Source organism: Dermacentor variabilis, chromosome 8, assembly GCF_050947875.1.
Source record: "Dermacentor variabilis isolate Ectoservices chromosome 8, ASM5094787v1, whole genome shotgun sequence".
NCBI classification, from domain to species: Eukaryota; Metazoa; Arthropoda; class Arachnida; order Ixodida; family Ixodidae; genus Dermacentor; species Dermacentor variabilis.
In genome coordinates, this window is record NC_134575.1 from 59,738,381 (window position 1) to 59,810,247 (window position 71,867).

At 47.2% G+C, this 71,867-nt stretch overlaps 4 protein-coding genes across 8 annotated transcripts in view; all 4 read right to left on the reverse strand.

Annotated features, from left to right (window-relative positions):
* The window catches only part of LOC142590243 (amine sulfotransferase-like), a 6,084-nt gene extending 4,246 nt beyond the window's left edge, over positions 1–1,838 (reverse strand). Inside the window, exon 1 of the mRNA XM_075702174.1 lies at positions 1,795–1,838. The gene's annotated coding sequence lies outside the window, so the exon portion shown is untranslated. The remainder of the gene's footprint in view (positions 1–1,794) is intronic.
* Positions 1,839–26,698: 24,860 nt separating this feature from the next.
* Positions 26,699–47,105, reverse strand: LOC142590241 (amine sulfotransferase-like). 5 transcript variants are annotated; one of them, XM_075702170.1, is made up of 3 exons: positions 43,623–43,642; positions 43,181–43,282; positions 26,699–27,968 (listed from the first exon to the last, which is right to left on the reverse strand). In XM_075702170.1, the coding sequence occupies exon 3, from the start codon at positions 27,945–27,947 to the stop codon at positions 27,000–27,002; it is 948 nt and encodes a 315-aa protein (XP_075558285.1). In that variant the 5' UTR covers positions 27,948–27,968; positions 43,181–43,282; positions 43,623–43,642; the 3' UTR covers positions 26,699–26,999. The 5 variants fall into 5 exon arrangements, with proteins under 5 accessions (XP_075558285.1, XP_075558283.1, XP_075558282.1 ...); XM_075702168.1 differs by having other exon boundaries at positions 43,173–43,282; XM_075702167.1 differs by lacking the exons at positions 43,181–43,282; positions 43,623–43,642 and adding an exon at positions 46,983–47,105.
* A 13,194-nt stretch (positions 47,106–60,299) lies between these two features.
* Positions 60,300–63,486, reverse strand: LOC142590242 (amine sulfotransferase-like). The gene is made up of 2 exons (XM_075702173.1): positions 63,436–63,486; positions 60,300–61,577 (listed from the first exon to the last, which is right to left on the reverse strand). Exon 2 carries the CDS (start codon positions 61,562–61,564, stop codon positions 60,617–60,619), a length of 948 nt encoding a protein of 315 aa, XP_075558288.1. The 5' UTR covers positions 61,565–61,577; positions 63,436–63,486; the 3' UTR covers positions 60,300–60,616.
* Positions 63,487–69,448: 5,962 nt separating this feature from the next.
* The window catches only part of LOC142591411 (uncharacterized), a 34,733-nt gene continuing 32,314 nt past the window's right edge, over positions 69,449–71,867 (reverse strand). Inside the window, exon 5 of the mRNA XM_075703739.1 lies at positions 69,449–69,997. Within this exon, the coding sequence (XP_075559854.1) occupies positions 69,940–69,997 (58 nt within the window). The 3' untranslated portion in view covers positions 69,449–69,939. The remainder of the gene's footprint in view (positions 69,998–71,867) is intronic.

Below are 71,867 nucleotides of genomic sequence, written 5' to 3' on the forward strand. Positions count from 1 at the left end.
TTTCTAGTCTCGCCATTTGGGCTCCTCCACATTTGCTTTCGTTTATCCGGCTTCCGGAAGAAGGTATTGATTATCCGCAGATTATTCCGTTCTGTAAACTCTACGAATAACTCTCCCCTGCTATTCCTATAACCTAAGCCATATTCCCTAACTGACTTGTCTCCAGCCAGCTTCTTGCCTACCCGGGAGAAACGAGAACTAGGAGTCGGATTCCTGATTAATAATGATATAGCTGGTAACACACAGGCATTCTATAGCATTAACAAGAGGGTGGCAGGTCTTGTGTTGAAACTTAATAAGAGGTAGAAATTCAAAGTCGTACAGACCTACGCGCCTACATCCAGTCATGGTGAACAGCAAGTCGAAAGCTTCTATGAAGACGTGGAATCAGCGATGGGTAAAGTAAAACAAAATACACTATACTGATTGGCGTCCGCTTGTATGGGCCGCCCAAATTTTTGCATGTTGCATGCTTCACATTTCAACATAGCATCCAGACTCTCGCTCTTCATTCCCTGATATGACTGCTGCTCTTGCAGCTCAGAAAACTACACGAGCATTTTTGGATTGATACTGAACTTTTTCAACAGAACGCAGTCTGAAACAACCGACGACTGCTTGTGCAAGCGCTGTCGGTCGCGGTTGGTTCTACGGAAATGGGCTAGTTCGTCATTTGGGTTGGCGTTTGGCTTAACTACCGGCTTAAAGATGGGCTTAGCATGGCGGTATACCCACCGTGGTGGCACGGGGGCCATGACGTCGTGCTCCTGAGCATGAAGTTCCAGGTTCGACTCCACGGCAAGGCAGCAGAATTCATGAAAGCGAACTGCACTGCCATTGTGTATGATAACGTAGATTTCGTTGCGCAAAAAAAGAACCCCTGACAATCAAAGTTAACCCGGAACTCTCGACTACACAGTCCTGCATTACACACTGTAGAGTTTAGTGGCGTCCACTAAAACAGAACACCCGAGGATAATTTATCGAGCTAACTTCTTCCTCTGAGAAAACAGGGCTTCAAATTGATTTTAACACGATAACGAGCCTAGAAGAAACGAGATTTTTGCGTGTTCTCGCATCCGCTGTCCAGGGCGACTATGATCATGGTAGTTGCTCACCTAATTTGTTTCGGGTGATGCGATTGAATATGCAGCACCGTCGCCTGTTTGTACCACCTGATCCCGTGAGCACAGATTCGCGAGGCGGCCGCGCTGCCGAAGGGAACGTGTGTAGATGGGACAAGGAATTGCATACGTGAAGTCGGCAGAGTATCATTGAAACTACAAACTCCCTGTTATTCCGTGATTCTACATCCATCAAATGAAAGAGAGACGCTGATGCTAACACTTTACAGACGATCATGTGTAAAGTCATGACCCGCAAGCTTGTTTATTTTTTTCGTCTCGTAAGGAAATAAACTTTTCCTCGTAGCATTTCGGGACAGCTGTTTGCATGCCTTTTTTCGCTTCAAAATGCGTTTTTTCCCCCGTGATTCTCGAGTGTTTCGGCTGATGGCTATATACACCTTTTCCATCGTAGATTAGACTAAATTAATATTCCCGTCGCAGTTATTGTGCAAGTTGTGAGAATGTATCTCAAACGTGAGTACCACTCCATATGGTTCAACGCTAACACTTACAAAAAAATAGTGCCTAATATTCAACTACATTTGAACAGACATTACGCTGAATTCAACAGTAAGTGAATAGAAAAACTACAACATCTTTATAACAATTTCTGCAAGGTAAATCTCAACTCTTGGGGCACATTTCCGCGAAGACTTTCATAATTTACCTGACCAGCTTGGCTTTCGCAGTGCTCGGTTGGGACTAAACCAAACCGCGTTCGCCGCGAAATAAAAGGGAATATTTTTTTCTTTAGTCGACGTGTGCAAGGCTGGTCCAAATGAAAAAAAAAGGAACCGAACGAAACGCTATTCGCCCATGTGTGGTGAGTGCGTTTAAATCGTTGGCGAGGTCATGAAGGCCCCGACAGTTTCAAGCGGCAAAAAATATTTGCTAAAAAATAAATGAACTAATTCACGAGCAGAACAAAACGCTGAACAGATGCTACTGTATATTCAAATGGACGGGGAAACTGTAAACGCGTACTGGTTAAGCGTACCTTCCTTGTGGGGTGCCAGATATGAGAACGCGCATGTGTAAGCCAAACTAAAAGTGTAAACACAAGTGCTCACCGGATAACCTCAGTGCGCGCTCCAACTTCATAAATAACACCGCATCAGTCCCAGTTGAATCTCGGTGAGAGGTTCCTGATTTAACGCAATTTGTCTATCGGACGAAGAGGGCGTAATGCCACTGGTTCGTTTATTACCCGCGTATATTATCTCCTCCAATTCAATGCAACCATGGGCTTTCTAATATGGACAATATAACGAATTAGTATAGAGAGCGTGGTGCTTTTCAGCGCTGAAGAATAAGAGAAAGCATCAGAGAAAGCGTCATACATAGTCCTAACGCTTTCTTTTTCTTAGCATACACTGGATTAGATAACGTTGGTGATAAGCAGTCCTACACAGTGCAGTCTGAAGCGACGCACTTAAGTAGCAGAACAGGATTGAGTGCCGCAAAAAAAGAAAAATTATGGGGTTTTACGTGCCAATGATCATCAAGAACGCAGCACCAGGTAAGTATGGTGGTATAGTAGGTAAGTAAGTGGTGTGGTCTCGTGCGGACGCTGTCCTCTCGGTGAGCGAATATTCCCCTCATCTTTTAAAAAGTTCAATAATTCCAAGCATTTGTCTCGCAGACCATACTTAGTTGAAAGGAATTTTCCACGTCTGAATAATTTCTCTCGTATTCGAGATCTGATTGCCCTTTTATCGGTTGTTCACGAAACTTTCTCTCAAGTCTCTAAATATTTCAAGGCAGTTTGTCGTGTGCGTATCATGACCACGCACGCTTATATCGCCTTCCGTTTCTCTACCGCGCGTGAGCTTTAAAACCACGGCGCTGCAATTATGCTTCAGAGACTTTCCTTCCCCCTCCCCCCCCTAAATTCGTTCTCTTAACTACTACACGCAGAGACAAAGCAACAGCGCTCGCATTCGATCCCATATATGAGATGAATATATATATATATATATATATATATATATATATATATAGAGAGAGAGAGAGAGAGAGAGAGAGAGAAAGTTATCAGTGATAGTACTCGTAGTACAGCCCTCTCGGCCGTCCCCTTTTTCGGAAGTTGTCTTACTAGGGTTATTATAGTTACACGAAGGTATTTCGCCCTCGTGAGCAGCAGTCCTTGAGATAGTTACTCGGGCTAGCTTCCCACGCCAAGAGTGCCGCGCTCGCACCTGTTTAAGCTTTTCCTAGACTCTAGAGTTATACTATGCCCGCGAAGCCTTGAGCGATCGGAACGCACGTTTTCTGCGCTTTGCCGGCAGAGAAGGGGGCTTTGTTCCGGCCACAAAGCGCTCCATGTCTCAGTAAGCTGCCTGGTGTGGTCTCGTGCGGGCGTTGTCGTGCATATTCCTCTCATCTTTTAAACAGTTCTACAATTCCAACCATTTGTCTCGCAAAGCATACTTAGTACATAATCGACCATCGCGGACAACATCAGTACATTTCCACGTAGGTATGAGGCTCTGGACAGGAGCTATGGCGCTTCAATGTAACCTGGAGCTTGACGGACCAACCGACTGAGCTATCTTTCCGGGCAACATCCAAGGGTCACGAGTTGAAATCACCTGTTCTCTTCCTTTCTTTCTTTTCCTTCTTTCTTTTCTTCCTTTTCCCTTTTTTTCTCCCCCCTTTTGATATGTCTTTTCTTTTAGTTTATCACGATACAGGGACCCTCCTAAAAGAAAGGAAAATAATCTTCTCTATTATGCATGGCCACACTAGTGCAGGTCATAAATGCCAGGTTCTATAGTTCAGTGCCATCCGTGCGGTATAATCGAGCTCAGATTGGTCCACCTTCAATGATCAAAAAAGGCCCCACTGTAGGTTAAATGTGGCGTACAACTCCTGCGCGGGCGGTAGAGTATCCACCTCGCGTGCAAGAGGACCGTGGTTCGAATCCCGGTGCCGCGTGAATCTCTACCGAAAAAAACCATGTGTTGAGAAAATTTCACAAACAGGCCTGGAGTGCCACCTGATCGCGGTGACCAGAACCAGTAACGCACTCTCTCACCAGAGCAGGATTGGCCACCCTGGTGCAGTACTTGGCCACAACCTCCCATATGAATACAACAATCACACCCCGGCCCTCAGGCCCCAGCAGCCGCGAAGCAACTGACCATGGCGGCGGTCAGATCTGGGACGCAGCAAAGGGTGCTAAGAATACCTGGCTCCGGGCAGGCCTCCTTTGGAATCTGAACCTGGCAACGTTTAACGTTACAACGTTATCTAGTGAGGCGAGTCTAGCAGTGCTATTGGAGGAATTAGAGGGAGTGAAGGTGATATAATAGGGCTCAGTGAGGTTAGGAACACGAAAGAAGCACATACAGTGCTAAAAAGCGGGCACGTACTGTGCTACCGGGGCTTAGTGGAGAGACGAGGACTAGGAGTCGGATTCCTGATTAATAATGATATAGCTGGTAACATACAGGAATTCTATAGCATTAACGAGAGGGTGGCAGGTCTTGTGAAACTTAATAAGATGTACAAATTGAAGGTAGTACAGGTCTACGCCCCTACATCCATTCATGATGACCAGGAAGTCGAAAGCTTTTATGAAGACGTGGAATCGGCGATGGGTAAAGTTAAAACAATATACACCATACTGATGGGCGACTTCAATGCCAGGGTAGGCAAGAAGCAGGCTGCAGACAAGTCAGTGGGGGAATATGGCATAGGCTCTAGGAATAGCAGGGGAGAGTTTGTGATGCCCAAATATGGACAACGGTTCGTGTACTCAAAGGTTTTAACGGTTCTCTTAGGCGGAGCCTCCGAGAACCCGATTGAGGACAAAGCCGTTGGTTTCGTACACACGCACACAAAGACTTTTATTGGAACTAAAAAAGGCTTAAAATAAATAATAGAAAGAAATAGAAAGAATCAAATAAACACTCAAATAGACATCACGGCCGTAAGACGCGTTTGGGGCTAGTGTGAAGCTCACTAGTGCGCGAGTCCGGGCTTGCCACGACGGCAGGGACGCATAACAGTCTCGATGTGGAGACGCGGCGACAAGTTGGCGCAAGGAGTTGCGCCGGTCTCACCAAAGGTCGTGGTGTAAGTTGACTGACCGGGCGACCGGAGCGCGCCAGCTCTGGCTTGGAGAGGAAAAGCAGGCGGTTTGGTGTCACGAGCAGACGGCGGCGGCGTTCTGGCCGGGCAGCTGGGTGTAGAGCTCGGGCCCGTAGCCCGACTGCTCTTGTCCTGCCCACGGGCACAGAAGCTCGAACGCCGGCCTCGGGCAGCAGGCGGCACGACAGACGGGGCGGCGTTCTGGCCGGGAAGCTGGCGTAGAACACGAGCCCGTAGCCCGACTGTTCTCGTCGTACCCACGAGCACAGAAGCTCACCGGCCTTGAGGAGCTGGCGGCGCGCTCGGGTAGACGGTCGACGCACAGGAACAGGTTGGCAGGAGGCCCCGGTCGGGTGAAGTCCTGGTGGCGCGGGTCCGGAACCGGACGGCCCGTCTTCAACGCCCGCTCCGGTGGTTGACCTCCTCCTGGCGTCGCTTCCTGGAACTCTCCTGGCGTCTCCCGCTACTGCCAGCGCACCACGCTTTTTCTTCTCTCTGGCCGATTAGGCATTCTCCGATTGGCTGCCTGACGCCCCGTGGTCTTTCCTAATTGGTAAGCTATCCAGTAAGCTATCGCAGGAGACGAAAGATCTGATCAAGAAACGCCAATGTATGAAAGACTCTAACCCTACAGCTAGAATAGAACTGGCAGAACTTTCCAAGTTAATCAACAAGCGTAAGACAGCTGACATAAGGAAGTATAATATGGATAGAATTGAACATGCTCTCAGGAACGGAGGAAGCCTAAAAGCAGTGAAGAAGAAACTAGGAATAAGCAAGAATCAGATGTATGCTTTGAGAGACAAAGCCGGCAATATCGTTACTAATATGGATGAGATAGTTCAAGCGGCTGAGGTGTTCTATAGAGATTTATACAGTACCAGTAACACCCACGACGATAATGTGAGAGAGAATAGTCTAGAGAAACTTGAAATTCCACAAGTAACGACGGAAGAAGTAAAGAACGCCTTGGGAGCAATGCAAAGGGGGAAGGCAGCTGGGGAGGATCAGGTAACAGCAGGTTTGTTGAAGGATGGGGGGAACATTGTCCTAGAAAGACTGGCCACCCCATATACACAATGCCTCATGACATCGAACGTACCGGAATCCTGGAGGAACGCTAACATAATCCTAATCCATAAGAAAGGGGACGCCAATGACTTAAAAAATTATAGGCCGATCAGCTTACTGTCCGTTGCCTACAAAGTATTTACTAAGGTAATCTCAAATAGAATCAGGAACACCTTAGACTTCTGTCAACCAAAGGACAAGGCAGGATTTCTTGAAGGCTACTCAACAATAGACCATATTCACACTATCAATCAGGTGATAGAGAAATGTGCGGAATATAACCAACCCTTATATATAACTTTCATTGTTTACGAGAAAGAGTTTGATTCAGTCGAAACCTCAGCAGTCATGGGGGCATTACCAAATCAGGACGTAGACGAGCCGTTTGGAAAAACACTGAAAGATATCTATAGCGGCTCAACAGCCACCGTAATCCTCCACAAAGAAAGCAACAAAATCCCATTAAAGAAAAGCGTCAGGCAGGGTGATACGATCTCTCCAATGCTATTCACCGCGTGTTTAGAGGAGGTGTTCAGAAACCTGCATTGGGAAGTATGGGGGATAAGAGTTAATGAAGAATACCTTAGTAACTTGCGATTCGCTGTTGATATTGCCGTGCTTAGTAACTCAGGGGACCAATTGCAATGCATGCACACTGACCTGGACAGGCAAAGCAGAAGGGCGAATCTAAAAGTTAATCTGCGGAAAACTAACTTAATGTTTTCTTCCCCCCGAGACTTAACAGTCTCGGGGGGAAGAAAACAGCAGTTTACGATAGGTAGCGAGGCACTGGAAGTGGTAAGGGAATACATATTCTTAGGGCAGGTAGTGACCGCGGATCCAGATCATGAAACTGAAATACACAGAAGAATAAGAATGGGCTGGGGTGCGTTTGGCAGGCATTCTCAGATCATGAACAGCAGGATGCCATTATCCCACAATGGAAAAGTGTATAACAGCTGTGTCTCACCAGTGCTCACGTAAGGTGCAGCAATATGGAGGCTTACGAAAAGAGTTCTACTTAAATTTAGGATGACGCAACGAGTTATGGAAAGGAGAATGATAGGTGTAAAGTTAAGGGATAAGAAAAGAGCAGATTGGGCAAGGTAACGAACGCGAGTTGATTACATCTTAGCTGAAATCAAGAAAAAGAAATGGGCATGAGCAAGGCATGTAATGAGGAGGGAAAATAACCGATGGTCATTAAGGGTTACAGACTGGATGCCAAGGGAAGGGAAGCGTAGCAGGGGGCGGTAGAAAGTTAGTTGGGCGGATGAGATTAAGAAGTTTGCAAGTACGTGGCCACAATTAGTACATGATTGGGGTAGTTGGAGAAGTATGAGAGAGCCATTTGCTCTGCAGTGTTCGTAACAAGGCTATGATGATCATGATAATTACATTTGTTGCTTCAATTTAATTTCTAATTTCTGCCACCTTGTAACAGGACAGGCTAAGGTGCTCCCGCACCCATAATCTTAACTTAGCTAATGAGCTTGAAACATACGGAAGCAAATGAATAGAATACACAAATATAATAACGTGGAACGCAAAGGAAGCTGAATATTGCACCATAACAAAATTTCTAATACATGTAATGTTAAATATCACGGCTTTTTAAACCGTGTGTTTGTTCCCTTACCCTTCATGGTCTCATTTCTTACTGCCCTTCGGTCGGTTCCTTGAAATAGGCCGACTCAGGAGGCATTGTTTTATTAAACTGGCACAATCCAGGAGATGACGTAATGCAAACTATGCTAATCGCCGCAACAATCGGATCTGAAAACGAGTGGAAACCTGCGCTCATTCCAAAACAACGTAACATTAGCAGGGTTTACCCAGAATACTCTGCAATAAGGTTGGTGACTTGGTGAGACGATTTCTACAATAATGCGCAAATGTTTTCTCGCAAGTGTCCAATATACATTGTGCGCTATTGTATAAGAGTCGCTCAGGCGCAACATGTGAAACTAGCTTCCTTGCTTTTCCTCCCGCTTTACGTCGGTGCCTCACAGAGCTGACACAATAGCAGGTTTCCTACACAGTTGCACCGCGGACAAGGGTAACACGAAGAATATTTGAAGAACAAAAGGACATTGAAAAAGTATATAACCCATTACACCGGTGAGATGGAGTTAGAATACGCTGTCGCTTTGATCGCACCGTAGAAGACAACGAGCAATCACGTGTTCGTCACAGCTGTTGAATTGGTAAACGTCCATCGCTCTGTTTCATACATCTCTGCAGACGCACATCTGCTCACCATGCTACGTCGTTGCCATATGTCGTATTAGCCCTCAAGTCATCGCTGGTCCAGGTTACTTGCCATGAGGCTGCACAAACTCTTGTTTGAAAATGAGCAGAATGTGTACAGAACTGCATATGTAGAAGTGCAATGTAGGGACCAATGCGAAGATGTATTTTTATTGTAGCTCTGCCAAGGTCCGGACGCGGTACCAGGCAACTCGAAGCGTTCGCCATTGACACCCTCCCTTCTATAAAAATTCGGCGCAAGAATGCTGGGCCGGCTAGTTGGATCGAGCGTGGCAGTGCCGGACTGCGTCACCAGGGCAAAACAAAGCTGAACTCTAATGTGTACTGGAGGCGCATTTCAACTGTAACACCGAGCACATCAGCCATTGCCTAACCGAGGTGAGACCCCGTCGAGCACACCGATAACTACGGCTGACGCTCTTGTGATTAAGAAGGAGAGAACGTAATCACCAGTAGCCTGCGGTAAGCAAAACTGCCTCATGGTTTGCCAGTACCTGTCTCCGCAAATTCGGAGCTTGTTTCGCCACCTCCGTACTGTAGGGAGCGACGAAGCGGCTTTCAGGTACACTTATTGCCGATGTTTTGCTCCCTTGCTGATGTACAACGCTTCTCCATTTAGGCGTGTAGGTATATCTCCGCTGTAGCGAGGAAATATTTGCCTAAATATTTAGAGGAATGGAATTCGGCGTCCTCAAACACATTTCACTAAACGCCACATCCTCAACTCCCTATGTTGTGTGTTACGGCGTAAACCTTCCTTAGTAAAAATTACCGCTTGTTCAGAACTAGTTTTGTATGAGAGAGAAACGAAAGAAGGGACAGAGGGGGAATAGTAACGGGGATGGAAAATCTGGTTTTTCACGCAACACAGGAAGACACGAAAGGCTGGTTTACACCATTAAAAAAGGTTACAGTGACATTTCAATTCGCGGACGCGGGTGTCGCGCGAGCGCATGGGTGATGAGGAGAGCTTTAGGGGCTTGTTGGCACGGAATATCTTATTTCGTTGTAGCGCAGGCTGAACAAGGACAACAGAAAGGCACATCTGACACATAGAGCGCTAACTTTCAACACAATATTTATTTCCAGTTTATTCCTGAAATTTCACACGTGATGTGTGACGTTTCGAGGGTGTATATCAAAACGAAGAAAACTGGAAATAAATCTAGTGCTGAATTTTAGCGCTGTGTGCGTCATATGTGCCTTACTGTTGTCCTTGTTCAACCTGCACTATAACAAAATAAGGTATGGGTACTAAAGCGCACACGACGCCAAAGGTCCTTGGTGTGCTTAGTCGCCTTCGCTGTCCGCATCGCATGCTGTAGAAAGCCCTGTTGAAATTAGGCATAATATATATATATATATATATATATATATATATATATATATATATAAATATATATATATATATATATATATATAAATATATATATATATATATATATATATATATATATATATATATATATATATATATATATATATATATATATATATATATATATATAGTGCTTGTGTGCGTGCGTGCGTGTGTGTGTGCGTGTGCGTGTGCGTGTGCGTGTGTGTGTGTGTGTGTGTGTGTGTGTGTGTGTGTGTGTGTGTGTGTGTGTGTGTGTGTGTGTGTGTGTGTGTGTGTGTGTGTGTGTGTGTGTGTGTGTGTGTGTGTGTTTCACAGAGGCAAACATGGTCACCCGAACACTGCCTTAGCCCTTCGTCTACCTCTTTCTTCACTGTTGCACCGTACCGTCTTATTGTGCGGTTCGTCACGTGTCTGTATATTGTTACGGAAGGATAAATAAAGAGAAAGGAAGAAGAAGATTGCGAGACGGTGGCAGCGGCATGTTGTCGCTGCTCAGCCATCTTTAAATACACTGACTCTGGTTGTGTATATACTCTAAATACAATCTTTCCGTACTCCCAACATCCCTATAACATATTGATGAGGGGTGCTGCGTGCCACGGCTGGAAACGGAGCTCCGCAGTGGACGTCGCATCACCGCTGGAAACACGTGGTACAGTCGCTCACCATCGCCGCGCGGACACCAGCCTCGTTCGCCGCAAGCGCGTCGCCCATCTTCCCTTGCACCGTGGCCACGTCGCCTTTCGTCCCCTGTGGCATTTGGCCGCACCCGTTCGTAAAACTAAGAAATGCCGCCCACGTAGGTGGTGCTGCATTGCCTACTACTGCAGCAAATTCTCTGTCTGTGCCCACAAAGAGAAACGGAATTGACGTTAACATAGACGGCGTACCTGTCCAAGCCCTCGTCGGCACTGGAGCCCACGTTTCTGTGCCCCCAATCAGTATCAAGTGGTGGGGTGCTCTATTGGTGACCATGTGGTCGGGTCAGCTTCTACAAAAAGCTACTCTCTCGCTACACAGGGCCTTGTGAAGTCCTATGTGAAGTCAACGTCGTCAATTACGAGATTTCGCCTTTACAGTTTCATCCATCCTCAAAACCGACGCCTGCTGACATCTTGCCCGTTTCGCCGCTCAAACCTTACTTCGCTTGCAGTTCTTTGCCTACCATTTGCAGAGACAGCGCTTCAGCACCTGAGGATCCTTTTGCGGAAGGATAAAAGAAGAGAAAGGACGAATATCGCGAGACGCCATGTTCAGCCACACGGACTCTGCTTATGTACATATTGTAAATACAATTTTTCTCTACTCCAAACATCCCCGTAGCAATATGGCTCCACCTGCTGCCACTTTTGAGGCACCTTTATTCCATCCATCCGATTCCCGCGCTCTCCACCAAGCACTAAAAGCAAACCTCCAACAGGAAACACGTGCCTTAATCCTCAGGTATGTTTGCCTCCTTACCAGTAACCTTACCCGGGCGCAGGATACATCTCTGCCAAAAGTTCGGGCTTGAGTGGTCCATACACCATACAGTACCTGTACTTGGGGACAAACGAAATTCGACCAATGTACGTGCCCCAATTGCTCGGCTGTTGTGGAAACGGCGGTGTCTCGACGCCTGCTTTGAGTGTGCCCTGAAGTGTGGGCAATCAGACTTAAAATTACCGCGTATTGGACCTACCATATCGTCTGATCGCACTACTCGGCTGAAAATTAGCCAGAAGATATTTCCGACCAAACCAGATGGCACTGCTTTGTGTTAGTAAAACCTTGATGAGGGCTAGTTGGTTTATATTTAGAACTGAGGTTAAACAGTGCGAACAAGGAGACAAGGAAAGCGCTTGTCTTTGGTATTTGTTTCCTCATGTGCTTGTTTTATTCCAGCTGTTTACCCTCAGTTCCAAATAGGAACCGAGAACCCTCATCAAGATCTTACTAATGCAAATTTCTTCTACAATGGGCTCCTTCCTCTCATCGCAAGCCTTGCAAGACCCAGCACACGTATGTGTCAACCTCATCGCCATAACTACTTGCTAGCCACGTTCCTCGGTTACTACCTGAGAAGACGCATCACGCCAACTGCAATCATAGGCCTTTTTGGTTTCGTAGAACCTTCTTGGGGACACCCAAAAAAGGTGTGCAGATTACTGAAGTCTGAAAAATCTCACCAAATACGGCTATATAATGACTGGCTGAAAGTACTTGTTGAAGAAAGAAAACACCCCTGCAAGAAGGATCGAACGCTGCGTTAGTACAAGAGACTTGCCGGGCAATAATCAGAGTTCCTGTGGCACCACACCTAGATCTTTTTACCGAAGCCGTGCGTTAGGATCACCATTGCGAACGTAGTCACCACGCTCGGGGAGGCTACATTTCCAGACCAACTTAGGAAGACCTTGGAAAAAGGTCGAAATACAGTTTTGAGCCAAAGCTTACTGGTCCACATCTGCTAGCCATGGGTAGAAGCGCAGGAGACAGAGCTGAGAATCAAGACCGTGAATGAGTTCTCTGTGAAGCTGTGGACGGCGTTCTAAAGCACGCACCATGTGGAAAATCAGGTATGCCACCCATAAAGAAAATTGAAACGAACCTAAAGAATGATGCGCTTGAAGTAATACAGGCAGATAAAAGGCGGGTTTGTTGTTCTGCCTAAAAACCTTACGAAGCAAAAATCCAAGCAATCTATTATGAACAATTTCAAAGCTGTTTCTTTCGAACCGAAAAAGCAAAAGAGGGTCCCCCTGAAGCTACTCAAAGACTTGCACCTGGAATCGTTACGGCAGCTTGGGGACAAAGCGGAGACGGTGTTTCTTGAAGTTTTCTATACTTGCAAAACCGACAAGCCTGAATACCCTTTTAGGGTTATTGTGTCCGAGATAGCTCTTGTCCGTGGTATTTGTTTCCTCGTGCCCTTGTTTTATTCGCGCTGTTTAACCTCACCGCTTTGTGTGAACGTGCTGCGCGTTAGTCAGCGACTAATATAATGAAACTGTCATCGTTCTGGCTACCCTGGCTTTAAATCGACATCGAAGTCGTAGCGAAACAAAAGGAGATGGAAGGGAGCAAGGAAAGTCAGGGAACATTATAGTCGTAAGCGGCCTTGCGCAGTCGCTAGCTGATGACGTCATTCCGACGAAACGTTAGCGAAAAGTAAAGAACGAGAAAGCTCTCAAATCAGTTTGAGCACCGAAAGCTAGAACCTAAGTTTTCAAATAGAAAAGAAAATCGCAAAAGTGCTGCGCCAACCATAATAGGCGTATGGCTTACATTTGCTTTGCGTACGCGCCAGGGATACAATGCAATAACATCCGCTCCAAGGATAACTTTGGTGCATGCTGCGGTATTAAAAATGAAATTCCAGCTTCACCAGCTGCAATGCGCACAGCTGCTACAAGTAGGGGCGGACTCAGACCTAGATTCACGCACGCAGTTATTTTATATTATTTTGAAGTAGTAATGACCTTGCCGCGTGTAGCGCCAAAATGATACTTTCCTCTAATCCGACGGCGGCAGAGGAAGCGGCCATAGCACTGGCCCTCACACAGACCAAAGATACATACGCGATCGGCGATTCGCAAACGGCGATTCGGAATTTTTCAAATGATCGCATCTCGCAAGAGGCGTATCACATACTTCAGCGACATCCCATATACCAGGGAGAGACCGACTTCGATCTGACGAAAAGGCAAAGAAAGCCTCTTCGTTAGAAAAAATCCGACAAACAGGCAAAGAAATCTTCGCTTTAAAAATGGGGGCCCAACCATTTTCACGGATCTCTAGAGTAACGAAAGGTTGAAATAAACGTCGGCGCTAAGGAAGACAAGGTCCAAGTACATCTTTGTTCAGAAGATTCAATGATTATTTGTTGATTGTATGTCTCTATTCTGCGTCGTTTTTGTGTATTTTCTCCCCTTTTTTTTCTCATCACATCGTATTTCACGCGTAATTATGTCGACCCTTGAGGTCGGCTTGACCACCCTTCAACGTAAGAGGAGCACATTGTATTTTTTTTTCAGAAGCCCGGGCAGCCAAGGGCTGCCGTTGGATTACTCTCTACCGCCATAGAGGTCCCCCAAATGTTGCTCGACGTCTGGCCATTTCTGGCGGGCACGTTCCGAATCACGCATTTGGTCGAGAGGGGCCTGGCCAACTTCGGCCGTCTTGTTGGCGTAGTTGAACAAAGTGGAAGGAGCGGACCAAATTACGACAACACGGCTTCGCAACCTTACAGAACCACGACGATGCATACTTAATTATGAAAATCTCAGTGCACTTCCACTTTGTGAAGAAGGATGACCAGCGAAGTTGGGTATGCGGGGCCCTTAACGGAAAACGGCACCTCCGCCGCGGGTCGGCCCGGTATTGCATTATCTTCGGGATCGGCCCACGTATGGGGAGTGTTTACGCCTGCTTCACATACGCCACGGGTCGGTCCTGCATTGCACTAACTTCTAGATCGGCCCACGTATGGGGAGTGCTTAACGCCTGCTTCCACCGCGAGTCAGGCCGGGATGGCACTATCTCTGGTATCGGCCAAGTATGGGGAGTTTTTTGCTTACGACACAAAAATTTGCTTGGACGGTAGAGGTATACAGCTTCGCTGTAAAATTTTCAATGTATAAGACACATGCAGCTTGCCAGAAGAATGGAAGACGGTCAACCTCATTTTCATGCTGAAGCCGGGCAAGCCCCAGGCCATAACCAATCTGCGTCCACTATCGTGACGCCGTACTTCGGTAAGCTGATGGAGCGTGTCGAGCAATCAAAATCTCTTAATTAGCCCTATGCGTTGTAAATGAACCCGACATGAGGAATATGAATTTCGCTACGTTCCTCAAAGGCTATCCACATTAACGTCAGTCTTCATCGTGACATGAAGTCTGCCGTACATCTTTATTTTCTTCTGCCTCACTTTGTCAACTGATTTGCCTAATGTGAGGCCCACGTACACCTTGATCGAAACGCAATTTCATATAAAGTTTCATATATACTCTGAATTTTCACCCTAGGCAGGAACACGTGACAGGCTGGTGTACACCATTAAAAAAGGTTACAGCGACATTTCAGTTCGTCGACGCGGGTGACGCACAAGCGTATGGGTGCTATAGTGCCCGCGACCCTTTTGGTCTTTGGTGCGCCTAGATGCCTACACTGCCCTCATCGCGGATCGTTATAGCCCTCATCGCCATAGGTAGAAGAGGCGGTTGTAGAAGGCCCTGTTGTAATTCCGTATATATATATATATATATATATATATATATATATATATATATATATATATATATATATATATATATATATATATATATATATATATATATATATACGGAATTGATAAGAGTTTGAATACATGGGTGAGCTTTTTGTTTCGCCATGAGTGCTGACTGAGTAATGAGTACCCCTACTTTGGAACGTCTGCATGCCCTGGGAATCATAGTTTCCCACTGTTACTAGAGGGAACCATGGCACTAATGTCTATTGTATTTGCAAGCGAGATAGTTCAGCCAGAATGGAAATGAGGGTTCGTACATGTATTTGCTTAAACTGCGTCCTTCGGGCTTTAAACGGCTTCGTGACATTGCAGAGTGATAATTTCAAAGAAAGCACTGCATCATAAATCATTCAAAACATTATTCAAATCGTGGATTACCCAGATTCAAACACACGAGCTCTGCCACAGAAACCCCACAACGAAGCCGTTATGCCACAGACGTATAGACAAGAGCAACCACCGCAATCAACAGCGATTATGCGTGCTCACATATATATGCTGTCTTCTGCACTTACATAGAGTATACATTCCTTTAAATTGGGGTCAATAAAGGTGGATAAAGCACAATAAATTTAACCACAATAACGTCTGAAGCCACAAGCGCAAACTTCACACAAATCTATGCCCTCAGCGTCATTCTCATGTTGGCGGAACGATCGCAGAACAAGATTTCTCTCTATTAATTATTGTAAGAAGCTCTGAGTAAGGTCAGCTGTGAGTATCTGGTCTTATCATTATTTCACATCTTTATGGAGCGCAGCTCTTTGGCGCTGGTGCCCGTTCCTGGGTGTAGCGTCGCCGTCCCAAATTCCGTTTGTAGTTAGACAACGGAGAAGAGAACGGCGCAACCGCGACCAATCCAAACAACAAACTGGGTCGCCAATGCCTCTCAAGCCGGCCCTCAGCAGCTCGCACAGATCCAGGAGCCGATCCCGAGACCCTGGGGGCGAGGATAGCAGCCACCAGGACCGTGCCCCTTCTAGGGGTCGCTCGACGGAACGCTCGTCTTCCAGAGGCCGCAAGGCCCCCGGGACCCGCTCCCGCTCCAGAGGCCACTCTCGTTCCAGGGGGCCTGCAGTTCAGATCCAGGAGCCTGCTCATCGTGGTACCACATGGGCTGACCGGGTCAAGGAATCACTGAAAAAGGTAACGGGGGGTCAATCGCCAGAGCACGACAGGATTTCACAATTAGAAAGAGAAAACACTTCGTTAAAATACGCCATGGAGCAGCTCAAAGCAGAAATTGCAGAACTAAAACAAGCCAGCAAGCGAGAGGCAGTTCAACCCAGTCAGGCCCCTGCAGTAGAAACGCCCATGGAGATCCCCGTAGCGGAACCGACTGCCAATGGTCTACCAAAAAGAGGGCGCTGGCAGTTCATGCCTCAGACAAGAGCGCCAGTGTTCGAAAATTGGAAAAAACGATAGATAAAATTGATGAATCCCTCGAAAAAGTTCAAATTGTTATTGACAAACTTGCGGAGGCGGTCAGAGCACTAGGAATCAGATGTGATAATCTGGAACGCCACGTTTCTATAATGGCTTCAGTTACACCGATGGAAAAAGTGAATAACACCGACACTGAAAGGTCGCCATCGGCTGCGCTCCGCAGCATTTTATAATACAAGCTATCTACTACGTCCCACCATGGCGGCACATCACAGGGTAATTAACATCTGGCAGTGGAACTGTAGGGGATCCCATCGTAAAAGGAACGTCCTCCAACAGTTCATTCGGACCCACTCGGAAAAGCCACATGTAATCTTATTACAAGAAACACTCACGGATAAGGTCACCCTACCAGGCTATAAATCGCATACCCAATATGTTGATGGGAAGAGGGGAATCAGCACATAAGTCACGAACAAATGTGCGTTCATAGGCCACGATCTGACTCTTGAATCCAATAAGGTTGAACACTCGCTTGTTGAAATCATCCCCAGCGGACCATTCAAGACAAGTATATTTATACCTAACATATACAGTACACCCAAAGACCTCAGGCAAAGATTCGCGGCAATTATCAACAGGGCTACAAGCAAGGCCAAGACATTTCCACTCCTGGTGGCCGGAGACTTCAACGCTCCGCATCAAGCATGGGGGTACCAACAAGCTAACCGCAAGGGCGTTGACCTATGGCAAACTACAGTCAATAATAACCTCACGCTTATAACAGATCCGGCTTTTCCGACGAGGATCGTCAACTCCTGCTCTAGGCATACCACACCCGATCTCTTTTTCATCTTGGTCCAACCTCCAAGTTGACCTTGGCAGTGATCACAACATCCTGGCCACCTCCGTCAACGTGAGAAGCAGGGACCTCAAAGAGTTAATTATTACAGATTGGGATTACTTTCGCAAGATTCGGGAACAGCGAGCACAAACGCATGACTCAGCACTTAGCCTGGAGCAGTGGGCTGAACAGTTAAAGGAGGATATCAGTGCGGCGACAAAGAAGATCCAGACTGAACTGGAGGTGGACAGGATGGATAGCCGCCTCGCTCATCTTCTAGAAGCTAAATCGTCACTATTGAAACGATGGAAAGGGCAGAAACTCAACCGAAGGCTCCGAAAAAAGATCGCGGAGCTCAACAAAACTATAGAAGATCACTGCCAAACCTTGAGCAGACAACAGTGGGATGAGGTCTGCAATTCCGTAGATGGCCAGATGAGAGTTGGAGCTAAATGGAACCTACTCAAGCATCTGCTCGATGATACCAATACCAAGTCAAACCAAAGACAAGTGATAGTGAAGGTTCTGCACCAGGCATCGCAATCAGAGACATTGCAGACCGTACTCGACAGACTAGCTCACAAGTATCTGCCACTGGGCAACTCGAGTGACGAAGACTATCCGCCCTACAAAGGCTCATCTTGCCCCGAGCTAGATAACCCCTTCAAGGCATGCGAAGTTAGGGAAGCTCTCCAGAATCTAAATGGCAGGTCTGCCCCTGGTCCTGATGGCATCCCCAACCGTGCCCTCAGAAACCTGGACGACTGCTCTATAGAATGGTTGACAGAGGAGATTAATGGCATATGGGACCGAGGGGTTGTCCCGGAGTCCTGGAAAATGGCCTCGGTCATCCTCATTCCAAAGCCTGGAAGGCCCCCGAGTCTCTCAAACCTCAGACCCATTTCCCTCACGTCCTGCGTGGGGAAAGTAGCGGAACATGTCATACACAATCGAATTTTTAAGCACATCGAGAAACAAGGACTGTTTCCGTACAACATGATCGGCTTCCGTCCGGCCCTGTCAACGCAAGACGTCATGAAACTCATCAAATGTCAAATCATTGACAACACCACAAGAGATATAAGAGGCATCCTAGGCTTAGACTTGGAGAAAGCCTTTGACAATGTATCCCATGCTCACATTCTGAACTCCATCTCAGAGCTCAATTTGGGAGACGCCTTCCACAGATACATAAGCTCGTTCCTCCGGGATCGCAAGGCCACGCTCAAAATCGGTGACCTCAAGTCCGAAAATTTCAGTTTGGGCCCCAGAGGCACACCACAAGGAGCGGTAGTCTCACCACTGCTTTTTAACATCACCATGAAGAAATTATCGGAAAGGCTCTCCAATATAGAAGGGATCAATCATACGCTCTACGCTGATGACATCACAATCTGGTGCACCGGAGGAAGCGAAGGAACTGTTGAATTAGGCTTACAGGAAGCTGTAGATCAAACAGAGATGTACCTGGAAAATACGGGGCTTAGATGCTCCCCGAGCAAGTCTGAGCTCCTCCTCTACAGGCCAGTCAGGAGAGGTCCCAAACCTAGAGGCTGGAAACCGTTGTCTGAAATAAACATCAAACTCCACACTAAAAGCGGCTGTACCATCCCCAGAGTAGACACCATTCGGGTCCTTGGCATGTTCATCGAATCCAATGGCAGTAATAATACTACGCTCAACAAGCTCACAGCCAAGACTGAGAACATGATGAGACTCATCAACAGAGTCTCGAATAGGCGTGGAGGCTTAAAGGAAGACAATCTCCTCCGGTTGTTCCACGCCTTCCTCATGAGTCATATAGTTTATGCGGCAGCCATGCACAACTGGTATAACTCCGAGAAGAAACGATTAAACACGCTCATCAGAAAAAGTATAAAAAAAGTACTAGGCATTCCGTTACGGGCGAGCACGGACCTCCTTATGCAACTAGGAGTGCACAACACATTGGACGAGATAATCGAGGCCCAGGAGTCAGCCCAATTGGCCCGTCTATCCTCCACCCCGGCTGGAAAGAAGATCCTGGCAGTTCTTGGGATCAACCCTATCCTCATGAAAGAGCGGAAATATGAAATTTCAGAAAATCAAAGGAACAACATACGAGTTGCACCGTTTCCCCGTAATGTTCATCCTCAACACAACGTAGGCAGACGCAGGGCAAGAGCCCTCGCCCTCCTCAAGCGTACCAAAGACGATCCCTACTCGGCATGTTTTGTCGACGCAGCCCAATATGGACAGTCGTCTAACTTCGCCATTGCCCTCGTTGATCACAACGGACAGATAGTGAATGCGGCTTCCCTGAAGTGCTCAACACCAACCAGAGCAGAGCAGGTCGCAGTTGCTATAGCACTCCTAGACAACAGCAGACCACAAATCTTCACTGATTCGAGGTCGGCGGTCAGGGATTTCGCTTCAGGATTCATCGCCGAGGAGGCTCACAAGATTCTCAAGAACAAGATAATCTCTCCGCACACCATCACGTGGTTTCCGGCTCACCTCGACCCCCAGCTTGACTAGTTTTCCAATCTTAATGACATTGCCCACTCCCAAGCGCGCGCACTAACCCACCGCGCGGGAGCAAGATTGAGCTCAGACTCCGGTGTTCTCGAGTTTCGGGACACTCTCACTACTTTCAGCGAAATTACTACGCACTATCACCTGGGTAGGAGGACTTATCCTCCCCCTCACTGCAAACTGGCTAGACCTCTGGCGTCCACTTTACGCATGCTTCAGACGCAGTGCTATCCAAACCTGGCCCTTTTCCACACAATCACTCCAGAGGCTTTCAGCTCTACTTGCCCCGACTGTGGGGCTGTTAGCAATTTGGCACACATGCTCTGGCGATGCCCCTCGTTACAGGGACCCAATCGCATCACAGAACAAGAATGGAGCTCTGCCATCCGGAGCTCAGAGTATGCACGTCAAACTTGGGCGGTCCAGAGAGCCCACGATGCGGCGGTTAGGCTCGGCCTACCCGTCCCCACGTGGGAGCGGCCCGCAGCTCTGCCCTAGGGCAAAGCTTCTCAGGACCTTGTTATTAAAGTTCTTTGTCTGTCTGTCTGTCTGTCTGTCTGTCTGTCTGTCTGTCTGTCTGTCTGTCTGTCTGTCTGTCTGTCTGTCTGTCTGTCTGTCTGTCTGTCTGTCTGTCTGTCTGTCTGTCTGTCTGTCTGTCTGTCTGTCTGTCTGTCTGTCTGTCTGTCTGTCTGTCTGTCTGTCTGTCTGTCTGTCTGTCTGTCTGTCTGTCTGTCTGTCTGTCTGTCTGTCTGTCTGTCTGTCTGTCTGTCTGTCTGTCTGTCTGTCTGTCTGTCTGTCTGTCTGTCTGTCTGTCTGTCTGTCTGTCTGTCTGTCTGTCTGTCTGTCTGTCTGTCTGTCTGTCTGTCTGTCTGTCTGTCTGTCTGTCTGTCTGTCTGTCTGTCTGTCTGTCTGTCTGTCTGTCTGTCTGTCTGTCTGTCTGTCTGTCTGTCCCTTGGCGCAACCACACAAACGCACTCGTGCGTACGCTAGTTCCTGGTCTTCTTCCACACCTCGCTCGCTGACGCCCCTCTGCGCAACCGCGCAAATGCGCTCGTGCCATTGCTCGCGCATTCACACCGTCTTCCGATTCTGGCTCCGATCCGTTCATCATGCCAGCGTTTCCATACTGGCCCTCGAGCAGGTGCCACTTCTCGCGCCTTCGCCAGATGGTTTCGATGCGGCTCGTCATGCCAGCGTTCCCATACTGTCGCTCTCTCTGCGAAGGCGTTGACGACACTGGCCGACTGCCAGTCGGTGCGGTCACTTCGGTCGCGAATTCTTTGCTTCCATAAATCGTGAAAAGAAAACACGTATACAGATGCGCTTATATTTCGCATTGTGGAGTATCGTAATCGCGGGAATTTTTTTTTCGTCGCCTGATGTATGAACCAACTAGACCAGATACAAGTAAGCGAATTTTAAGACGCTATAAACACGTATCTTTGGCATAATTGGTCGGTCGGGTAAGCGTAAAGGCAACAATGAGAATCTAACTTCTCGAAGTGAACTCTCAGTTTACGGTTTATGGCCAGCGACGAGTGCGATGTTGTGACGGTGTAGTTATTTTCACCGCAGTAGGTTTTTGAAATTGTTCAAAAGAAACCGATTAGAAAACAATATACGGAGTGTGTGCTCTCTGTCCCAGGCACACAAACATGCTTTCTTACACATCAATGCCATATAATTTTAACCTGGTAGGAATTTGGAACAACTATAAGCACAGAGTCAATAACTAGTCCACAAACTAGTCAAGCAAACAAAATAAATTATGGGGTTTTACGTGCCAAAACCACTTTCTGATTATGAGGCACGCTGTAGTGGAGGGCTCCGGAAATTTCGACCACCTGAGGTTCTCTAACGTGCACCTAAATCTCAGAACACGGGTGTTTTGGCTCTTCACCCTCATCGAAGCGGCCGCCTTGGCCGGGATTCGATCCCGCGACCTCGTGCTCAGCAGCCCAACACCATAGCCCCTGAGCAACCACGGCGGGTAGTCAAGCAAACAAAGAGGTAAACCTTCGAACTTCACACATCGTCATATGGTTCGGTGTGGAGTGTCGGAGGAGGTAATGACCGAAATGGTGCAAGCGTCGTGTTGTCTGGAGCTCAGGAACCGCAGCTGAAGTCCGTCGGCGAGACGGATTGGTAACGCGGGTCAGGAACTTGCGCCTGGAGGGAGAGCCAGGATAATAGAGGCTGTGGTGTGTCCTCCGCTGGACGCCTGGCAGACGGACATCAATGTTAGACGTTGAGATGTAGGCTCACGAGCACGAGGCATAAACAGGAGCCAGCCCCCATCGTCCTGCAGGCTGCTTATTCCAACGCGGATAACTTCTTTTCGCTTTTGCTCTGCCAGAATGGCGCCGCTCCCACGTTCCTCGCTTGCGCCACTAAGCACTACGGAGGTTCTTTCTCTCTTAAGACGAATGCCCAAGACTTCAGTATTTCAAGGTCGCGTTGTGAGGCACAAAATATTTTAGCGCTCATGTCACTCCTCGCACATTCCTCGTCTTCTTCCGCATCGCTTCTTTCACATCACTGCCACATCGACGCCACTAATCATGCGAAAATAAAGGCGAAGTTAATTACTATCGAGCTGCTTAAGGCGCTCAAACCCACGACATTTGGTGTTACTTCGGGCGAACCTGATTAAGGCACAGTTATTCAATGTAAACTTGATTAAGGCACTCGAACCCACGACCTCTGGAGGGAGTCTAGTCCTCGACCTTCGTGTTATGGCGAAGTTGATTAAGGCACAGTTAGTTAAGGCATAGGTTCAACCTCTTCTAGCCTGTACTCGCAAATTTGAGACATACCGAATCTGACTTCATAAATCCACATTGAACGCTTCAGCAGAATAAATTTTGATTCTGAAGCCACGCTTGGTCATGCAGCAAAAATGTATCGGCGTGTCACCATCTCTGGTTCAGGTAACAACGCCCTGAGCATGATGTGCTTCGAACGTGGATGAGAACGCCGAGAAACTCATGCGGCTGTATCTATTCCGGTGGATGGATTGAAGTCACCGTCTCTGCAATGCCGGTTGTTTGACAGAATGCAACAAGACGCGAGACAGTTAACCTGACAAGTCTAAGCTTGTTCAGTGCGAGAACATGCGAACAAAAAGGCACTGTTTTGTAGTAGTGCGCGGGCACGTTTCTTTTAAACGACTTTAACAATCTCACCCGTCGAAGCAGATGGTGTGACAGCAACTTTCAGCGTTCTTGGCTCGCATACATTTCTAACTGCACATTGGAATGTTTTACTTCAGGTAATGAAATACATGCTATAAGGCGTTAACTAAGGCACTCGAACCCATGGCCTTTAGTGGGACGAGACAAGTAATAAGAAGTAACAACGCATTCGAATGCGAATGTCAAGTAACTTCCTGGGTTTCTCTTGAGCGCGCAGGCTTTCCGCTTCACACTCTTTGGCGTATGCTAATGTCACTGTCACTTTTTATACCTTTTTGTGGTACCATTGCAGGATTGCATATTGTGCTTTCGTCGTCGTTGTCTTCGCCTTTCCTTTGTAATGCAACACGTCCACCTCGTGAAATGTAGAGTCTAATTAGTATAGCCGACTGAAGGGGGAAATCATGGCCGAACAGTGGCAACTGCATGCAAAGTTGTCACTATGATGAAATGCTCAATTTGGCCAGTGCAATTATTTCCTGAATGGCTACAATTGGTGTTTTATAACGATGAAATACTCAAAATATAAGCCAAAATAAGCATTTTCAAGTAGCATGCACATATGAACCATATGTAAAGTTCATTCCACCTAATTTTGATAAAGGTTTATGCCTATTTATAAATGTTGGGGCGCTGAGATAAAATGCATTTCCAGGCGCATTCACCATACGGCACCCCCATAAAGAGCAAGGCACGGGATTGCACTTGATCCCGCGTCTCGTCTAAACCGCATTTCGTCGTCGGCAATCGCTGTTGACTCGTAGTGCGAGCTCAACCTTCCCCGTACTAGGTCTGACAACCACAGGTATGTTAAATACCACCAGCCCTCATTGTTCCACCTCAATATACAAACACGCTGTGTACCGTTATTTCTCTTGCACCAGTGTCACAGATATATATTCGATCGCGATTAAGCCTGATCAGGATAAAATTTTTTAGTGCAATGCGTTCCACACGTTGCGCACGTTGATCGTTGTGCACGTTGTCGAAGGGAGCTAATCGCGATCGCGAAGTTTCGTTTCAGTCAGTCACGATCTCAAACGCAAGTGTACCGTGTGATTCGTCTGAGCTTCAGCTTACGGGAGTGGTCATGTCAAACAGTAGCTTTCGGCTTGATGATGCGTACAATGTAATATCTTCAAGCACGATACCAAATCCCACACATGCATTGTAAATTGTGCCAGTTATCGCGAGCAGTTTTGGCTTCAGCACAACTTCGGCGAACAATACAACGGGCACAGCTATTTGAGCCAGGTTTTATTCGCAGCTATTTCAGCTGTAGGCGATGCAGCTTCTCGGCGGTGCTCTGCTTCCAAAAGCTGATATGGTGCTGTTTGCTTTGATACCGGAAGAAAAAAAAAAGGACAGGAAAACACTAAACACTCGTCCATCTCAATGCATTACTAACTCCCGCTTGCTGGCGCTTCCCAGTAATTTTCTGATGCACTTGTCGTGTGCACTTCGTTGTGTCGATTATACTTCTTTTGTGGCCGTAATACACGCCGGTGCGGCATCGAACTATCTCGATTATCCTGGCACTAACATCGGGCTGGACACGATGCGCGTCGGAACACGGGACACGATCGCTTGACATTTCCAACCGATGTCAAGTCGCGGATATTGACTTACCTTACGAGCAGAACTAAGAGAAAGCCTCACAAAAATGCCACGCTGGAGCGCGCTGTTTAAGCACTGTAGCAGCTGTGGTAGCCCAAGAATATTCCGAAGACGGCGATCAGGTTGCCCCACAGACGTAAGCTGCCGCCCGTGCTGCCGGCTTCGGCCTCGGATAAAACGGATAAACGCTGCTACAATGGCACATTCTTACCGCGAGTTCCTCGGCGTATATCTGGAAACCCATGACGTCCTCATATTTCATTCCAAGTCGATCGTCGCCGGCAGAATTCGACCCCCCTCCTTTTTTTTTTGTCCAAATAAGGACCAAAACCTGCCCGCGCGATCTCCGAAACCACCCCCTCCCCCTGTCTCGCGCTAGCTGAGTCCAAATTGCGCCTACAAATTTCATCATTTCATCAACCCGTCGTCCTCGACTGCGCTCCCCTTCTCTACAGGCGCGCATTCTGTTACTCTAATGATCCAGCGGTTTACCTGTTGTACAGATTTCATCGCCTAGGCCCAGCTGCATTTTTCTCTCTTAATATCAACTACAATATCGTTTCTACCCTACACTCTCTGGTACACACTGCAAGCCTCCTGTTTCCAAATGTGACGCCCGACATTTTTCGCTCCTCACTCTCTTTTCGCGGCCTCTGACTTGTTTTTGAGCTTCTTCGTCAACCTCCAAGTCTCTGCCCCATATGTTAGCACCAGTAGAATGCAATTATTCTACACTTTTCTTTTGAACGATAGTGGTAAGCTCCTACTCAATAATTGGCAATGGATACCCAAGAGAATATGCCGTGCAATCTCACTGGCTACATACAGTTCGTGATTTGCCATGTGTACTCTTAAGTAAATAATAGAAAGTTATTTAATGAATTTACGTCGAGTGCGGACATTAGTCGCGTGCGGACGCAAAACTACAACGTGGGGTGGGGAGGAATCACATTTTCTTTTTCTTCTTTTATGTACTGTAAATTTGACGTAATTTCAACTCCTGTTGCACTATCAAAGCGCCAAAACCGTCTTTATTTGCTCTATTTATGAAAAAGGAGTTAAAAGCTTCTTTTCTTTTCAGTACAGCAGACGTGATCACCATCCCTAACACGGAAGCGTCTTGAACGCCAAAACTACTCCACAAGTTGCCTCACTAATGGTAAAATTTCATAGAGGGGTCTTCAATCAAGCCAGGCTATCAATAAAAAATCTCAGCAGTGTAATTTTCTGTAGACCTGTTCTTGTGGCTGCCCTTGAAGCGAACAATATGACTCAAAGAAGAATAATTTCCACGCTTGGCTGGAATTATGCCCAGATGAGCGTTTTAAGGAGCACCTATAGTAAGCCGAGCCACTTTTATTGTGTTCTAACTGCGCAGTGAGTACTGGTCAACGAAAATGGTAGACGCTTATGAACACTTCGAAATAAAATAGGCCCATTAAATTCTGCCACGAAATTACTGTGTGCGTTCTTACCGCGGAGAAGCGGCGTCACGTGATCCAACTTGTCATGCGCGAACAATTGCAGCATCCCGACTTCCAGTGCTTGCCTTCGCGCCCAGTGCCAGCTCTCAAGTGGAAACGGCCCGGCACAGTCACTGTCGCTGTCTTTGTGAACTAGTCAGGTGATCGCTCGCTTTTCCTATATTTTTTTCCGGACTCTACTGATGTTAAATGTCTTGGGACCTGATTAGGTGGTTTTATTAGCTGAGCTATTTCAATAAACACCCTGCAGCTGTAAGCCACCACCACAGACCCAATCCCGTGACAAACATCAAATTTCCCTCTCTGCTGTTCACCGATCGACGCTCACGCTGCCGTACCGTTTTTGCGGGTGTTGTAACGCGACCTCGTGTTTGCCGCCTCTTGGGCGAATACTCGAGAGAGTTGTGTGATTTCCAAGTTGCATGGACGAAGCATTATATGCACACAAAATTTTAAGGCAGCATTCACCTCTAACAAAATTTTATTGCATTTGTTTACGCTTGCTGTCGCCGCTCTATATGGTTCTTTCCATTCCACACGCCCTATAAAGTATTAGATGAACTTGTGGTCGTGCGATCAAACTCTTCCGCTAAGTACCTTGGGTACGCTGTTTCTGTGCTTCTTGCATTCTGTATAGTTCAGGTATATATTTCAAGGAAGATGGGACAATTAAGTAGCCGCAGTTTAGTTGAAAACCCTCGCATATTTCAATGTCTGGAGTTATGCGCTCCGTTATAAGTCAATGCTTTAATTAAAATGGTTTGTTACATAGCTGAGTTCACAACTTCGGCATACATATCTTTCCACAGTTCCTTCACGAATGCCGCCTGCGGAGTTGTGTTTATCTTCTCTATTGTCATTCTCAGCGCGGCCTTACTAAATGCGTCTCTCCAGTTCCCGACCTTCGCCTTTCTAACACCGGACACAACCTCTTCCACGTCTTTCGTCTTTCTCAAAGCAGTCTCGTGTGAGAGATTCGGGTTCTTGAACACAAGCTTAATAAACTGCTCCTTGGGCATACTTAAGAGAGTGCTCATATAGGAGGCGCTACACTTCCTGACGACATCGCTCAGGAGTTCCGGATTTGTGCGAAGCGATTCGCCGTAGTCGCAATCCAAAAAGTCCGCCAGCCGCAGGACAACGCCACCGCAGTCCGTCACCATCTCTTCGTATGTCACGAAGAAAAAGTTCGGATCCCTTCTTCTCACGTAGCCAGCATGCACGTGCTCAAAGTACGGACCAACGGTGACGCGCCCGTCGAGAAACATGGACACGTAGTCCTCAAAGGACATTCGCTCAGTGAGTTCCCGTAGTTTCATGGAGGCACCATACGATGAGCAGCAAACGTCCCATGGGTTTCGAGCGACGTAGACGTACTTGGCCTCCGCCATGGTTGCAAGCTTTCCAGGACGGATGTGCGTGTGTATTAGCCGCGGCATTGACGTCACTGCGTCCACTCGTTTGCCAAGATGCTCGAGCAGTAGACACCTTTTGACGAACTCGTCATACGACGTGGCGCTGTTGCCCTTGTAAACGACCAGTTGTATCATCTGCTGCATCCATCGGGTTCCCGAAGACGCGTAGCTCACCTCAATGACGTCACCTGGGCGGGGCTTGAAAGCGATGGCTTCGCGAATGATGTCCGGGTTGAAGTGAACGTTGTAGAGGTCGCCATCAACGTCCTGCACAAACGGTTGTTTGCTGCAAAGCATTTCGGTCTTCAAACTTGATGACTGAAAAAATGCATAAACAAGACGGGAAATTGTTAATGATTGTGATAATATTTGTTCTTTGCATTCAAGTAAAATTAAAATACTCAAAGAGCACTTGGAGGCAGCACTTCGGTATGAAATAAATTTTTGTCCCTTTCTCTTGCCCGTGTTTTCGGGCCTACGTATACTGATTTATACCAGTCAAATAGGCTTCCATTTCACAACAACCACCTACATTATATCACATCATCAGTAGCAATTCTGATCGTCGGTTGAGTCAAGTTCCTTCTGTATCAGCTGTCATCAGTTTAAAGAGAACAAAAAGCGTCTTGTTCATTTGTGTGGGCACGTTCGCTAGTTCGTGAGTGCTCGTTTGTTTTTGTATGCGTGTATATGAGTGCGCATGTAATTTGTACGCGCGTTGTGCGCGCATATGAGTGCACGACTCTTTGCACATTTCTTTATGCAGGCTGTATATGTTCGCATTGGTGATAGCACACGTGTGAGCATCTGTGGGCTTTGGCGTGCATGCGCGTCCGTTTATGTCTGTGGCTCCAGGACAAGTAACAAGCTACAGTAACAGCTACGACTCCGAAGCGTGTGTGACTGCATGACAAGCAAGAAGCTACAGTAACACCTAGGACCCCAATAAGTGTGTGATTGCAGGACAAGGAACAAGCAACAGTAACCGCTACGATTCCATTACGTGTGCGTCTCCAGGACAAGTAAAAAGCTTCATTAACAGCTACGATTTCAATGCGTGTGTGACTCCAGGACAAGTAACAAGCTACAGTAACAGCTACGACACCTATACGTGCGCGACTCTAGGACAACTAGCAAGTTACAGTAACAGGTGCTACTCCAATACTACGGCCAATCATCATGAAGCTTTATAGCTTCAACGAAAAGGTGGCTCTTTTGAAGGATTGCCATAAACTGAAAGGCTCAAAAATAAGCATTTCTGATGATTACTCGCCGGAAACACTCAAAAATTGAACACACCTTTGGGAAACGCCAAAGGCCGATAAAAGTTGCGGAGCCCCCTTAGTTAAGCTTGTGCACGATAATCTTTTTGTGGATGATGAAGCCTACTTGTGGGCTGAACAATCTGGCACGCGGGTAAAGGTGCGCGGTAGCAAAATAAATCCTCCACTGAACCGCGAATGACAAGAGAAGCAGCATGAAATACGCCTCGTGAATTTGAAAGTGCAAAGCCTTGCGAATTAGACTGAGTTGCTTGAGGGACTGGCTTTAACGCAAGACCCTGACATAATAGCTATTTCAGAAACATGGTTGAGAGTTGATATCGCGAGTGATGAAGTTTTTCGTTCTTCCTGTCTTGCAAATTGAAAGATTAACTAGAGGCGGGGGGCGTTGTGCTATTGTTAAAGACACCACTAAAATATGATCCCTTACCATCGTTTGAAGGGCATGAAAACGCTTGCTGTCGATTAGTTCTTGGAAATGCCTATTATTAGTGGGCGTCATCTATAGGCCTCCTGGCACTTCCGTGGAATCCTTTGAAAGCCTTTATAATTACCTAACAACATTAGGTAAGAAAAAAGAGAATAATAATCTCTGGTGACTTCAATTTGCCTGGTGTAGATTGGGAGGCAAGAATCCCAAGTTCCACTGATAGGATTCATGCAGACAGTATATTAGAAACAATCGCTAAGCTCGGTCTTATTCATGTGGTCTCGTCTCCAGCGCGAATACGTGCGGCAAGTTCGACGACGTTTCAGATATTGTTTCTATCCGAGGGAACGTTTGATTATGAAATTGATGTGGAAGGAGGAATTACCTACCACAAAGCAGTAATTGCGTCTCTTAAAGTCAGCAATAAACTCTTACTTAAGAAATCGGCTGGTAAAGGATTTGATTTTGTTTCGATCCGACGACACATCAATTCTCGACCGCATGGAAATCGGTGTCGATGAAATGCCACATCACGAAGACGTAAATGGGCCATGGATTCATTTCCTGGGAGTCGAAAATGATTGCTTTCTCAAATATGTTCCCCAAAAGGCAAAAAGACCTGATAGGCCAAACCCATGGATTAGACGAGATATTATAGACGAGATATTATTCTTCTAAAACGGCGACTGCGCCGCGCACGTCAGAGAATTCACAGAGACGCCGCAGTTATCAGTAACCCGAATGCGCAAGTGCGTAGCGAGTTAAAAAAAGCTAAAGGCTTTTTCCTTTCCAATACGTTGACTAAATATATGCATCAATCGCCACAGAAATTTTGGAGGTACATCTCAAGGAGTAGAGATAGAATCGAAGCCGTTCTTGTTGATGGTATATTGTGTTCTGAACCCTCCCTCCTTGGTAAAGCGTTTAACAAGTACTACTGCTCTGTATTCACTTCAAAGGATCATAGTACTGTCATAAAACACTTGGACGTGAATATTTCCAGCAATGATATTGTTACCACGAAAGAAGGTATAATTGTTGCCTTGATAAAATTAGACGACAAAAACTCACAAGGCCCGGATTAGATTCCAAACGCTTTTCTCAAACGTTATTCTGTGTGGGTGGCATGCTTTCTTGAAAAGCTTTTTTCGTTATCGCTTCATAGCGGTATTATACCTGCTGACTGGCTGTTGGAAAGGGTAAAACCAATTTTCAAATCTGGAAGCAAGCTTGTCATTGGGAATTATCGCCTGATTTCTATTGCGTGCACAATATCCAAGGTCCTGGAACACATAATTGCTAAGGAGTTAGTTCAGTACATAGAATATAGTAATCTTTTCTACAGTAAGCAGCATGGCTTTCGAAGAAGTCTATCAACTGTGACCCAACTGTTTGAAACTATCCACAGCTTTGCTGGGGCAGTCAACTCGAAAGCGGGAGTTGACATAATTTCAATTGATATGTCAAAGGTGTTTGATAAGGTCTGTCACAGCAACTACCTCTGGTTAACCTCCTGCCTTTCTCTGCATTATTTTCTCTCTCTGTGGGGGCGAAATGCGAAAACACCCGTGTACTTAGATTTAGGTGCACGTTAAAGAACCCCAGGTGGTCGAAATTTCCGGAGTCCTCCACTACGGCGTGCCTCATAATCAGAAAGTGGTTTTGGCACGTAAAACCCCATAATTATTATTATTTTCTCTCTCTCTCTCTCTCTCTCTCTCTCTCTGTCACAGCAATCTGATAAGCAAGCTTTTACTTTGGGGTCAACGAACAAATTATTAATTGGATTCAAGTGTACTTGTCAAACAGGCTGCGATTTGTTGAAATTATTGGCGAACACTCCAAAAGTTTACCCGTTTCTTCTGGTATACCGCAAGGGTCTGTGTTGGAGCCGATATTATTCTTGATTCATAATAATGATATAGCCGAGCATATAGGTACTAGTGTTGAGGTTCGTTTACTTGCCGGCGATTGTGTAATGTAGCCCAGTGAAATCAATAGATGATCCAAAATTACTTAATGAATCCTTGGAAGACATCCCCAATTGGTGCTTCAAATGGAAGATGGAAATTAATTTTCAAAAGACCGCGTGTATGACCGTCTCGAACAAGAAAATGTCACTGTGTTTTAATTGCTTTGTAGGCAACAAACAAATAGCCCACACGGCAAAACTAAAGCATCTTGGTCTCACCCTCTCAAATAACCTCAACTGGAAGGATCGCGTAAATAACATATGTGGATCTGCTCACCGAAAACTTGGATTTTTGAAAAGAGAATTCGCGCATGCAACGCCCGCAGGTAAACTGAAGGCGTATACAGCCGTTGTATGCCCTTCTTTGGAACATGCTAGTGTTATATGGCATCCTCACCAGCAATATCAGATTAACCAACTTGAACGCATTCAGAGACCTATAGTACAGCTTACATTTTCAGCGTATCGCAAAGCACAGTCCGTAACCACTTTGCTCACTCGGGCAAATTTATCGACACTGGCAACACGCAGAAAAATCGCATGACTGAAGTTTTTGTACCAGCTCCTTACTAATAAATTTGCCTTAGATCAGTCGCGCTATTTGTTACGTCCTGGCAGAGTCTCTCCCCGTATGAATCACCCTTACGTTTTTATGCCTTACAATGCCAGAATCGATGTTTTTAAATATTCTTCCCTTGTTAAGACAATTGAAGACTGGAATGCCCTTGATGTACAGATCTTGTATGGCACAATGACTGTACAATCATTGGAACGGAAGCTGGAAATGTACCTCTCGTGATGTATTTATTTAGTTTTATTGTTGATGTGTTGACAAAATGTGTCAATCCTCCCACCCTGCACCAGCCCCAAAAGGGCTAACAGTATTCGAAATAAAAATAATAATAAATATGAGTGTGTGACTCCACAAGTAACAAGCTACATTAACGCCTAGGACTCCAGTACGTGCGTGACTCCAGGACAAGTATATGACACTACAGTAACAGCTACGAATCCAATGCGTGTGTGACTCCAGGAAAAAGAACAAGCTACAGTGGCAGCAATGACTCCAATGCGTGTGTGACTCCAGGACAAGTAACAACCTACAATAACAGTTACGACTTCAATACGTGTGTGACTCCAGTACAAGTAACAATTACAGTAACAGCTATGACTCCAATACGTGTGTGACTCCAGGGCAAGTAACAACCTACAATAACAGTTACGACTCCAATACGTGTGTGACTCCAGTACAAGTAACAATTACAGTAACATCTATGACTCCAATACGTGTGTGACTCCAGGACAAGTAACAAGCTACAGTAACAGCATGATTACAATACGCGTGTGACGCCAGGACAAGGAACAAGCTATGATAACAGCTACGACTCCAATACGTGTGCGACTCCAGGACAAAAAACGAGCTACAGTAACAACAACGACTCCAATACGTGTGTGACTCCAGGACAAGCAACAAGCTACAGTAACAGCTACAACTCCAATAGGTGTGTTACTCCAGGACAAGTAACAAACTACAGTAACAGTTAAGACTCCAATACGTGTGTGACTCCAGGACAAGCAACAAGCTACAGTAACAGCTACAACTCCAATAGGTATGTGACTCCAGGACAAGTAATAAACTGCAGTAACAGCTGCGACTGCAATACGTGTGACTCCAGGTCAAGGAACAAGCTGCAGCTTATTAAAGCAGTGTTCGGCAAATGGAAGACGTGGCATCTCCAATGATGGCTTACTAAAACAGTAGTATGTTATCGTTGGATTAAGCATACACATTCGACGAAAAATGTTCTGATGTGCAATAAGTGCACTGAACCAGTGGCAACTATATTAGTTAAATGTCCACCTATCGAACCGCATCTACGGAAGCGTATTCGACGGCTACGTAAGCTCCAAATGTCACCTCACTTAAATGTTAGGAGACATTCACTTTGTTCCCTGGGCAATCGTTTTGAAGTGTTTAGACGAGAATGGCTTCTTCAATAACCTTCAGAGTAATGCGCATTTCTTGCTTCAGTTTCCTTTCTAATTTGTGCCACGTTGTAGCAGCACAGACCAAGGACAAGCTTGGTCTGTGCTTGTGCACCCATCATCTTAATTTAGCCAACTGGCTTGAAACATGAGGAAGCAAATAAATATAATACGGGGAAAAATAATGCGGTACGCAAAGCAAGCTGATTATTAATACACCATTACAAAATTTTTATTAGAGGTAATGCTCAATGTCTCGACTTTTTAAACCATATGTTTCTTCGCATACGCTCCATGGTTTTATTTCTGACCGCGCTTCGGTCAGTTTCTTTAAGTAGGCTGACCCCGCAGAAATTGTTTCAGTAAACTGTTCCGATGCAGGAGACAGCGTAAACGAAACTATGCTAATTGCCGGAACAGTGGGATCTGAAAACGAGTGCAAAGCTGCACTCATCCCAGAAACAACGTAAGGTTACAAGGACTGATCCAGGATACTATGCAATAAAGTTGGTGACTTGCTGAGACAATTTCCAGACTAATGCGCAATTGTTTCCTCGCAAGTGTCTAGTATAAACTGTGTGCTATTGTATCAAAGTCGCTCAGGCGTAACATCTGAAACTAGCTTCCTTGCTCTTCCTCCAGCTTTACGTAGCGGCTTCCCTGTGCAGTTGCAGCACTGACAAGGGTAACGCGAAGTCTATTTAGAGAACAAAGGGCATTCAAAAAGTATATAAGCCATTACACTGGTGAGACGGCGTGGAGGTTATGCTATCGCTTTGATCGCATAGTAGAAGAGAATGTGCAATCACGTGTTCGTCACAGCCATATAATTGCTGAACATCCATCGCTCTGTTTAACACTTCTCTGTACACGAACATCTGCTCACAATGCTTCCTAAGTCGTTCGCAAACGTCACATTAGCCCTCAAGTCATCGCTCATCCACGTTACATGCGATGAGGCTGCGCAAACTCTTCTATAAAAATAAGCAGAATGTGTAGAGACCTGCATAAGATGGAAGTACAGTGTACGGACAAAGACGAAGATGCATTTTTATTCTAGCTCTGTCATGTTCCGGCCGCAAAACAAGGCTACTCGAAGCGTTCGTCATTGACGCCCTCCCTTCTATAAAAATTCGGCGCCCGAAGGCTGGGTCGGTTGGTTGGATCTAGTGTGGCCGCACCGGACTGTGTCACTAGGGCAAAACGAAGCGAAGCTCTTATGTGTAGTGGCGGTGCACCTTCATCTGTAACACCAAGCACATCAGAATGCCGGCATTGCATTGCATAGCCGAGGTGAGACCACGTCGAACACTCCGACGACTACGGCTGCCATTCTTGTGACTCAGAAGGAGACAACGGAATCACCAGTAGCCGTCGGTAAACAAAACCAGCTCATGCTTTGCCAGTCATCCCTTCAAGAGCGCATGATCCGAGCCGCTTCTCGCCTGATCTCAACGTCGGACGTCACAACGGTTGCTACGGGAACCCAATAGTTCAGGGTTGCCCCAGCTACTACCAATACATCCTGTCCGATCTCATCTCCAGCCAGACCCCCTCGAATACACATGAGAGCGTAGAGACAGTTGGATCACACTATTGTCTCCTTAAGTACCATTCAACACCTAATCGATAGCCTGGGGAGCCGACGACATCTAGGATTTGTTGTTCAGGAAGCTTCAAGCAGCGGGACGGTACATCTTACCACACAGGAAAGCGCAAGTAAGGTCTGCATAATCACTAATATTCCAATCTTCGGTGAAGAAAAGCTGCGTGTCCAAGCGAACTTAAACGTTTAGGCAAAACGTATGGCGATGTGTTCATAACAAGAGGGACTGAAGCAATTGCCCTGGAAATATTACGCACTGTCTCAGATATCGCAGCCCACAAGCAGTGGGCTCGTAGTAGGATGTGTGGGACAAGAAAGGACACCCTAATTACGATGCAACAAACGTCGACATTGCCGGATAGTTTTTAATACCATGAGGGGATTCTGCACCCACAGAGCACCCGCCCGTATTGCATACGACTGTCAATGTTTCCGACAAAGCCCGCTACAAGAATTCTGCCCAACTGGCGTTGGCTCGCATTAGTCATCATTATCATCATCAGCAGCAACAGCAGCAGCCTGGTTACGCCCACTGCAGGGCAAAGGCCTCTCCCATACTTCTACAACTACCCCGGTCATGTACTAATTGTGGCCATGTCATCCCGGCAAACTTCTTAATTTCATCCGCCCACCTAACCTTCTGCCGCCTCCTGCTACGCTTCCCGTCCCTTGGAATCCATTCCGTAACCCTTAATGACCATCGGTTGTCTTCCCTGCTCATTACATGTCCTGCTCATGCCCCTCCCCCCCTTTTCTTTTTCTTGATTTCAACTAAGATGTCACTAATTCGCGTTTGTTCCCTCACCCAATCTGTTCTCTTCTTATAGCCCCCTTAATGTTAAACCCATAATTCTTGTCTCCATAACTCGTTGCATCGTACTCAATTTAAGTAGGACCCTTTTCATAAGCCTACAAGTTTCTGCCCCGTTCGCGAGTACTGTTAAGACACAGTTATTATACACTTTTCTCTTGAGGGATAATGGCAACCTGCTGTTCATGATCTCAGAATGCCTTCCAAATGCACCCCAGCCCATTCTTCTGATTATTGCAGTCTCATTATCCGGATCCGCGATCACTACCTGCCCTAAGTAGATGTGTTCCCTTACCAATTCCAGTGCCTCGCTACCTATCGTAATCTTGTGTTCTCTTCCGAGACTGTTAAACATTACTTTAGTTTTCTGCAGATTAATTTTTCGACCAACCCTTCTGTTCTGCCTTTCTGGGTCAGTCCTGGTCCTTTGCTTGGCAGAAGTCCAAGGTGTTCCTGATTCTATTTGCAATTACCTTAATAAATACTTTGTAGGCAACGGACAGTAAGCTGATCGTTCTATAATTTTTCAAGTCTTTGGCGTCTCCTTTCTTCTAGATTAGGATTATGTTAGCGTTCTTCCAAGATTCCGGTACGCTCGAGGTCATGAGGCATTGCGTATACAGAGTGGCCTGGTTTTCTAGAACAATCTGCCCACCATCCCTCAACAAATCTGATGTTACCTGGACCTCCCCAGCTGCCTTCCCCCTTTCCATAGCTCCCAAGGCTTTCTTTACTTGTTCCGGCGTTATTTCTGGCATTTCAAATTCCTCTAGACTATTTTCTTTTCTTCCATTATCGTCCTGCGTGCCACTGGTACTGTACAAATCTCTATAGAACTCCTCAGCCACTTGAACTATTTCATCCATGCTAGCGATGATATTGCCGGATTTGTCTCTTAGCGCATACATCTGATTCTTGCCAATTCCCAGTTTCTTCTTCATTGCTTTTAGGCTTCCTCCGTTCCTGAGAGCATGTTCAATTCTATAAATATTATACTTCCTTATGTCAGCTGTCTTGCGCTTGTTGATTAGCTTGGAAAGTTCTGCCAGTTATATTCTAGCTGTAGAGTTAGAGGCTTTCATGCAATGGCGTTTCTTGATCAGATCTTTCGTTTCCTGCGATAGCTTACTGGTATCCTGTCTAACGGAGTTCCCACCGACTTCTATTGCACGCTCCTTAATGACGCCCGTAAGGTTGTCGTTCATTGCTTCAACACTAAGTTCCTCTTCCGGAGTTAAATCAGAATACCTGTTCTGTAGCTTGATCCGGAATTCCTCTATTTTCCCTCTTACTGCTAACTCATTGTTCGGCTTCTTATGCACCAGTTTCTTCCGTTCCCTCCTCAGGTCTAGGCAAATTCGAGTTCTTACCATCCTATGGTCACTGCAGCGCACCTTTCCGAGCACGTCCATATCTTGTATGATGCCAGGGTTAGCGCAGAGTATAAAGTATATTTCATTTCTACACTCGCCATTTGGGCTCTTCCACGTCCACTTTCGGCTATCCCGCTTGCGGAAGAAAGTATTCATTATCCGCGTATTATTCTGTTCTGCAAAGTCTACTAATAGCTCTCCCCTGCTATTCCTAGTGCCTATCCCATATTCCCCCACTGACTTGTCTCCAGCCTGCTTCTTGCCAGCCTTGGCATTGAAGTCGCCCATCAGTATAGTGCATTTTGTTTTGACTTTACCGATCGCCAATTCCACGTCTTCATAGAAGCTTTCGATTTCCTGGTCATCATGACTAGATGTAGGGGCGTAGACCTGTACGACTTTCAATTTGTACCTCTTATTAAGTTTCACAACAACACCTGCCACCCTCTCGTTGGTGCTGTAGAATTCCTGTATGTTACCAGCTATATTCTTATTAATCAGGAATCCGATTCCTAGTTCTCGTATCTCCGCTAAGCCCCGGTAGTACAGCACGTCCCTGCTTTTTTAGTACTGTATATGCTTCTTTTGTGCTCCTAACTTCACTGAGCTCTATTATATCCCATTTACTGCCCCCTAATTCCTCCCATAGCACTGCTAGACTCGCCTAGATAACGTTCTAGCGTTAAACGTTGCCAGGTTCAGATTCCAATGGCGGCCTGTCCGGATTAGTGCTTGCATTAGTGCTTGAAGCCAAACCACGCCAAAGCCGCCACTTGTCCATGACAGGTTGTAGGCATCGCAACTATCCGAGCGAGAGAGCCATTGCATTCCTTTGTTGCCACCGGCAACTGTGACAACACAAAAGTCTTCAAAGCCACCAAAAAATTCTAAATTTGACGAGTTCCACACGCAGATGAGATAGTTAACATTTTCACTTGAAGCACAATACAAAAGAAAGGAGCGTGCATGCTTCCTGTAATGTGACAAAATTGGTTCACCTTAGAAGACAGGCGACAAGGCACGCAAACACTAGAAGGAAACGTACAATGGAAATTCTGACTGTACGTCTGCCTCTTCTTGCGCACGCGTCCGCACGCCTTAATTTTTTCTAACATAAATACCTAGATCTGGTGTTTCACCCTACACAGAAAGACGTGACAGGCTGGTGTACACCATTAAAAAAGGTTAGAGTGGCGTTTCACTTCGGTATGGCGGGTGACGCGCAAGTGTGTGGGCGCTGTAGAGTACACGATGCTATCGGCCCTTGGTGCGCCTAGAGACCAAAACTGTCCTCATCGCTGATCGTATTCCAGACAGTGCTCGCGCACTCACCCCGTACGCATGAGCCGCGGATGTAGAAGGTGCCGCTGGAATTACGTATATATATTGCTACGCGAAGGACGACTCAGTAAGAAGAGCCACTATGGACAGGTTATATTTAGAATAGCGGATGCAGCGCTGACCGGTTAGATTCACAGCGCGAGTGCAGTTCGTTCTTCCTCCTCTTTTCTGAAGCGATGGCAGCCACGCACCTTGTTCAATATATGCGATACCACACGCGTGTAGCATAATGACAAGAACCTTGTCAAGCTGCAAAAAAGCACTTTTAGTTCTTGTCCTAGTGTTCATTTTTTGTAAATGAATGAATGCTAAATAAAGATTGATTGATTGATTGATTGATTGAATTCCCCGACGGCAGAAGCGACGTCCCGGAGCGTCTAAATGTCATCACATGGAGGGCGGCACTGCTTCAGTCGTGTAATGGGCACGATATCACTGGTCTGGGAAAGAGATGGGGCGTCAGGGGCGATCTCGTAGATGATGGGAGTCATGGCATGAAGCACTCGGTATGGGCCTGTGTAACGAGACAGCAGTTTTTCTGATAGGCCGACCTGACGCGACGGAGAACACAGAAGCACCTAAGAACCAGGCGAGAAGTGGATGTCTCGGTGTCGCCGGTCGTACAAACGCCTTTGACTCTCTTGGCGTTTCAGAAGGCGCTCACGGGCAATTTCCCTTGCGTGGGCACAGCGGGCGATGGCGTCAAGTGCATATTCACTGGTCGGTGCCGCGTGAACGGGGAGGGTTGTGTCAAGGGTTGTGTATGTTTGAGCTTCACGACGATATTCTTTACCGTCGTAGTACCACTATCGATGGCCCGGAGTGTCTTCGTGCGACTGTTCTGAATGAACTCCACGATGCCCCAACCGTTGTCCATTATGAGGTGTCCCGCGCATACGACCGCGTGCGGCGCCGGTTTTTCTGGAACTGGTCTGCACCGATCTGTTCGACGCTACGTTTCTGCGTGGGACCTTTGTCAGCTACGTAAATGGCCCTCAGCGTTACCAGCAGGCCTTCTACAGCTCACTGACATACACAAAGAGCCTTTGTACCACATTGGTCTCGAACTCCTCGTCTCCTACGTCCACTTCAGGGAACAAGTGGGTCGCAGCTGCGACCGACTATGCTACACGGTATGCCATCACGCGAGCTTTGCCAACCTAGCTGCGCCACTGACGTCACCAGTTTTCTATTTCATGACGTTATCCTTCATCATGGTGCCCCTAGGCAACTGCTCACAGACCGAGGCCGCTACTACTTGCCCAAAGTTGTCCATTAACTCCTTCGTTTCTTTTCTGTGGAGCACAAGCCCACTACTGCATACCACACGCAGACCAACGGGCTCACCGAGGAACTGACCCGCACCTTAACCGATATGCTGGCGATGTACATGTCTCACGATTGTCAGGACTACCACAGCACTTTGATATACATCACGTTCGTGTACAACTCGTCCCTTCATGACAACGCCAGTTCTTTTTTCAATTTTACCTGCTGTTTGGCCGCCACCCCGCATTGCCTTTCGGCACGTTACTACCTTCTGTCGTAGAACATAACACAGAGCAGGCCCGCAATGCTGCCGCGCGAGCACAACTGGCACGTCAGATCGCTCATGAACGGCTATCCGAGTCGCAATCATTCCAGAAGGACCGCTATGACCACAACCACCGACACCTCTGCTTTTCTCCGGGACCTCTTGTATTTCTTTGGACTCCATCTCGTCGTGTAGGTCTTTCTGAAAAGCTTTGGTCGCATTACACTGGACCTCACAAGGTTTTACGCCAACTTGGTGACGTGAACTAGATCTTGCCACTGAACAGTTATTCGCCATCTACTTTGTCATCTCTTGACGTCGTCCACGTGTCCCGGTTGAAGCCATTCCGCCGCCTCCTCCTAATTTAATGAGTCTGCGCTGAGACGGCGCTCCGCCGACCCGGGAGGTCAGATGTTACGACCCACTTCCTTGGACTAACGAACAAGACCCCCATGGCCGAGACGTTGCGCGTGTTCAGCCATCTTGGCCATCTCTGTAAATAGTCCCCGCTTATAATCGTGCTTCGCGTTCATCTATGTGACGCCTCGTGACAATATTTGAACAAAATTTTAAGGAAGCTCAAAAAACGTTTGCTAGTGTAACCCGACCTGTCGAGATTGCCTTGGTGCCTCCTTCAACTACGTTTCTTGAGACACGCTGGATTTCGGTGTGTCCGACATTCCAAGTGGCCAATGATGTTTGAGAGCTATAGAAAAAGAGGGAGAAGTAACATTTAATTACAGATTGACCGAAAGGTCGCTTTGGGGTTACTCGCTCTCACCTGCTACACTGGGTCAAAAGACAGGCGAGCGATGGAGGCTTATGGGGCATTACAATGCGGAGAGAAGACGGAAAACATTGGTTATCTGAAATTTATTCCGCATGTATTTCACTGCTATACCACGATATTAGTATGAGGCACATCACAGTCGGTGACTTCGGATTAATTTCGACAACGTGGGGTTCTTTAGCGTGCTGCCTAATGGACGGTGCATGGGCGGTCTTGCGTTTCGCCCCCATCAAAGTGCCGCTGCCATGACTGGGATTCGATCACTGCCGTGGCGCCACCACGATGGTTAATGGTGATTTGCCAGTTCAAGAAATTTTGTAGAAGAATCTTAAACCAATACAGGCTGTCGATAAAAAATGTGACCAGTGTAATTTTGCATATACGTGATCTTGTCGCGAAATTTGAAGCGAGCAATCGGACTCAAAAAAGAACAATTTTCATGCTTGACTGGATGTACATACATGTATTCCCCAATGAGCGTCCTAAGGAGCACCTGTAGAAGCCGAGCCACTTTCATTCTGTTGTATATGTACAGTAAGCACTGTTGCACGAAAACGGAACACGTTCATGAGCACTTCAAAATAAAATGCATGTATTAAATTGTGCCGCGAAATTACCAAGTGCGTTGTTATCGCAGCGAAGCGACGTCACCTAATCCAACTTTCCATGCACGAACGATTGCAGCATCCCGAATTCCAGTGCTCGCCTTCGCGCCCAATGCCAACTCTCCAGTAGAAATGGCCCGGCATTGTCGCTGTCGCTGTGTTTGTGAACTGGTCAGCTGATCGCTCGCTTTCCCTATATATTTTTCCAAACTCTCATTATGTTTCTCTGGAGGCAAATGTCTTGGAAACTGATTAGGTGGTTTTAATATCGCTACTATGTTAATAAAGAGCATGCATCTGTAAGCCCCCGTTATTCACCTAATTCTGTGACAAACGTCAAATTTCTCTCTCTCTCTCTCTCTCTCTTCAGGTTACCGATCGAGGCTCGCGCCACCGTACAGTTTTTGTAGATGTTGCAGCGCGACCTGGCCTTTGCCGCCTTTCGGGCGAATACTCGAGAGCGTTGCGTAAGTTCCATGTTACATGTGGCGAAATACCTTATGCACATAAATTTTAAGGCAGCATTCACCTCTAAAATGATTATTTATTGCATTTGCTGGCGCTTGCTGTCACGGCTCTATATAATTTATTCTATTCCACATGCGCTATAAAATGCTAGATGAATTGCTATAAATGCTATAAATAAACTATAAACGCTAGGCGAACTGCGCTGCCATGGTGTATGATGGCGTAGATGTTGTTGCGCGAAAAAAATAACCCCAGATAATCTAAGTTAATCGGAAGCTCTCGAATACACAGTCCTGCATTACACACTGTAGTGTTTGGTGACGTCCACTAGACTAGAACACGCGAGGATAATTTATCGAGCTAATTGCCTCCTCTGAGAAAACACGGCTTCAAATCGGTTTTAACACGATAACGAGCCTAGAAGAAACCAGATTTTTGCGGGTTCCTGCATCCGCTGTCCACTGCGGCTATGATTATGGTAGTTGCTCTTTATTTTGTTTCAGGTGATGCGATTGAGTAAGCATGAGCGTGTGCGGGTTGTACCGCCTTATCACGTAAGCACAATATCGCGAGGCGGCCGCGCAGTTGAATTGAACGTGTGTAGATGGGACAAGGAATTGCATGCGTGAAGTCGGCGGCGTATGACCGAAACTGAAAACTCCCTGTTAGTCCCTGATTCTACATCCATCAAATGTAATAGAGGTGCCGATGCTAACATTTTACAGAGGCTCATGCGTGGAGTCATGACCAGCAATGCTGTTTATTTTTTTCGTCTCGTAAGATTGGAGAAGAATCTGCCATAGCACTTGCAATTGCAAGTACTTCAGCCAAAATTATAGTCAGCGACTCTAAGTTTGCGGTGATGAACTTTGCCAGAGGCAGAATTTCTCCCGAGGCGAGCAGAATCCTGTAGACCTGCAGAGATAGCAGGAAAATTGAAATACTCTGGGCACCTCCGCACGCCTCCCTCGCTGGGAACGAGGCGGCCCACCAGTTAGCTCGAGGACTTACATTCCGAGCTGGTGGGCTAGCCGAAGGCTTCACGGGGCAGGACCGCTTAGTGTGTTACAGAGAGATCACACAACACTACAGACTAGGGCGGGTTAAATATCCTCCGGCTGATGCATCCTTAAACAAGAGCCAGGCGTCCACTTGGCGTCGCCTGCAAACCAACTCGTTTCCAAGCTCGGTGTCGTGCAGCCACTACTTCCCGGGTCAGTACTCCAGCCAGTGTGAGCTATGTAAATCCAGGGCTAATCTTAATCACATTTTGTGGGAATGCCCACAGGAGGGAAGAATAAAGTCTTTAGAACAATGGGAGACCTTATTACTCAGCTCCGATCCCGATATTCAACTGAAGACCGTCCGACTGGCCGAAAACGCCGCTAGGGTCCAAGGACTCCTGGCCGTCGTCTAGGTGGGAAGGCTTACATCTGTTGGACAAATAAAGTTTTACAATCCAAAATCTTTCCGTCATTCTCGAGAGTTTCCTGTGATGGCTATATACACCTTTTCTAACGTAGATTATGCAAAATAATAATCCCGTCATATTAATAGTTCCAGTTGCGAGAATGATTCTCAAACATGAGTATGGTTCCATACGGTTCAACGCTAACACTTACAAAAAATAGTGCTTAATATTCGGTTACATCGGAACAAACATGCTAAATTCAACAATAAGTCAATGGTAAGGCTACAACATCTTTATAAGTATTTCTACAAGGGAAATCTCAACCCTTGGGGCACATTTCCGCGAAGACTTTCATAATTTACCTGACCAGCTTGGCTTCTCACAGTGCTCGGCTGGGACTAAGCCAAACCACGTACGCAGCGAAATTAAAGGGAATATTTTTTTATTCAGTCGACGTGCGCAAGGCTGGTCCAAATGAAAAAAAAAGAAACAGACGGAAACGCTATTCGCCCATCTCTGATGTGTGTGTTTAAATCGTTGGCGAGGTCGTGAAGGCGCGCCAGTTTTAAGCGGCAAAATATTTGCTAAAAAATTAACGAACAAATTCACAAGCAGAACAAAACGCTAGACCGCGTCAAGCCTATTTTTTAATGAAGGGGGACACTGGAAACGCGTACTGGTTAAGCGTACCTTCCTCGTGGGGTGCCAGATATGATAACGCGCATATATAGGCCAAGGTAACATTGGAAAAACAAGTTGTGACGATGTAACCTCGGCGCGCGCTCCCACTCGATAAATGACACCACATCAGTCCCAGCCGAATCTGGGTGAGAGGCTACTCATTTAACGCAATTTGTATATGGTACGAAGAAGACGTAATGCCACTGGTTCGTTAATTACCCACCTAGATTATCTTCTCGAATTCAATGCAACCATGCGCTTTCTATTATGGACAAGAGAGCGAGTTAGTATAGAGAGCTTGGCGTTTTTGCGTGCGCAACAATAAGAAAATAGAGAAAGCGTCTTTTTTTTCTTAGCAGACACTGGATTAGATAAGCGTTCGTGATAAGCAGTCCTACACAGCGCAGTCTGAAATGGCGCACTTAGTACGTTGCAGAGCAGGAGTGCGTTCCGCCGAACAGGGCTGGTGGATGCTCGCTAAAGGACCTAAATACAACCTCGAGCATCAAGTTCCTGCCCATAAACTGGCTGCTTGGAACAGGGGGGTGGCGAAAAATACTCCGCGGGATCACTATGACAGGTGTCTGTTGGAAGGTGTTGCCTGTCTTAGCAGGAGTGTCTCGAAACCGACTTTCAATCGAACAGTATCCGCCATACAGGGGACTTTGACGTTTTGTAAAGACAACGAGCCTGTACTTTTAGAAGCAGACAAAGAAGGTGGATTTTTTGCGCTCCCGAAGGTCATGTTTGATGTTAAAGCCTCTGAGGCACTGAAGATATTTAAAGCTATTAGAAACTCTCAAACAGAGTAAGAAGCACTGTTGTAAGAATGCTTAAGTCTCCTAATCTCGATAATCTAGCTAAGGACATCAGTAGCCCTTCGGGCGCTGCGCTAAGTGTCTTTTTAACTGCGAAGATACATAAGCCTGGCATTCTATTCAGGACAATAGTTAACGAGCGTGGAACGTGGAGGGTTCAATTTCGCCGCTTTATTTTAAAGATTGAAGGCCCTTGTTATATTCGCCCCCTTGGTACAAAAAGCTCGGACGAGGTTGTTCATTTTGTAAGGGCTAACCAGGACATAGGTACGACTTTCTTGGTAGACGTAGATCTTTTCTATTCCGTTCCTCATAAAGGTCTTTTTGTTGCTGTGAAGATGTGTATTGAAGAAAATGGCACTATTCCCTTCCAGAACGCTGCTGGTATCTCGGTAGAAGATTTTTAACGCTTTTAAAAACCTACCTCAATAGCGATTTTACCAGTTTTGACGACCACTTCGTTCTGCAGAAACGTGGAATCTGCATCCGCTCGTGCATTGCGCGGCTTTTGTGGAACCTTTCTTTAGCTACCATAAACAAAGCACTTGATCAGCCGTTTGGGGGTGCGTTTTTGAACATATTAAAAGATTTTAGATATATGAATGACTTGTTGTTTTTAACGGGCAAGTACGTCCACTAGACTAGAATACGCGAGGATAATTTATCGAGCTAATTTCTTCTTATGAAAAAACGCGGCTTCAAATAGGTTTTAACACGGTAACAAGCCTAGAAGAAACCAGATTTTTGCGGGTCCTTGCATACGCTGTCCACTGCGGCTATGATTATGGTAGCTGCTCATTAATTTGTTTGAGGTGATGCGATTGAGTAAGCAGGAGCGTCTCCGGGTTGTACCGCCTTATCACGTAAGCACAATATCGCGAGGCGGCCGCGCAGTCGAATTGAACGTGTGTAGATGGGACCTGGAATTGCATACGTGAAGTCGGCAGCGTATGATCGAAACTGGAAGCTCCCTGTTAGTCCCTGATTCTACATCCATCAAATGAAAGAGAGACGCTGATGCTAACACGACGGAGGCTCATGTGTGGAGTCATGACCCGCAATCCTGTTTATTTTTTTCGCCTCGTAAGGAAATAAACCTTTGCTCGTGGCATTGCGGGACAACTGTTTCCATACCTTTTTCCACTTCAACAAAACTCGTTTATTTTTCTTTCCGTGATTCTCGAGAGTTTCCTGTGATGGCTATATACACCTTTTCCAACGTAGATTACGATAAATTAATAATCCCGTCATATTGATTGTACCAGTTGCGAGAATGTCTCTCATACATGAGTATGATTCCATACGGTTCAACGCTAACACTTACAAAAATAGTGCTTAATACTCGGTTACATCGAAACAAACATGCTAAATTCAACAATAAGTTAATAGAAAGGCTACAATATCTTTATAAGTATTTCTACAAGGGAAATCTCAACCCTTGGGGCACATTTCCGCGAAGACTCTCATAATTTACCTGACCAGCTTGGCTTCTCGCAGTTCTCGGCTGGGACTAAGCCAAACCGCGCTCGCAGCAAAATTAAAGGGAACATTTCTTTCTTTAGTCGACGTGTGCAATGCAAGTCCAAATAAAGAAAGAAACCGACGGAAACGCTATTCGCCCATCTGTGATGTGTGTGTTTAAATCGTTGGCGAGGTCGTAAAGGCGCGCCAGTTTTAAGCTGCTAAAAATATTTGCTAAAAAATTAACGAACAAATTCACAAGATGAACAAAACGCAAGACCGCGTCAAGCCTATTTTTTGATGGACGGTGACACTGGAAACGCGTACTGGTTAAGCGTACCTTCCTCGTGGCGTGCCAGATATGATAACGCGCATATATAGGCCAAGGTAACGGTGGAAAAACAAGTGCTCACGAGGTAACCTACGCGCGCATTCCCGCTTGATAAATAATACCGCATCACTCCCAGCGGAATCTGGGTGAGAGGTTACTCATTTAAGGCAATTTTTCTATGGGACGAAGAGGGCGTAATGCTACTGGTTCGTTAATAACCGGCCTAGATTTTCTCCTCCAATTCAATGCAACCATGCGCTTCCTAATATGGGCAATAGAGCGAGTTAGTATAGAGTGCGTGGCGCTTTTCCGTGCTGAAGAATAAGAAAAAGTGAGAGAGAAAGCGACTTTACTTTCTTAGCAGACACTTCATTAGAGAAGCGTCGGTGATGAGCAGTGCTGCACAGCGCAGTGTCAAGCGACGCACTTACGTGGCAGGAGTGCGTTCCGCAGAACAGGGCTGGTGGATGCATGTTGAGAGGACTTGAACAGCGCCAAGTATGGATGGTAGCGCCGCTTGTATGGCGTGACGCTGCAAACAGCTCGGAGTGGCGATGCTGAGCGAGATGCTTCCCTATTTGACTTTCGTTAGTCATAAGGATACAATGTAGTTTATCCGACGTGATGGTTTCCGAATGGCAATCCGCCGAGGGGACTTAGCGGCTGTAATGTTACGCTGCTGAGCACGTGGTCACGGTGTGAAATCCTGGCCGGTGGCCGCATTTCAATGGGGGCGAAATGCAAAAACACCGCGTCCTGTCCATTGGCTGGATGGATGTTATGAGCGTCCCCTTTGGAACGAGCCGTTGGGTTGCCCCACCAAGCTCTTGCTATTATACTGCCTAATGTCCTACCTAGGTTAAAAAAGAAAAAAAAACATTATGAACTCATCATCGTCATCATCATCAGCCAATTTATTTCCGCTGCAGGACGAGAGAGAGAGAGAGAGAGAGAAACTTTATTGCAGTTGTAATGATTTGAAGGAGGGGTGGTCGGAGCCTCTCAGTCCAGGGCCCCACTGGCCTCTGCCGCCTGCCTGACCTGGCTAATTAATGACTTTTGTCCTGCCAGGTCGGAGCGGGCGAGGTGTGCCTCCCACTGCTCCATTGTCCTACTGGTATTTGGCCTGTGAGGGTGCTTATTGCACTCCCAGGTTATGTGCATTAAGGTAGGTATGCCACCGCACCAAAGACAGTTGGCCCTGTAACGAGTGGGATACATGGCGTTTAGCAATTTTAAATGAGGGAACACCCCAGTCTGTATTTTACGCCAATCGGCGGCCTCTTCCCCGTCAAGTTGTGGGTGAGGCGGCGGGTATTTTCTGCGGACTCCACGCTGATGAGCAAGGATGTCTTTAGCATTTAAATTGGTGGAATTTTGTGAGGGATAGTGCGGATAGTTGGGATTAGATGAGGACGCCGTCGCTCGGTTAGTGAACCCTCGAGCTAGCGCGTTAACCTTTTCGTTCCCCTGTACCCCCGCGTGGCCCGGGCACCAGAGTAGGCGATGATGGTGGTTGAAGGATTTGGGGATTATCGCGAGGCTAGCCGCAGTCACGTGCCCCTTGAGAAACATGCGACATGTCTCCTGGGAGTCCGTGACCACGACCGAGTCCCTTTGAGAACGCTCCGCGTGAGCGAGTGTGATCGCCACTGCTAATATTTCAGCCGAGGTGGGGGATCCCGCCGTGGCCGACGCGGTAATTTGCTGTTGGCTGATAGTGTTCACGACTGCCAGGGCGTACCTCCTTTGGTAGCGCTGCCCGGTCACCTCTGCATACAGAGCTGCGTCCGTGTAGTACGTGTTGTACCTATGGTTATTAGAGTACGCTGATTGAATGTGTTGTGCGCGTGCTTTGCGCCTTTCTTTGTTGTACTCGGGATGCGTATTCTTTGGAATTGGGGCTACTGTAATTTTGGATCTCATCGAAGAAGGGAGAGGTACGGCCTGCTCTGTGAGATAAATGGGGTATGCTGGTATATTGAGTCTAACCAATATTGCCCTGCCAGTTTTTGTGAAGCTGAGGCGCTCCCTCTGTTGCATCAGGGTGGCTTGCCTCAGTTCGTCGAAAGTATTGTGCACTCCCAAAGCTAACATGCGCTCCGTTGAAGTACATTTAGGCAGGGCCAGAGCAGCTTTGAAAGCGGTTCGGATTATTGTGTTAGCCTGCTTTTCCTCCTCCCTATTCAGGATTTGGTACGGTAAGCCATACGTTATTCGACTAACCACTAAGGCCTGTACGAGCCTTAGGGTATCTTCTTCTCGCATTCCCGCTTTTCGATACGTCACGCGACGTATCATTTGAGCTATGTTGTTGGCTGTGGATTTGAGGGTCTTGAGTGTCTGTACCGCTCTCCCGTCGCTCCGAAGCCACAAACCCAGGACTCGCATCGTGGGTACCTCTCAGACTGATTGGCCCTCAACCACGATGTTAATCGATCCTCTGGATTTGTAGCCTTTCACGTGTATCCGGATAACCTCAGATTTTACGGGTGCGCACTTCAGGCCACTCCATCTAGAAAATTTCTCCACCGCTAATACTGCGCTTTGAAGCGTATATTCCTTATTCCCTAGTGAACCTCTGCTCATCCACAGCGTGATGTCGTCCGCGTAGAGCATGTAACCTAGGTCGGGTATCCGATCCAGATCGTCGCGCACGAGGCGACACATCGCCATGTTGAAGAGAAGAGGAGATAATTTAGCTCCTTGAGGTGTTCCTTTGTCAGGCATTTTAAATAAATCCGAAGTGATTTGGCCAATACTGATGCTCGCCTCGCGGTTGGAAAGAAACGCTCTTAAGTAATTGTATGTGCGCTCACCACAACCCGGGAGTTCGAGTTCCTCCAATATTGCGGCGTGAGAGACGTTGTCGAAGGCTGCTTTGAGGTCTCGTGCTAGGACTAGTCTCTCGTCGCCGTACGGTATATTAGTTAGAATTTCGTCTCTATGTAGAAGGATCGCGTCCTGGCAAGATAAACCCGTGCGAAATCCTATCATGGAGTCCGGGAACCAGCTCCGCTCTTCCAGGTATCGCTGCAATCTGCTATGGATAACCCTTTCATAGAGCTTACCTAGGCATGACGTGAGCGACACCGGCCGTAGTGTATCAATCGAGGGATTCTTTTTTGGTTTGAGGATCACGATTATTTTAGCCAATTTCCACTCTTGGGGCAAGTCTCCCTTGGCCCAGCACTCGCTATTAAAAATCTTGGCGATTTTCGCTAGGGCTACCGAATCCATGTTTCGAATCATTGCATTTGTGATCGAGTCTGGGCCCGGTGCCGAGTTTTTAACTGCGGATTGTGCCGCCTCATACACTTCCGCGTACGTTATATCTTCGTCTAATTTAGGGTTCGCCTCCCCCGCGTATTGTCTCCTCGCGTACGACGATCCCGTGGCAGGTGAGGGTCCTATGTACTTTTTCTGAAGCGCATGGACGAGATCTTGGTCTGTACCCTCAAAGTTGTCTGCTATAATTTGGAGCTTCTTGTTATTCTCAGTACACGTGCTCATCGGGTCTAGCGTGCTTCGTAGTATTCGCCACGTACTGGTCGTTCCAAGAGTTCCTGATAGGGATCCACAGAACGTAGCCCACTCGTTTTTAGCGAGCTCGTTGGCGTGGCCTTGGGCTTGCTCTGCCAAGAGAGCGATGCGTTGTTTCAGGTGTTTGTTTAGACGTTGCCTTTTCCACCTCTTGGCCAGTTTCCGCCGCTCTTCCCATAGGCTGACCAGGTAAGTCTATCACCGGCACCTCCGCTGTACGCTCAATCGCTTTAGTGGTGTCCCCGTGTGCTCGTCGAAGGAATTCAGTCCATTCTTGCATGTTGGTCGGGGCTGTATCCGACTCCTCCAGCGCTCTCTGCAGTTCTCTATAACGAGGGCAGTCAGTTAATTTAGTCATTCCTATTGTTCTCCGTATGTTGGGCGTGGAGAGCGCTACTCGGATTATGTCGTGATCGCTTCCCAAATTTTCGTAGTCTCTTGCTGCGATCTCAATGTGCCCCTGTCCTGCGCCAAGCGATTCCAACTAGCACCCGCAAATTTCCTAATTTTGTCGCACCACCTAGTCTTCTGCCATCCTCTATTGCGCTTCCCTTCTCTTGATACCCATTCTGTCACCATAATGCTCCAACGGTTATCGAATTCGCGCAATATACGACCTGCTCAGCGCCATTTCTTTCTCCTAATGTTTATGAAAATATCTTCTATGCCCTTTTGCTCTCTGATCCAAACCGCTCACTTTCTGTCTCTTGAAGTTATGCCTAGCATTCTTGGTTCCATCGCTCTTTTCGCGGTTCTTAACTTGTTCCCAAGCTTCTTTGTCAGTCTCCAAGTCTCTGCGCCATATGTCAGCACCAGTAAAATTGACTGATTGTATATTTTCCTTTTCAATGATAACGGTAAGCTCCCAGTCAGGAAGGAGCTCATGATGTGGGCAATATGCGATCCAACCCATTCTTATTCTTCTGTGAATTTGCTTTCATTGTCAGGGTTCCCTGTGGTTAGTCGACCTAGGTAAATGTACTCCTTCACAGACCCTAGATGCTGACTTGTAATCTTGAACCCTTGTGCCCTTGCCCGGTTATTTATCATCTTTGTCTTCTGCATATTAACCTTCAGCCCCGCTCCTACACTCTCCCTGTTAAGGTCCTCAATCATTTGTTGTAGCTCGTCTGCAGTGTTGCTGAATAGAACCAGGTCACCGGCAAACCGAAGGTTGCTGAGGTATTCGCCGTCGATCCTTACTCCTAAACCTTGCCAGTTTAATAGCTTTAATACTTCTTCCAAGTACGCAGTGAATAGCATTGCAGAGATTGTGTCTCCTTGTCAGACCCCGTTCTTTATAGGTATCTTCCAACTTGTGTAGAATTAAAGTAGCTGTGGAACCTCGGTAGATATTTGCACGGTATTTAAGTAAGCGGCCTGTACTCCTTGATTAAGCAATGCCTTTATGACGGCTGGTATCCCTACTGAGTGAAATGCTTTTTCGTAACCTATGGAAGCCATATAGAGATGCTTATTGTAATCTGAGGATTTCTCGATAACTTGCTTAATGGCATGGATGTGATCCATTGTAGAGTATCCTTTCCTGAAGCCAGTCTGTTCACTTGGCAGACTAAAGTCCAATGTTGCCCTTATTCTATTGGAGATTATTTTGGTAAATATTTTATATTATACTGGGAGTAAGCTTATGGACCTATAATTTTTGAGTTCCTTAACGTCACCTCTTTTGTGGATTAGTATATTTTTTCCATTCTTCCATTTTTCTGGGACCCTTGCAGTCAATAGACACTTCGTACAGAGAGCCGCCAGTTTTCCTAGCATTATGTCTCCTCCATCTTTGATTAACTCGACTGTTATTCCATCCTCTCACCCCATTGTCCTCGACTGCGCTTCTCTTCCCTTGACGCCCATTCTCTTACTCTAGTGATCCACCTGTTTGCCCATTGTACGGATTACATGGCCAGCCCAGCTACATTTTTTTTTCTCTGTATGTCAACTAGAATATCGTTTCTCCCCTATACTCTCTGATACATACTGCTAGCTTCCTGTTTCTTAATGTGACGTCCGAATCTTTTCGTGGCCTCTTACTTGTTCTCGAGCTTCTTCGTCAACATGCAAATTTCTACCCCATATGTAATCACCGGCAGAATGCAATTATTTACACTTTTCTTTTCCACGATAGTGGTAAGCTCCTAGCATTTGGCAATGAATATACAAGTGAATGTGCCTTGGAAACTCAAAGGCTAAAGTTCCTGATTAGCTATGTCTGCCGTGAAGTAAATGATAGAAAGTTGTTTAATGAATTTTCGTGAATTAGCCGTATATACCCTTGAGATTCTTGCGCGAGTTATGTACCCAGGCGTCGGGTGCCGACATTTTTAGCGTACGGACGCAAAACTACAACGTAGGCTCAGCAGGGATCACAGTTCCTTTTTTTTTATACCCTTAACTTCACGTTATTTCACCTCCTGTAGCACTAAGAAATAGCCATGGCCATCTTTATTTGCTCTATTCATGAAAAAGAAGTCAAATGCTTCTTTATTTTTTTCACTATGCCAGGCTTTATCACCAACACTAACATAAAAGCGTCTTGAACGCCAAAACTTCGCCACAGGTCACCTCACTAATACCAAAATATTGTAGAGCGATTTTCGACCAAGCCAGGCTGTCGATAAAAAATCGCACCGGTGTAATTTTCTGTAGACGTGACCTTGTGGCTACATTTGGAGCGAACAATATGACTCAAAGAACAATTTCCACGCTCGCCTGGATATATTCCCCGACGAACGTCCTAAGGAGCACCTGTAAGAAGCCGAGCCACTTTTATTGTGTTCTAACTGCGCAGTCTGTACTGTTCAACGAAAATGGAAGCTGTTTATGAACACCTAAAAAAATATGTGCATTAAATTTTGCCGTGAAATTACTGTGCGCGTTCTTACCGCAGAGAAGAGATGTCGCCTGATCCAACTTTTCATGCTTGAACGATTGCGGCATCCTAACTTCCAGTGCTCGCCTTCGCGCCCAATGGCAACTCTACTGTAGAAATGGCCCGTGTTGCGTTTCGCCTGCGACACGTGGTTTTGCCGGCGCGACGGCGGCGGGGCGGCGGACATTTTGGCCCGATCGTCGTCACCGCAACACTCATCGCCAGGTGTTTCCAGGCGCGTCTGCGGCGATGCGACCGCCTAGGGATTTCGTTCCAGTCATTGTGCCCGAAACAGGCGAGGCCAAAGCAGGGATCTCCTTCCAGTTATTGGGCCCGAAACAGGCGATGCCAAAGCAGGGATCTCGTTCCAGTCATTGTGCCCGAAACAGGCGATGCCAAAGCAGGGACCATCTTCTCGTTACAGTCATTGTGTCCGACCGGCAGCGCCACGACAGTGTGCTGCGCAGCGCCACGACAGTATGCTGCGCAGCGCCACGACAGTGTGCTGCGCAGCGCCACGACCAGGTGCTACGAGATCGTGCGCAGCGCCACGACATGGTGCTACGGCATCGCTACGACAGTGTGCGTCACCATTAGCCCATTGTACATTCACGTGCTCGTCTTTTGAGGGGTTCCTTCTTGCCCTCAACTGCGAGAGTATAAAAACAGCTGCCCCCGGACGCCAGAGGAGGGCTCCGATTTCTTCCGTTGAGTGAAGTGCTCTCCCGTCTCTCTACTTCGGTCAAACCTGACCGCCAACTCTTTGCGATGTTAAAATAAACACGTTGTTTCGTTGTTACCAGTCGACTCATGCTTTGCCGGGACCTTCGGATGCTTGCAGTTGTACCCCAGGCCGCCAGGCCAACGCTACCCTTGGGGCTTGCGACCCAGGTACAACCACGGGCGTCAGCGCCGAGTTCCAAACCGATCGCACCAGCAGTCGGATCCAAATATCTGGTTGCCAGCGGTGAGATCGCCTACGACTTCAAACAACGGTCTGCCAGCGGCGAGATCGCGACAACGGAGGCCAGCAGCAAAGAGATGCAGTTGACAGTATGCTGAGCAGCTCAACGACGATCCGGGAGCAGTGCAACGAGCCCTGTGTGACGACTGGTTGCCTGCAGCGGAACGACTGCGCGGAATTCCTGCCTGCGAGGTTTGGTGAGTGCGGGACTTTCTTCTACTAAGCTTTGCCAGGCTTTTTGTTAGTGTCAGAAACAGAGCTGGTAATTGTGGTTGTCGTTGCTGCCGGGTTAGTTTGCGGCAAGACAATAGTAAGCAGTAGAGAAAGCAGCATTCAGAGCAGCCATGGATTTGAAGTCGTTGCGCAAACCGAAATTGTTGGAGCTTGCAAGAGAGTTGGGTCTGGATGTCTCAGACAAACTAAGAAAACCGGAACTGATAACGGCTATTCTTGAGTTAGAGGCTGAGGATGACGAGCTGTCGGAATGCCTTGAGACTATTGAGGAGAGGTCAAAAAGACAGGAGCGCGAACTTAAAGAGCAGAAAGAAAAAGAAGAGCGCGAACACGCTTTGGAAATGAAGCGTCTCGAGGTAGAGATGGAACGCGCTCGTAATGGAAGTCAGGCACACGGTGCAGGAGAACGCGTATTGTTCAAAATGACTGACCTGATGCGGCCGTTTAAGCTTGGAGAGGACATTGGTTTGTTCCTGGTTAACTTTGAGCGAACGTGCGAGAAGCAGGGGTTCTCTCGGGAAACGTGGCCACAGCGCTTGCTCACTTTGTTACCCGGCGAGGCGGCCGACGTAGTCGCTCGCTTGGATAGAGAGGAAGCAGAGGATTTCGACAAAGTAAAATCGAGTCTGCTAAAAAAGTACCGGCTGTCTGCGGAAGCGTTCCGTCGGAAGTTTCGGGAAAATGAGAAAGGCAAAAGTGAGTCATATACAGAGTTTGCGTATAGGCTTATGTCGAACATGCAGGAGTGGCTCAAAGAAGAGAAAGCGTTTGGTGACCACGATAAAGTTCTGCAGTGTTTCGGGCTAGAACAGTTTTATAGTCGGTTACCGGAGAACGTGCGATACTGGGTCTTGGATAGGCCAGACGTGAGTACGGTGGCTAGAGCCGCTGAGCTAGCCGAGGAGTTTGTGACGCGTCGAGCTCGCGGAGCTAAGGACGGTCAAAAGGGTGAATTTGGCTCCAAGTCTGAGAGGCCAAGGTTCACGCCCATGAGATTTAAGGGGGACACGCGTAGTGAGGATGCGAGTGAAAGCAATCCGACCAAACGTAAAGAGACGGCAGCCGAAGCCGAACGCAGAAAGCGGTTCGAGATGAGGCGAGCGGGCGTTTGTTATACGTGCCAGAAGCCGGGTCACTTTTCGGCGCAGTGTCCGGAAACAACACCAAAAGTTGTGTTTTTTTCAATAGGCAGCACTGACGAGAACATGAAGCTTCTTGAGCCTTACATGCGAGACCTCCTCGTAAACGGGAAAGAGTGCCGAGTGCTTCGCGATTCCGCAGCTACGATGGATGTAGTTCACCCGTCTTACGTAGAACCCCATATGTTCACGGGCGAGTGCGCGTGGATCAAGCAAGCCGTGGAAGCTCATAGCGTGTGTCTGCCAGTAGCAAAAGTGCTTATTGAAGGACCTTTCGGAGCGCTTGAGACGGAGGCGGCAGTGTCATCTATGCTGCCACCCCAGTACCCGTACCTATTTTCAAACAGGTCCGATCACCTCCTGCGCGAGAAGGGGCTTTTGTTTGGTGAAGCTAGTGTTCAGGCCTTAACCAGATCGAAGGTTCGGGAGCTCGCTGCAAAGGCGGTAGTTGCGGGGCCGACGTTATCAAACAACGAAAAAGGGTCAGAGGCGCAGCAAGCTGATATTCAGAGCACGTCCGAACAGAATAAAATTGAGTCTGTAGCGTTGAAGGCGCCAGATACTGGAGAGGAAAATCCCGACGCGGGAAAGTTAGAAGAGCTATCTACTGATTTGCTCATCGCGCCTACGTCAGACGGACTTGATAGGTTGCTAAAAGTCAGCCGGACGGCTTTGATAGCCGAGCAAAAAAAGGATGGCAGCCTGGAAAACGTGCGCTGCAATGTCAAAGAAGGTATCGCCAGGAAAACTGCGCGTTTTGTGGAAAGAGGTGGAGTCCTGTACCGGAAGTATCTAGACCGCCGAGGAGTGGAGTTCGATCAGCTGGTCGTGCCTCAATGCTATCGTCAGGATCTGTTGCGCTTGTCACATGGGGGTTCGTGGTCCGGACACCTAGGAGTTAAGAAAACTAAGGACCGTCTCTTGCAAGAGTACTATTGGCCAGGGTGTTTTCGGGACGCAGACCATTTCGTGAGGACATGTGACACTTGTCAGCGGGTGGGCAAACCAGGGGACAAATCGAGGGCGCCGTTGAAATTGGTACCTATCATTACGGAGCCTTTTAGACGGCTCGTTATTGATACAGTGGGACCTCTGCCGGTAACAGCCACGGGGTACAGACACATTTTGACTGTGATCTGCCCAGCGACAAAGTTCCCTGAAGCAGTGCCGCTTAAAGAACTCAGCTCAGTTGAGATAGTTAATGCACTACTGTCCATATTTGCGCGAGTTGGTTTTCCTGCAGAAATTCAATCAGATCAGGGCACAGTGTTTACTAGCGCTTTGACGACAACTTTTCTCGAAAGGTGTGGGGTAAAGCTGCTACACAGCTCAGTGTACCACCCACAGTCGAATTCCGTTGAGAAGCTCCACTCCGTCATGAAGCGCGTGTTGAGAGCCTTGTGTTTTGAACATCAAACTGACTGGGAGCTGTGTCTGCCTGGGGTGATGTTTGCTTTAAGGACCGCGCCGCATGCGGCTACGGGGTTTTCGCCAGCTGAACTGGTGTACGGTCGCTCGCTTCGATCTCCGCTTCGCATGCTTCGAGAATCATGGGAAGGTAGGGGCGACGACCCAGTCGTGGTGGAGTACGTGCTTAAGCTCCTCGAACGCTTAAGAAGGGCACAGGAGTTGTCAGGTGAAGCAATGACAAAGGCCCAGCAGAGGGCCAAGGTTTATTATGATCGGACAGCCAGGGCCCGTCGTTTTGAGGTTGGCGATGAGGTCATGATATTGCGCACATCGCTAAACAACAAACTAGACGTGCAGTGGGAGGGCCCAGCGCGAATTGTTCAGAAACTGTCGGACGTTAACTACGTGGTAAGTCTGCCAGGAAAGCGGAAAGCACAGCAAGTTTACCACTGTAATCTGCTCAAACCTTATAGACAAAGGGAAGCAGTGGTGTGCATGATGGTAAACGTTCCTGAAGAGCTTCCGGTCGAGCTTCCGGGACTAGGCTCAGTGACGAACAGGGAAGACACCGGTCAAGTCATTAGTGACCTTATCAGTAAAGCACCGCTGTCGCCTGAGCAGAAAACCGAACTACACCAGCTATTACAAGAGTTTCAAGGTCTGTTCTCTGAGAGGCCTGGTAGGACTTCTGTACTTACTCATGATATAGAACTTACCTCCACAGAGCCAGTACGATCCAAGGCGTATCGGGTGTCACCCCGCCAGAGCGATATTATGGAGGCTGAGGTAAAGAAAATGCTACAGCTCGGTGTTATTGAGGCAGGTGAGAGTGACTATACCTCCCCTTTGATTTTAGTTGAGGTACCGGGCAAGGAACCTCGTCCTTGCGTCGACTACCGCAGGCTTAATTCCATCACTAAGGATCAAATTTATCCGATCCCTAACATCGAGGAGCGCCTTGAGAAAGTTAGTAGCGCTCAGTTTATTTCCACCCTAGATCTTGTCAGGGGTTATTGGCAGGTTCCCCTTACAGAAGAGGCTAGTAGGTATGCGGCGTTCATTTCACCAATGGGAACATTCCGTCCTAAAGTGTTGAGTTTTGGTTTGAAGAACGCGCCATACTGTTTTTCAAGTCTCATGGATAAAGTGTTGCGGGGACAGCAAGAATTCGCTTTACCGTATCTAGACGACGTAGCGATATTCTCCGCATCCTGGTCTGAGCATATGACACACTTGCGGGCAGTGCTAACCCGCCTGCGCGAAGCAGGCTTGACAGTAAAGGCTCCTAAGTGCCAGTTAGCACAGGCCGAGGTTGTCTACCTCGGTCACGTGATTGGTCAGGGTCGTCGCCGCCCCTCTGAAATAAAAGTGGCCGCTGTGCGAGACTTTCCGCAACCGCGCACAAAGACCGATATTCGGTCGTTCTTAGGTGTCGCCGGCTACTATCAGAGGTACATCCCTAGGTACTCTGATATCGCGGCTCCCCTGACGGATGCTCTAAGAAAGACAGAGCCTCAAACAGTCGTCTGGGACGAGACAAAGGAAAGAGCTTTTAGCGCCCTAAAGAGTGCCCTAACAAGCCAGCCTGTGCTACGATCGCCAGACTATACAAAAGGGTTCATTGTTCAGTGCGATGCTAGTGAGCGAGGCACGGGCGTTGTACTGTGCCAACGGGAAAATGGAGAAGTAGAACACCCCGTCCTGTATGCTAGTCGTAAGCTGACCAGTCGTGAGCAGGCGTATAGCGCCACCGAGAAAGAGTGTGCATGTCTCGTGTGGGCCGTTCAGAAATTGTCATGCTATCTAGCCGGCTCGAGGTTTATCATTGAGACAGATCACTGCCCTCTCCAATGGCTGCAGACCATCTCTCCCAAAAATGGCCGCCTCCTGCGCTGGAGCCTCGCTTTACAACAATATTCCTTTGAGGTGCGTTACAAAAAGGGGAGTCTCAACGGTAACGCCGATGGCTTAAGTCGAAGCCCCTAACGTAGGAATCAGCCTCAAAATTGTTTGTTACTGATGTTTTTCTTCCTGAGGCAGGATTTTTTTTAACATATTGCTTTTGTTTAGTGTTTCAAAGTGATGATATGCTTTCTAGTGCAATTTTTCAATTTGTGGACGCGTTCTGAGTGATGCTAGACTACTGTAAGGAACTAGGCAGTGGTATAAAAGGGGGAAAGAGCCTGGCAGGGCTTAGTGAGGGTTGTGCCGTGCTTGCTGACTGAGCGGTTGAGTTTTCAGCGTAGTTCTAACGCTTGCCGGGAACGAGAACAAAAATGTGAACTCTCCCGAAGTCACTTTGCAGTGTCCCGTGCGAACCTGAACGAGAGAACGAGGCCTTCTCTGTGCGCTGCGCTCAAGAAACGTCAAGGGACGCCCGACTTCGGTTATGAGCATCATCGAGCGACATCCCTCCGGACAGCGGATGCAGTCCCCTGTCCATCGGGATCTCCTTTCCCCGGCGGGGCGGTCTGTTGCGTTTCGCCTGCGACACGTGGTTTTGCCGGCGCGACGGCGGCGGGGCGGCGGACATTTTGGCCCGATCGTCGTCACCGCAACACTCATCGCCAGGTGTTTCCAGGCGCGTCTGCGGCGATGCGACCGCCTAGGGATTTCGTTCCAGTCATTGTGCCCGAAACAGGCGAGGCCAAAGCAGGGACCATCTTCTCGTTACAGTCATTGTGTCCGACCGGCAGCGCCACGACAGTGTGCTGCGCAGCGCCACGACAGTATGCTGCGCAGCGCCACGACAGTGTGCTGCGCAGCGCCACGACCAGGTGCTACGAGATCGTGCGCAGCGCCACGACATGGTGCTACGGCATCGCTACGACAGTGTGCGTCACCATTAGCCCATTGTACATTCACGTGCTCGTCTTTTGAGGGGTTCCTTCTTGCCCTCAACTGCGAGAGTATAAAAACAGCTGCCCCCGGACGCCAGAGGAGGGCTCCGATTTCTTCCGTTGAGTGAAGTGCTCTCCCGTCTCTCTACTTCGGTCAAACCTGACCGCCAACTCTTTGCGATGTTAAAATAAACACGTTGTTTCGTTGTTACCAGTCGACTCATGCTTTGCCGGGACCTTCGGATGCTTGCAGTTGTACCCCAGGCCGCCAGGCCAACGCTACCCTTGGGGCTTGCGACCCAGGTACAACCACGGGCGTCAGCGCCGAGTTCCAAACCGATCGCACCAGCAGTCGGATCCAAATACCCGGCATAGTCACTGTCGCTGTGTTTGTGAACTAGTCCGGCGATCGCTCGCTTTCCTATATTTTTTTCCGAGCTCTACTAATGTTCCTCTGGAGGCAAAAGCATTAATTTTGGGACCTGATTATATGGTTTTAATAGCACAACTACGTCAATAAATAGCCTGCAGCTTAAACCACCATTATAGACCTCAATCTGTGACAAACGTCAAATTTCCCTCTCTGCAGTTTACCGATCGAGGCTCGCGCAACCGTACAGTTTTCGTCAATGTTGCAGCGCGACCTGGTCTTTGCCGCCTTTCGGGCGAATACTCGAGAGAGTTGTGTGAGTTCCAACTTACACGTGGCAAACCACCATATGTACACAAAATTTTAAGGCAGCATTCACCTCTAAGAAAATTTTATTGCATTTAGGTGCTCTTGCTGTTCCCGGTCTGTGTAGTTTATTCCATTCCACATGCGCTATAATATGTTAAATGAATTTCTGGTGATGCGATCAAACTTTTCTGCTAAGTGTCATCTTGAGTACGCCATTTCCTTGCTTCTTGTATTCTGCCTAGTGCATGCATACATTTGAACGAAGATCAGCCATTTAAGCAGCCGCAGTTTAGTTGAAAGTCCTCGCATATTGCAACGTCTGGAGTTATGCGCTGCCTTACAAGTCAATGCTTTAGTTAAAATTCTTGCCTACATAGCTGAGTTGACAACTTCGGCATATATATCTTTCCACAGTTCCTGCACGAATGCCCCCTGCGGGGTTGTGTTTATTTTCTCTAGTGTCATCCTCAGGGCTGCCTTACTAAACGTGTCTCTCCAGTTCCCGATCTTCGCCTTTCTCACAGCAGATACAGTCTCTTCCATGTCTTCTGTCCTTTTCAAAGCAGTCTCGTGCGAGAGATTCGGGTTCTTGAACACTATATTAATGAACTGCTCCTTGGGAATACTTAAGATGCTGCTCATGTAGGGGGCGCTACACTTCCTGACGACATCGCTCAAGAGTTCCGGATTTGTGCGAAGCGATTCGCCGTAGTCGCCATCCAAAAAGTCGGCCAGCCGCAGGATAACGCTGCCGCAATCCCTCACCATCTCTTCGTATGTCACGAAGAAAAAGTTCGGGTCCTTCCTTCTCACATAGCCAGCATGCACGTGCTCAAAGTAAGAGCCAACGCTCACGCACCCTTCAAGAAATACGGGCACGAGGTCATCAAAGGACATCCGCTCAGTCAGTTCGCGCACCTTCATGGCGAGGGAATACGCAGAGCAGCAGACGTCCCACGGGTTCCGAGCGACGTAGACGTACTTGGCCTCCGCCATGGTTGCAAGCATTCCAGGACGGATGTGCGTCAGAATGAGCCGCGGCGTTGACGTCACTACGTCCACTCGTTTGCCAAGGTGCTCGAGAAATAGAGACCTTTCACGGAATTCGTCGTACGAGTTGGCGCTGTGGCCCTTGTAAACGATGAGTTGTAATATGTACTGCATCCAGCGTGTTCCAGAAGACGAGTAGCTCATCTGGACGACGTCACCTGGGCGGGGCTTGAAAGCGAGGGCTTCGCGAATCGTGTCCGGGTTGAAGTGAATGTTGTAGAGGACTCCATCAATGTCCTGCATGAAGGGTCGTTTGCTGCGCAGCATTTTCGTCTGCAAACTTGACAAGTGAAAAAGAATTGATGAACAAGACAGCAACTTATGATTTTGATAATGTTTATTCTTTACATGCAAGCAAAGTTAAAATGCCCAAACCTACTGCTATAGTGGCAGCACTTCGATATGAAATAAATTATTGGTTTTTATTCTTGTAAGCGCTCTTGTTCGGTGTCTGCATACACTAATTTAACCTAGTAATTCTTGCACTCAGAACGGGTTTCACAGTCCCAACAACAGCTTATATGGCATCGTCAACTGTAATTCAATATGTGTGTTGAGTCCAGTTCTTGCTTCTGTATCGGCTTTCATCGGTATAAAAAAAAATATGTTCATGTGCGGGAGCCCATGCGCTAGTCCGCGAGTGTCCGTGTGTTTTCGTACGTGTGTGCATGTGTGCATACGTGTTTTTATGCAATTGCGTGTGCGTGTGCGCGCCCGCTCGTGTGTGAATGTGCGCGCGCACGTTGAAGGTATCCCATGTGTGCGCATTTGTGTGCGTAAGCGCGTATGCGCATGCGTTTGTGCGTCTCTACTTTGCAGGCCGCTCTAACTTTCGCATGTTGCGTGCTTCACAATTCAATATAGCATCCAGACTGTCGCTGTTCATTCCTTCATGTGGCTGCTACTCTTACAGCTTGGAAAACTACTCCAGCATTCTGAAGGGATACTAAACTTTTTTCAACTGAATGCAGTCGGAAACAACCACCGACTGTTCGTGCAAGCGCTCTCGGTAAGGGTTGGTTCTGCGGAAATGGGCTAGTTCGTCATTCGGCTTTGTGATCGGCTTAACTGAGCGGTATACCCGCCGTGGTGGCACGGCGGCCATGACGTTGTGCTGCTGAGCAGGAAGTACCGGGTTCGACTCCACGGTGAGGCAGCAGAATTCCTGAGGGCGAACTGCACTGACATTGTGTACGATAACGTAGGTTTCGTTGCGTGAAAAAAGAACCCCAGATTAAGTTAATCCGCAGCCCTCGACTACACAGTCCTGCATTACGCACTGTGCAGTTTAGTGACGTCCACTAGACTAAAACACGTGAGGATAACTTATCGAGCTAATTGCCTCCTCTGAGAAAACACGGTTTCAAACCGGTTTTAACACGATAACGAGCCTAAAAGAAACCAGATTTTTGCGGGTTCCTGTATCCGCTGTCCACTGTGGCTATGATTATGGTAGTTGCTTACATAATTTGTTTGGGGTGCTGCCATTGAGTATGCAGTACCGTCGCGGTTTGCACCACCTCATCACATAAGCACAAAATCGCGAGGCAGCAGCGCAGTCGAAGAGAACGTGTTTAGATGGGACGCCGTTTAGATGGGCAAACGCGAAGTCGGCAGAGTATCATTGAAACTCCCTGTTATTCCGTGATTCTACATCCGTCAAATGCAAGAGAGACGCAGATGCTAACACATTACAGAGGCTCATGTGTGGAGTCATGACCCGCAATCCTGTTTATTTTTTTCGTCTCGTAAGGAAATAAACCTTTCCTCGTAGCATTGCGGGACAACTGTTTCCATACCTTTTTCACTTCAACAAAACGCGTTTATTTTGCTTTCCGTGATTCTCGGGTGCTTCGTCTGATGGCTATATACACTTTTTCATCGCAGATTATGCTAAATTATTAATCACGTCGTAGTGATTCTGCCAGTTGCGAGAATTCCTCTATAACATGAGCACGACTCCATACGTTTCAACGCTAGCACAAGAAATAGTGCTCAATATCCAGCTACATCGGAACACACATTCTATTGAAGTCAACTGTAAATCAATAGAAAGACGACAATATCTTTATAATAATTTCTGCAATCGTAAATCTCAACCCTTGGGCCACATTTGCGCGAAGACTTTCATAATTTACCTGACCAGCTTGGCTTGTCACGGTGCTCGGCAGGGACTAAGCCAAACCACGTACGCAGCGAAATTAAAGGGAATATTTTTTTTTATTCAGTCGACGTGCGCAAGGCTGCTCCAAATGAAAAAAAAAAAGAAACCGACGGAAACGCTATTCGCCCATCTGTGATGTGCGTGTTTAAATCGTTGGCGAGGTCGTGAAGGCCCGACAGTTTTAAGCGGCTAAAGATATTTGCTAAAAAATTAACGAACAAATTCACAAGAAGAACAAAACGCTGAACAGCTGCCACTGTATATTCAAATGGACGGGGACACTGGAAACGCGTACTGGTTAAGCGTACCTTCCTCGTGGGGTGCCAGATATGATAACGCGCATATATAGGCCAAGGTAACATTAGAAAAACAAGTTGTAACGATGTAACCTCGGCGCGCGCTCCCACTCGATAAATAACACCGCATCAGTCCCAGCCGAATCTGGGTGAGAGGCTACTCATTTAACGCAATTTTTATATGGGACGAAGAGGACGTAATGCCACTGGTTCGTTATTTACCTGCCTAGATTATCTTCTCGAATTCAATGCAACCATGCGCTTTCTATTATGGACAATAGAGCGAGTTAGTATAGAGTGCGTGGCGTTTTTGCGTGCTCAACAATAAGAAAATAGAGAAAGCGTCTTTTATTTTTCTTAGCAGACAGTGGATTAGATAAGCGTTCGTGATAGACAGTCCTACACAGCGCAGTCTGAAGTGACGCACTTACAATTTTCGCGATTCTAAGCACCCCCCGATTAGAGGGCAAATACAGGGCATCCCCCCTCTATTTTCGCGAAAAAGGAAAAGAAGTTTGCATGCGAATCTAAGCACCCCCCTGTTTGTCAGTAAGATCGCGTATCCAAGGCCGCCAAACGCGCTTGCTCACTCTGGAATCATTGCTCGGCGGACATGCAGGCGCCGTCGATGCTTCTGTCGGACGCATTTCGCGTCCATCTGACCCCGGAGGTAAAGACAAAGCTTCGGAACATCACTAGCGACGTGGTTGTGATTCCGGGTGGCATGACGCCAGTGCTGCAACCCCTCGACGTTTCAGTCAACAAGCCCTTCAAAGCCAATTTCCAACATGAGTACGAATAGTGGGTGCGAAACCCTTACCGGAAGAAGACGCCGATGGGAAAGCTGCAGAAAGCGTCCCCATCAACCATCGCAAAGTGGATTTCGGACGCGTGGAGAGGATCCAAGTGGACGTTGTGGTCAAATCATTTAAGAAGAGCTCGATCACAAACAACTTCGACGGAACGGAAGACCACCTGCTGTGGGATACCGAGAGCAGCGGTTTAAGCGGTGCGACGTACTCGAGTGGCAGTGATAGTGGCTGAGCATCCTACACAAGCGGTGGGTCCACTGTCTGCACTGATTTTTCTTTTGAATGTTTGCAAAATAAAATTTTATTTCTCGTACCCATCTCGTCGTGATGTCGCAGCGAAAAGATGGAGCGGGGGGGGGGGGGGGGGGGGGGGAGTCATTCTAGATTTCTTTTTTAATCTAAGCACCCCCCTCACTTTGGGCATCGCGATCGTGAAAACAAAGGGGGTGCTTAGAATCGAGTAAGTACGGTACGTTGCAGAGCAGGAGTGCGTTCCGCCGTACAGGGCTGGTCGATGCATGTTGAGAGGACTTGAACAGCGCCAAGTATGGACGGTAGCCCCGCTTCTATGGCGTGACGCTGCTAAGCTCGAAGTGGCGATGCCGAACGAGATGCCCACAACTTCTTAAAGATACTTCGCTATTACGTTCACTTGACTTTCGTTAGCCATAAGGATACAATGTAGTACATCCAACGTGATGGTGACCGAATGGGAATCCGCCACGATGACTTAGCGACTATAATGCTACGCTGCTAAGCACGAGGTCGCGGTGTCAAATCCCGGCTGCAGCGGCAGCATTTCAGTGGACGCGACACGAAAAAGCACCGCGTCCTGTCCATTGGATGGAAGGATTGATGGATGTTATGAGCGTCCCCTTTGAAACAAGGCGGTGAGCTGCGCCACCAAGCTCTTGCTATTACCCTGCCTAATGTCCTACCTAGGTTAAAAAAAAACGCTATGAACTCCCACAACCAAATTTTCTGAACCCGTATTCCTTTCCTCGAGGTCCACTGAACTCAAAATTGACGAGTTTTTGACCCACGAAATTCAGCTTGGGTCAAAGGGAACGCCTCAGGGGGCGGTGATATGCCCCATGCTGTTCAACGTCTCCCTGATCAACCTGTCGAGGGCCTTGAACAAGACTCCGAACAATAACCACACGATCTACGCGGACATTACCATCTTGTGCCCGAGCGTATGTGAGGGTCAGGTCGGGGGTGCTTTGCAAGAGGCCATCGATGTGACGGAGCGGTATCTGACGGTATCTGATGGTCACTGGGGCCCTGAAATAGGGTCTCCGATCATATCGAGCGAAAACTGAATTAAAGCTGATTCTCTGTCTCTCTATTCTGCTAGACTCTCAGGTATCTACACGACCATGTAATTGAAAGCAGTAGGCTCGACTGACGAGTTGGGTTCCAGAGTACGGTGCAGGAAGCATAGACGAAACAGCATTGGGTCACCATTAAAAGACGGCTAGAAGAATTGTGGGGCAAAGAAATGAGAACCACTGTTATGAATAACTAACGAACTTATTACCATCTTGTGGGTGAGTCGAAAGCGACAAATCGTTATTGAATTTCTCCTAGAGTATTAACAATCTGACCTCTACAGTAGAGAATTACTCGAGTGTTGCATATAATGTCACTCAGGTAGGGTAAAATTCCAGTAGAGTGGAAGACAGCGAATTTACTAACGATGTTCAAAAGTGGTTGTTGAAGAGCTGCCTCAACTGCTTGAATTTCATCATTGACGTAGTGTTATCCATCGATAAAGGAAATCAGATTGATTGCTGATTTTGGCACTTCTGCAAAGCATATCACAAAGCATCTCATTCATATTGTTGCAGAAGTTATTTAATGTAAACACGAACACAGTGGTGGTCAGTTTTATTGCAGATTTCTTGGTACACAGGAACCAAAGAGTTATGTTGAAGGGTACGTGCTCACAGGAAGTAAATGTCCGTCTGGTGTACCACGGAGCTCAGTTTCGGGCCCTCTTGCTTTTTTCATCGTCATCAATGATATATCCGATGGCCTGTCCTGTCAGTACGATTGTACGCAGATGATTGCGTTTTGCATTTAAATGTACGCGTGTTTAAAAACATCGCATGTTTTTAAACACAGAAAAATGTACGGGTGTCCTTTCCAAATAAGAGTAACAAACCTGCCAGTAAGTACGTCCTGAGCAGCCAAGAACTAACAAATATGCCAACAGTCAAATACTTGGACGTCTCGTAGTCCCAGGACTGCTCATGGTCAGAACACATTGTATTCCGCTTCAGACATCAGGTACAATGCTTTAAAGGCTAAAGAAGTGGCTCTGTTCGTACTTCAATATAGCTCGACGTTTCTTGAACGCAATTGTACGAAACACTTCTTTATACAGGCTCAGCATTGAATGAAGAGAGTCTGAATCCTTAGAAACAAACAGACTGGGGTATGCGGCTCCTAATGCGTTGTTTTAGATCAATTTGCTTTTCATTGTTTCTCTTAGCAACTTTTCTCATTCGCAGACCGGTCGCGTCAACGCGGTTGACGCACCACGAAGCATGGACGGAACCCGCGGAATGATAAATTTTCGTGATCAAACTTCTTGCATAGCGTCGCACCTGATGACCGAAACGTAGCATATTAATTTAGTTTGAAGGGCGGGGTTCTCCGTTGGAGATCTTAAAGCATAATTTACCACCTCTCCGTAAAGAGCTAAAGCAGGTCGCATATAAAGCGTATGTGCCGCCCATCTTGAAATTTATGCATCGTGTTCCTTTTTCGCAGTCTACACATCAAGGATCTTGAAACCCGCCGTGGTTGCTCAGTGGCTATGGTGTTAGGTTGCTGAGCACGAGGTCGCGGGATCGAATCCCGGCCACGGCGGCCGCATTCCGATGGGGACGAAATGCGAAAACACCCGTGTACTTAGATTTAGGTGCACGTTAAAGAACCCCAGGTGGTCCAAATTTCCGTAGTCATCCACTACGGCATGCCTCATAATCAGAGAGTGGTTTTGGCATGTAAGACCCCATAATGAAAAAAAAATAATGATCTTGAAAGTATGCAGACTCTCGCTGCGAGGTTTGTCGGGGTGGAATACAACTACTATTCAAGCAATGTCAATATGAAGGAAGGTCTAGGCTGAGCTTCTGTGGCACAGCGGCGTAAGAATCTGCGCATTGAGCGTTTTCATTTATTGTAACGCTATAAATCTGGAATGTGTCCCAGGATGTATCTTTACACCCCGAATTATGTTTCACCACGCAAAGGTCATGCTTGTAAGGTCAGGCAGTAAGCGCTCAAAACCTGTCTAAGTATTCATATTTTCGCAGGGGCCATCGAAAAGTGGAATCATTTGTCAGCGTTATTGGTATACTGCAAGAATGTCGACTCGTTTTACGAGCAGTCGCACCCCCCCCCCCTCCCGCAATAATTACATAGTGCCGCTGCGGGACTCTCTGAATAATGAATAAAGAACGCGCTATGAAGCAAGCTTTCGGTGTTTAATAATGCAGTCTGGGGTAAAAAGATACTTAAAGATTCATGTACAACACACAGTCGTATGTTAAGCTAGGTAGAATGTGCCAAAGGGAATCTACATATCATCATCACCATATTCGAGAGTGCGTTATGCAGAGGAGCTCCCGTGCAAAATATTCACGGTAAAGCTGGCGACACCATGTTTTCTGCGAAGTATAGAAACACAACTTCTTCAATGCAGCGCTAAAATATGTCAATACTTGCTTACAACTTATTGACGCTAAAGCGCCAAATGGCTTGTTGAGTGAAAAAAAAAAACGGCGTCCGGCGTCTGTAGCAGCAAAACGGCCCCTAAATTTCCATTGGCTGCGACGCCACGACAGAGCACGCCTCGACGTAGCTGAACCGGCGAAAGCGAACACCTACTGCAGCATTAGCGCACCAGGTGTTGCGTGAGGGGAGATTGTATCACCGTGACGTCACGTCATCCTCGATCCCGCTCGCGGAAGCCTGTGTTATCCGCGCGTCCCTTGTCCTCGGCAACTATCGCTTGTGTACTAACTGCTCTTATAATGGGCAAGGCCAAATGAGAGCATGTTCCTATGGGTGGGCAGCTCAACCCGCATGAAAGACGAAAGGAAGTACAGAATACAAACGCAGACTAACTGGTTTATTCTTTCAAACAAGGGACTATAATATACAGAAAATGTAACCACGTGTAAAGTAACGTTTACAAGGGTGTTAGGCGATCTTGCCATTCAAAAGGTGCGATTCAAAAGGTGCGACCAAGGTGCGATCAGGAATGAAACAGATTCTAATCTGGCGGCGCACTGTATAGTTTGCTTATGCAACCCTATGTTTGAACAAACGGAAATATTGTATAAAAATGTGAATAAAATCAACCGCGAGATTGTAGAAGCCTACTTCATGCATGTAAACTCCGGCGCATGCGTCAGCCTGACTTCTATCACTCTGCAGGATAAAGAAACTGATTTTTTTTTAATGGCAAGATAGCCTAACACCCATGTAAACGTCACTTTACACGTGTTTACAATTTCTGTATATTATAGTCTCTTGTTTGAAAAAATAAACCAGTTGTTAGTCTGCGCTCGTATTGTGTACTTCCTTTCGTCTTTCGTCCGGGTTGCGCTGCCGACCCCTAGGAACATGTCCAATCACCAACTCGCCCACCTTGCCGTGTTAATTCAAATGAGAGCGCGCCTAGCGTCCCAACGCGCTCGCTCGGCTGCGGGAGCTCGTAACTCGCAGAACCGCTCAGCGGCGTTCAATTCAACATTAACGCAACTTCACAACTCGTAAGTGCTTCTAATAGGCGTCCTCGGATTTTCTAGCTCGTGTTCTAATCCCTGCGCAGTTAACACGGTTGCCACCTCCTCCAAACCTACATGCTTTCGACATGTGTAAAAGAAGAAGATAAACCTGCCAATTACACAAAAAAATATGTTACGTCATGAGGGCTCACTTGGTTTTTCAACAGTGGTGGTGGTGTCGCTTCTGGCGCATGTTCGCGGCATTTTCTTGTTTACGGGGACCCTGTTTTAGGAAATAGCGAACATTTTTAGACCTTATTGGAATAGCTGCTCGACTTACTACTACTACTCGACTTACTTTACTACTACTACTCCATATGTGCTTCTGTTGCCCCTTTGTATGTGCAGCTGTGGTTAGGCTACCGCGTTCCGGTTGCACTAGAATACGACGAATACAGCGTTTAATAGCCCTCCTGCATTGAGGCTTCCGTGCGCATATGCACGGACGTGCGATGAAGTAGCGGATGAAGTGCGTCGTGACCATGGCAAGAAAAGCATCAAGTGGCGATGACGGTGCATGCTCGAACGAAAGCTCCGCCCGTGGCTACGACAGGCGGCGCTTATGCTACGGTAGGACGGTCGTTGTCGGAACGTCCGCTTCTTCCTCGGTGGTTTTTTCGGCACTGCGAGAGACAAGGGGTCCCACATTATCACGTGACATAATTGCATCCGAGTTGTAATGATGCGCGAGGAACAAATACGCGGCGTCCGATCTCGGAGGCCATAGAGCGGAGCCAAAAACGTTCCGCACCAATGACGGGAATGCCGCGATCATCGAGCAACGATGGTTATCGAGGTTGTGCCAGGATTTTCAAATTCTCGTGGGTCCCCTGACGATCCACATTGGAGCTTCTTTTATTGCTTCTTAGAATTAAGCTGCTTGCTGCCTTCCCTGTCGTTAAGGTTCCAAAGGGTTTGATAGTCACAATTCGTACAGGCTATTCTGCAATTTCTAGCGCACAAATAAATCGAAACGTTTATGGTGCTGCTAAGTACAGACAATTCCTGCTAAGTAATCTTGGAACACATAAACTTGGCTAAGTAAACTTGGATATTGGCCTACACGTGCTACCACGCACACATACTGCGAAATAAAACGAGCCCCAGAGACGTTAACTAAGAAGGGATCCACGAGCGCGCGTGAAGACAGAAAGGGGAAGTTCAGGCAAAGTCACGTGGTACTGATCATTGTCACGTCGGAGGAACGGCATACGGAAGGCACACGCAGACATTAGTGAAACTTCGGGCTCTGAACAGTCACTCAATACTGTGAAAAAAGCTGGGTGCTAGGAGTGTTCTTGTCACCCATTCCTCTTGACAGGGGCGTTGAACTGATATTTCCGATCACCGTGAATTGCAATGCAAACGGAACAGTTTCCTGAAGGAAGGGAATGCCACGGAAATTTGCGTAAATAACACAGCACCGCTTCCTATACAGCAATCTAGCAGTACAGCAACCCGTAATTCACGTTGTCTAAATATGTTCACACCCTTTGGGGCTTTTCTTGTTTGCCAGCAATTGTAGTCATCAATTTTGCATAGAACACATAACGTTCCGCGTTCACTACTTGGCTGTTAGGAAGGCTACGTCACTCTGATACGCGCAATGCGTTCGTGTCCGAACGTACCGCACGCACGGCGTTCAAGAAATGAAAATCACGGAATACGGATCACAGTTATCGTGCAAGATAGGTGAAGATTATTGTTGGAGGCATATAGATCAGCAAGAACTCCCGCAGTCCCACTGGATACAAATATACATTTTGGACTAGGACACACCGAAATCGTACTGAGCCGCCTCTATTCGAACTTAGACGCACCAGACTAATTCTGCTAAACCGGGCTGTATTCAGGTTTACTGAAATTCTACTCAGTCGGGCTCACTCTGAGGACTAACTAAAATTTTACTCAGTAGGGCTAGCTCGCACTTAGGCTTATGAAAATGCTACTCCGCCTGGTTCAATTTGCACTCAGGCTAGCAAAGTCTTCACGCAGGCGGGCAAACATACTTTCTCTTATAAAAATTTTATTCAGCAGGTCTCACTAGGACTAAGACACAACAAAACTTCAACTCAGGATATAACTCAACAGTAATCGTTAGGCTACCTTCCCAGACGAGTCCCAGGGAGAAGTTTCAATAGCGACCTGTGGCCATGTGCAATGACACGGGCTGCAATTACGCCAATTTGCAACACAGTGCTGTAGACTCTCACTGGTGTGCACTCACACTGATTGACGTTACCGGCCACCTTCACGGATCTGAACGAGTGTGAACCGGTTTAACTGAAACCACTGAAACTCACACTAACCAGCACTCCTTCGCAATCACACTCGCGTGTATTCACCAAGTCAGTAGCGTTCATACGCGTATTCGCTACACTAGCATATTTAAGTGTCCAGGTTTATATTTTGGGCGTTTGATACGAATAATTTTTATTTTTTGCGTCAGAAAGCTACATTGTGGCCGATAGTATCACCCCGTGGAAGCGGCAA

Coding starts and splice junctions, on each gene's coding strand:
- LOC142590241 (XM_075702167.1), bottom strand. CDS start 47,024: ATGCATCCACCAGCCCTGTTCTGCGGAACGCACTCCTGCCAC. Junction 27,969..46,982: donor GCGGAACGCACTCCTGCCAC/GTAAGTGCGTCG, acceptor GCATTTTTTCAG/TCATCAAGTTTGAAGACCGA.
- LOC142590242 (XM_075702173.1), bottom strand. CDS start 61,564: ATGCTGCGCAGCAAACGACCCTTCATGCAGGACATTGATGGAGTCCTC.